The following is a 72,089-nucleotide window of genomic DNA, read 5'->3' as shown; positions in this document are numbered from 1 at the left end:
TTATATATACACCCAACATAGGAGCACTACAATATGTAAGACAAATGCTAACACGTCTGAAAGGGGAAATTAACAATAAAACAATAATAGTGAGAGACTTTAATACCACACTCACACCTATGGATAGATCACCTAAACAGAAAATTAACAAGGAAACACAAACTTCAAATGATACAATAAACCAGTTAGACCTAATTGATATCTATAGGATATTTCACCCAAAAACAATGAATTTAACCTTTTTCTCAAGCACATATGGGAAATTTCTCCAGGATAGATCACATCCTGGGTCATAAATATAGCCTTGGTAAATTCCAAAAAAAAAAAAAAATGAAATCATTCCAAGCATATTTTCTGACCACAATGCAGTAAGATTAAATCTCAATTACAGGAGAAAAACTATTAAACATTCCAACATATGGAGGCTGAACAACATGCTGCTGAGTAACCAACAAATCACAGAAGAAATTAAAAAAAATCAAAATATGCATAGAAACTAATGAAAATGAAAATACAACAACCCAAAACCTGTGAGACACTGTAAAGGCAGTCCTAAGGGGAAGGTTCAGAGCAATAGAGGCATACCTCAAGAAACAAGAAAAAAAGTCAGATAAATAACCTAACTCTACACCTAAAGCAACGAGAAAAGGAAGAAATGAAGAAACCCAGAGTTAGTAGAAGGAAAGAAATCTTAAAAATTAGGGCAGAAATAAAAGCAAAAAAAAAAAAAAAAAAAGGTGACCATAGCAAAAATCAACAAAGCCGAAATCTGGTTCTTTGAAAGCATAAATAAAATTGACAAACCATTAGCCAGACTCATCAAAAAACAGAGGGAGAAAAATGAAGTCAATAAAATTAGAAATGAAAATGGAGAGACCACAGTAGACAACACAGAAATACAAAGGATCATAAGAGACTGCTGCTGTTAACTCGCTTCAGTCGTGTCCGACTCTGTGTGACCCCATAGACGGCAGCCCACCAGGCTCCGCTGTCCCTGGGATTCTCCAGGCAAGAACACTGGAGTGGGTTGCCATTTCCTTCTCCAATGCATGAAAGTGAAAAGTGAAAGTGAAGTCGCTCAGTCATGCCTGACTCTTAGTGACCCCATGGGCTGCAGCCTACCAGTCTCCTTCATCCGTGGGATTTTCCAGGCAAGAGTACTGGAGTGGGTTGCCATTGCTTTCTCCCATAAGAGACTACTGTCAGCAATTATATGCCAATAAAATGGAGAACTTGGAAGAAATGGACAAATTCTTAGAAAAATACAACTTTCCAAAACTGAACCAGGAAGAAATAGAAAACCTTAACAGACCCATCACAAACACAGTAATTGAAACTGTAGTCAGAAATCTTCCAGCAAACCAAAGCCCAGGTCCAGACGTCTTCACAGCTGAATTCTACCAAAAATTTAGAGAAGAGCTAATACCTATCCTACTCAAACTCTTCCAGAAAATTACAGAGGAAGGTAAACTTCCAAACTCTTTCTAGGAGGCCACCATCACCCTAATACCAAAACCTGACAAAGATGCCACAAAAAAAGAAAACTATAGGCCAATATCACTGATGAACATAGATGCAAAAATCCTTAACAAAATTCTAGAAATCAGAATCCAACAACACATTAAAAAGATCATACCCCATGACCAAGTGGGCTTTATCCCAGGGATGCAAGGATTCTTCAAAATCCACAAATTAATCAATGCAATGCTCCACATTAACAAATTGAAAAATAAAAGCCATATGAGTATCTCAATAGATGCAGAGAAGGCCTTTGACAAAATTCAACATCCATTTATGATAAAAGTTCTCCGGAAAGCAGGCATAGAAGGAACGTACCTCAACATAATAAAAGCTATATATGACAAACCCACAGCAAACATTATTTTCAATGGTGAAAAATTGAAAGCATTTCCCCTATAGTCAGGAACAAGACAAGGGTGCCCACTTTCACCACTACTATTCAACATAGATTTGGAAGTTTTGGCCACAGCAATCAGAGAAGAAAAAGAAATAAAAGAAATCCAAATTGGAAAAGAAGAAGTAAGACTCTCACTGTTTGCAGATGACATGATCCTCTACATAGAAAACCCTAAAGACTCCACCAGAAAATTACTAGAGCTAATCAATGAATATAGTAAAGTTGCAGGATATAAAACCAACACACAGAAATCCCTTGCATTCCTATACACTAATAATGAGAAAGTAGAAAGAGAAATTAAGGAAACAATTCCATTCACCATTGCAACGAAAAGAATAAAATACTTAGGGATATATCTACCTAAAGAAACTAAAGACCTATATATAGAAAACTTTAAACATTGATGAAATAAATCAAAGAGGACACTAATAGATGGAGAAATATACCGTGTTCATGGATCAGAAGAATCAATATAGTGAAAATGAGTATACTACCCAAAGCAATTTACAAATTCAATGCAATCCCTATCAACGACCAACGCTATTTTTCACAGAGCTAGAACAAATAATTTCACAATTTGTATGGAAGTACAAAAAACCTCGAATAGCCAAAGCAATCTTGAGAAAGAAGAATGGAACTGGAGGAATCATCCTGCCTGACTTCAAGCTCTACTACAAAGCCACAGTCATCAAGACAGTATGGTACTGGCACAAAGACAGAAATTTAGATTAATGAAATAAAATAGACAGCCCAGAGATAAGTCCACACACCTATGGACACCTTATCTTTGACAAAGGAGGCAAGAATATACAATGGAGTAAAGACAATCTCTTTAACAAGTGGTGCTTGGAAAATTGGCCAACCACTTGTAAAAGAATGGAACTAGAACACTTTCTAACACCACACACAAAAATAAACTCAAATGGATTAAATATCTAAATGTAAGACCAGAAACTATAAAACTTCTAGAGAAGAACATAGGCAAAACACTCCCTGACATAAATCACAGCAGTATCCTCTATGACCCACCTCTAAGAATATTGGATATAAAAGCAAAAATAAACAAATGGGATCTAATTAAAATTAAAAGCTTCTGCACAACAAAGGAAACTATAAGCAAGGTGAAAAGACAGCCTTCGGAATGGGAGAAAATAATAGCAAATGAAGCAACTGACAAAGAGCTAACCTCAAAAATATACAAGCAACTCCTTCAGCTCAATTCCAGAAAACTAAACGACCCAATCAATAAATGGACCAAAGAACAAAACAGACATTTCTCCAAAGAAGATATACAGATGGCTAACAAACACATGAAAAGATGCTTAACATCACTCATTATTAGATAAAAGCAAATCAAAATCACAATGAGGTACCATTTCACGCCAGTCAGAATGGCTGCGATCCAAAAGTCTACAAGCAATAAATGCTGGAGAGGGTGTGGAGAAAAGGGAACCCTCTTAAACTGTTGGTGGGAATGCAAACTAGTACAGCCACTATGGAGAACAATGTGGAGATTCCTTAAAGAAAAACTGGAAATAGAACTGCCTTATGACCCAGCAATCCCACTGCCAGGCATACTCACCAAGGAAACCAGAATTGAAAGAGACACATGTACCCAATGTTCATTGCTGCGCTATTTACAATAGCCAGGATATAGAAGCAACCTAGATGTCCATCAGCAGATGAATGGAAAAGAAAGCTGTGGTACATATACACAGTGGAGTACTACTCAGCCATTAAAAAGAATTCATTTGAATCAGTTCTAATGAGGCGGATGAAACTGGAGCCAATTATACAGAGTGAAGTAAACCAGAAAGAAAAACACCAATACAGTATACTAACACATATATATGGAATTTAGAAAGATGGTAATGATAACCCTGTATGTGAGATAGCAGAAGAGACACAGATGTATAGAACAGTCTTTTGGAGTCTGTGGGAGAGGGAGAGGGTGGGATGATTTTGGAGAATGGCATAGAAACAGTTATAATATCATACATGAAACGAATCACCAGTCCAGGTTTGATGCATGATACTGGATGCTTGGGGCAGGTGCACCGGGATGATGCAGAGGGATGGTACGGGGAGGGAGGTGGGAGGGGGGTTCAGGATGGGGAACACATGTACACCCGTGGTGGATTCGTGTTGATGTATGGCAAAACCAATACAATATTGTAAAGTAATTAACTTCCAATTAAAATAAATAAATTTATACAAAAAAGATAATGAAATAAACTGGATGAATTACCCCTCCTTCAGCTACTTTTATTCCCTTTACTTTCTTAAAACTCATTGGTATAAGCTGTTCAAACATCTGTATTGAAATTATCTCATAATGTTTCATATAGTTATATTTTTAATCTAGATTTAAACATTTCAAGTAGATATAATTTTATACACCAAGTTGCTGTCACAGTATTTGCTAAATAGTAACATCATATTCAAAAGCAGAGACATTACTTTGCCAACTAAGGTCCGTCTAGTCAAGGCTATGGTTTTTCCTGTGGTCATGTATGGATGTGAGAGTTGCACTGTAAAGAAGGCTGAGTGCTGAAGAATTGATGCTTTTAAACTGTGGTGTTGGAGAAGACTCTTGAGAGTTCCTTGGACTGCAGGGAGATACAACCAGTCCATTCTGAAGGAGATCAACCCTGGGATTTCTTTGGAAGGAATGATGCTAAAGTGGAAACTCCAGTACTTTGGCCACCTCATGCGAAGAGTTGACTTATTGGAAAAGACTCTGATGCTGGGAGGGATTGGAGGCAGGAGGAGAAGGGGACGACCGAAGATGAGATGGCTAGATGGCATCACTTACTCGATGGACGTGAGTCTGAGTGAACTCCAGGAGTTGGTGATGTACAGCGAGGCCTGGCGTGCTGTGATTCACGGGGTCACAAAGAGTTGGACACGACTGAGCGACTGAACTGAACTGAACACCTAAAGTAGTTTGGTGAATTATTTCAGTTGAAATAAGGAATACTTATTTTAAATACAATACTTTCCTTATAGCTAAAACAATTTGAGTGATTTTTGGCTTCATTACATAAACATATGGTGGAAGATACTTTCTGTGTATGCCTAAACCCTCTTTTTCACATCAGTCTGTCATTCTTTTATCACATTTTCATGTCAAAAATACTTTGGTGACTAACTTTTTCTCCCCAAATAAATTTACTTCTTCAGCCCTTATTTAACATTTGCTTTAAAGAAAATTTAAGCTAATGTGAGACAATTTCCTTTGAAGTCAACATTCATGAGACTGTGTGATTTTTGTTAGTTTTATTTTAGCTAGCAATAAAAATATTCTAACATACACATAACATAGACAATCCAACTGACTTTTTTGCTCTTTTCTAGAATAAAATACCTTAGTGGATTGGAATCTAATTAAAATATATTGTACAAATATCCATAATGATTTCCTATAAGACTGGTAAAATAGAAAGGACTGAAATGAGCAAAACATGTCCTTCAAAACCTTATTTATTTTGAAGAAGCCAAAGCATTGATGTTAATAGTTATGATTTTAAGCTATATAGTAAACTTCACATACATATGGACTATAAAATGCATAATAATACGAATATCAATAAATAAAAACTAATATGAGTCATTTAAAATATGTAGACTGCAAATGGGTATAAGTGGCATGGATGTAATTAAACTATTATAAAATTTTAATATACTTTTAATAGTTTTTTTTTTTAATATAGAATGAAGTAAAAGCAGTTCAGAAGCCCTGGGCAATAATAGTTACATGCACAATAGTTGTTTGGGAAATATTCATTAAATTAAAGTATAAATACATATTTTCTCTGGATAAGAATGCTGATGATGTAACATATAATCATTGATCCATATCCTAGCCAACATCTTATAAAAGCATGTACAGGATGGAGCTTCTGTTATTTCCTTGTAAAATGATCATAATAATCACTTTTATTTGATTGGATAGCTGAATGAATTTATTAAAACAATGCACATGGTAAGAACTGAATGACTGTTAGTTATTGCCACAACTGTGGCTGTTACAAATACTACCATGATTTTGACTCTGTCCTGCCTCTCTGTCCCTCAGTTTTGTTCACTATAATTGAGGTTTTAATAGCATGCCTATCTTTGTGGAGATTGATTGAATTAATTCATTGAATTCATTACCTTAATTCATTGAATTGAAGTAAAGAAGTTGTAAATACTTAGAGACTCTATGTAGAAGTAACAATTGGAAGTGGACATGGAAGAATGGGCTGGTTCCAAATTGGGAAAGGAGCACATCAAGGCTGTGTATTGTTACCCTGCTTTAACTGATATGCAGAGTACATCATGCTAAATGCTGGTCTGGATAAGGCACAAGCTTGGAATAAAGATTATCAGGAGAAGTATCAATAACCTCAGATATGCAGATAACACCACCCTTATGGCAAAGTGAAGAGGAACTAAAAAGCATCTTGATGAAGTTGAAAGAGGAGAGTGAAAAAGCTGGCTTAAAACTCAACATTCAAAAAATGGGGATCACGGCACCCATCATTTCGTGGCAAATAGACAACCTAGACAGCATATTAAAAAGCAGAGACATTACTTCGCCAACAAAGATCTGTCTAGTCAAAGCTATGTTTTCTCCATTAGTCATGTATGGATGTGAGAGTTGGACATAAAGAAGGCTGAGGACCAGAAGAATTGATGCTTTTGGAACTGTCATGTTGGAGAAGAATCTTGAGAGTCCCTTGGACTGCAAGGATTTCAAACCAGTCAATCCTAAAGGAAATCAACCCTGAGTATTCATTAGAAGTACTGATACTGAAGCTGAAGCTCCAGTACTTTGGTCACCTGATGTGAAGAGCTGACTCAGTAGAAAAGACCCTGATGCTGGGAAAGCTTGACGGCAGGAGGAGAAGGGGATGACAGAGGAAGAGATGGTTGGATGACATCACCGATTCAATGGACATGAGTTTGAGCAAGCTCTGGTAGATGGTGGACAGGGAAGCCTTGCTTGCTTCAATCCATGGGGTCACAATCAGTCAAACACGACTGAGCTACTGAACAACAACAATATTACTTAACTGACTTCATCTAATGTTAATGCTTTACATTGATTTCTGAGTTCCAGTGTCCAACAAAGGGAAGCAGCCCTTATTATAGAAGTAATTGAGTGTAAAGCTGGGGAAGACATTATAATAGATGTCTGGAATATATTCTGGTTCCAGGAAGTAAGCACATAATTAGAAAGGAGGAGACAGACAGGAGGAAAAAGAAGGGGGAGGGAGATAGTGAAATGGAGAGGAGGTAGGAGAGAGGAGAAAATGGAGAGGAGAAGAAAGAGAGAAGGAAAATAAGAAAGAATATTGAAAGAAACCAGGAGTTACCCTGAAGGATTTCCTAGTGACAACAGCTAGAACAATTTGAGCATTGAATCAAGATGTTTTATAACAAAAAAGGCAAGAGGCTATGGTACCTATTGGAGTAGGAGACATGAAGAGCCTCTTTGTGTGAAATGGAAATAGGAAAATGTTAAAATTCATCTAAGGCAAACTTTTTTTTTTTTCTGTAATTTGCTGTTACTCAGGCAGTTCAATCTCTCAGTTGTGTCTGACTCTTTGTGATCCCATGGACTGCAGCACACCAGGCCTCCCTGTTCTTCACCAACTTCTGGAGCTTTCTCAAACTCATGTCCATCAAGTCAGTGATGCCATCCAACCATCTCATCCTTTGTCATCCCCTTCTCCTCCTGCCTTCAATCTTTAACAGCATCAGAATCTTTTCTAGTGAGTCAGCTCTTTGCATCAGGTGGCCAAAGTATTGGAGCTTGAGTTTCAGCTTCATTATCAATCCTTCCAATGAATATTCAGGATTGATTTCCTTTCGGATTGACTGGTTTGATCTCCTTGCAGTCCAGAGGACTCTCAAGAGTCTTCTCCAACACCACAGTTCAAAAACATTAATTCTTTGGCACTTAACTTTCTGTGAAAGTGAAAGTCACTCAGTTGTGTCCTACTCTCCAGGCCAAAATACTGGAGGGGGTAGCCTTTCCCTTCTCCAGGGATCTTCCCAACCCAGGCATCAAACCCAGGTCTCCCGCATTGCAGGTGGATTCTTTACCAGCTGAGCCACAAGGGAAGTCCAAGAATACTCGAATGGGTGGCCTATTCATTCTCCAGGGGATCTTCCCGACCCAGGAATAAAATTGGGGTCTCCTGCATTGCAGGTGGATTCTTTCCAACTGAGCTATGAGGGAAATCTTTCTGTAGCTGGCAATTCAAAATGTCATTTTCTGTGACTGCCTTTGCCTATGTATGCCTTTGAAAGTCTTTGTTTAAATGGAGAGTGGCACTTTCCCAGTATGGGACCACTGGTATAAAATGTAGGGTTCCTATTTCACATTTACTAATCTAACATCCAGTAAAAAAATAATCTGTGAACTCCAAATTTAGTTAATTCACATATTTTTATTAAGTGCCTATTATATGCTAGTTACTCTCAGAAGTCCCTTCCTTTACAGAGCTTGCACTGTGGTAAAAATATTTACATAGCACTTAGACAATATACAAGGTACATTTATGAATACTGCACCTGTATTAACTCATTTAATTCTTACAACAATTTTAAAATAGTTAACATTAATGTTTTAATTTTTCAAACTAGCAAATCAAAATTTAGCAAAGGAAAAGAAGAAGAAGAAAAAAAAAAAACACTAGACCTTGAAGTATATGTGTTGACTTTATAAGTAGTCAAAAATATATTACTTTTATAAAATGGTTAATCAAAAAGTTAATTGTCACAGACTTAAAAACAGCCCTATAAATAGCATTATTTGATTTCAGTAAAAGAAGATAAAAATCAACTCTAGTGATTACTCAATTTCCATGGAAACTAGAAACATATATTTATAGAAAACTTGATACTTTATAAATATCAAATTGTAACATTATCTGCAGATGTGCCAGTTCTGTCAAACTTTGCCAAAAATACATAACTGTTTCAAAACAAATGACTTTATGATGAAAATGGCAAAGTGAAGAATGCAATGTCTCTACCTCTAATTTGTTTTATTTTTATGTAATGGAATGAGCAAAATTTCAATGTTAAATTTAAATTTAAAAAGTGACTGTGTTATATAATAGAATATATCATACTTTGTTATTAGACTCCAAATATTAAGGTTTGATAGTATCCTTGATATTTTAAAGATAAATTTACCATAGTGCCTTTCATCATTTTGAAACTTTTAAAGAAGAATCACAAAAGTATTCTAACTGAAAGATATAGTTTTTACTAAACATTAGTTTTCAAATCATATTTTAATTACTTTTGTGATGTGAAACATAGAAAGATCTTATGTATCAAATGTTGAATATTTTAGTCCTGCCCTAATGAAACCTAGGAAGGGAGTTGTTTTGTTTTTTTTTTTTTTTCTCATACTTCCTTGCTATTTCCTCATTTGTCAGGTACATGCTTTATGTTACTTAGTGTTATAAAGAAAAAATGATACAACATTCTTCAAGAAACAGTTTAACAGCTCAGCAGAGATAATTGTGATGCTTTTAAAAACCAGTTATTTGCATTAAAATATTTGGGTGGGGGAGTGCAATGCTAATCGTATTTGCGTCTTAAAATACCACTTATATCACATTGTTTATAAATGCCTTTCATATTCAACTTGCCCAGGAAATAATTAATTAGTATTTATTAATGTCTAATGAAGTTATCCAGCACTCACTTTTCTCTATTTTGTATAATTAACATCACATTAAAATATAACAAACTTTTTAATGTAATTACTAAAGCATATATGTCATTAGTTGCATTGTTTTTAATGAGATAATGGACATAAATAAACTTTTTCTGTTTTTATACTTTAATTTTTGAATTATGTGCTCCAGATAATCTACCTCAAGTGATTTAGCTATTATGCAACTATTCTTATTTAATATAGAAGTATTTTGCCAGGTACAATGCAACCTTATCATTGAATTATTTTTTAAACTACCCATGTCCTTTTTATTTGTGTATGCATGTTTATATCAGTTCCAACCTTTGTTGTACCAATTTGGCAGCATAAGTCCAGGTTATCAGCCTTTCTGAACTGATGAAAGTGGTCTCCTTAGCAACCGAAGCACTGTAGAATCTCTCAGAACACCTGTTCTTCCCACTCATAATTCCTGCAGCTGAGATGTATGCACTTAAAAATTGCCTTTTCACTTTGATTTTTTGCTTCCTGTGTTCGGGTTGGCTGGGGCAGTGAGAGTTTGCTGAGCTTGGCTGCTGGCATAGATCAAAAGACTCAAGTGTCTACATGGTTTAGACTCATTATCATGGTTAGCAATTAGTATTTCTTCTCCACCCTGAAAGTACTCCTCCTGTGTTTCCTTAGCAGCCAGTCCTCAGCAGCCAGTCATAGTGGTAAGATCTAGAAATCCAGCTAGGGCAGTAGACATTCTGTAAGTGCAGATGACAAAATGTGGCTCTGTTGTCACCCTCAGGCTTTTTATTCAGCCAACATTCATAATTCATTGAGCCCAGTAATATAAAAGGGCAATGTGCCTGACTGCTTACGAAAATTACTGTCATATTTTAGCTTATAAATTTTTAAAATTATTCATTTTCTTGATTGTGTAAGGTCATTCTTCTCTTTTTCTTGAAAATTTACTCGAACTTGTTCAGATGCACTGTCTGTATTAAGCCTCATAGAAGAGATTTAAAGAAAGAAAAAAAAAAAAAAAAGATCGCTCATTTTCTCTTTGTTAGAACAAGTTCCTAAGAACCCTAAACTTAAGTAGTATTTTCATGTTTCATTTTAACAAGTTCTTGAACAGTTTCATTTAACTTGAGTTCTCATTTTTAAGGAACTTGTTAGGAGATTAAGTAAAATAAAGAATGAATAAAAATCATCTCTATTAACATGCAACTTTTCCTATATAGTGAAACGTCTCATAAAAAAAAAAAAAAAGCTTACACAGGGAGGGGATTAAAATGAATTTCCCACAAAATGATTAATTATCCTATCAAATCTCAACGTTTTCTTCATACACTAACATATGCTCCTAAATAATTTATTTTTCAACCTTTTTTGGTCACAATCTGATTTTGTAATTAAGTTGGTAAGTCACTTCCTCAAACAAACCTTTACTAATTAATTATTACAGGCAAATTATTTTACATGTTCACCCAATATGAAATATCATTCTAATTAGAGGGAATAACTATTTTTATATTAACAAGGAAAAAATGTGTAAAAAGGATTTATACTTTTATTTCTTAAAATATGCTTATTTAAGATGCTTTGAGAAACAGGTCATGTTCTTTCTAGTAGGCATTTCACTATTTGTCTATTGAAATACAGATACTACAATCCTATGCTCTGAGAGATCCACCTATGTAAATTAAAGACGAAATATTCTGGGTTTTTTTTCCCCCTCAAACACTAACATTCAACATATATCTTCATTTTGGACATTATACCTATCCCAACATGTGCTAAAAATTCTAAGAATATAAATATTTAAACATTCCATGATGTTGTTTAGAAGCTCTTCTGATTCACTATATCATTTCTTTTGCATCTGGAAATAGACATAGCAAATTTGAGGAAGAAGTAACTTGAAAAAAAGTTAAGTTTTAGTTCTATCTTCTTTTCAACAGTTACCCATGATAAAGTACCCCTGTGGCCCTTGCTTTTTTTTCTAATATCACAGCTCTTTTCTTCCTCTTCCTCTTTTCCTTTTCCTGCCTTTCCATGTTCTTTCCAGATGACTTTGCTCTCCTAAAGCAAAGAGCAAGATACTTTCTCTGTTCATAGCTCTAACCTTAGTGACTAACACACTGTCAAACTTATAAAACTTGTCTCATTTTTACTTTCTGAAAGATCAAATAAATCCCCAATTTTAACTATTACCTTTTACATCCAGCTACATTCACCCAATTTTCATCTTACCTTTTAGTATCTGCAATCTAAAAGCGTACGTACAGGAAGCCAGACATATTAAAGTGAGCATCCTAACACAATTGTATGTCATAGGGGGATTCTGGCTGCTGGAAAAAATAAATCCCCATATTTTCATGGTATAACACAATAGGCATTTATCTCATTCTGATGTTATGGTGCAGTGTGCCATTACAGGTTTGCAGGTAGCATTCCTGCAGGATGCCTGTGTGGTGATTCACAGACTGAGCCTCCTTCTGTTTTGTGGTTTCAGAGGCCTCCAAAGATCTCAGCATTCTATTAACTGATGGAATTGAGAGAATTAGAAACATTTTTAAGTACGTTTGTTTTTAGAACAGTTTTAGATTTACAGAAAAAATGAGAATATAGCACAGAGAGTTCTCATATACTTTGCACACAGTTTCTGAATTAACATTTCATATTGGTATTGTATTTGTCACAATTAACGGACTGATTCTGATACATTATTAGTGAACATTCATGCTTCCTTCAGATTATTTAATACCTTCTTTCTGTTTCATAATCTTACACAGGATACCACATTACATTTATTTGCATGTTTTCTTTAGGTAATTATTAGGCTTTCTTTAGGATGCAAACATATCTCAGAATTTCAGTTTTTGGTGCCCTTGACTGGTCAGGTATTTTTATAGAATACTACTCGATTGTAATTTCTATGACATTTTTCTTCTGATTACACTGGAATTCTATGAATTGTTTTAGGTGGAAGACCACAGAGGTAAAAGTTTACTTCATCATGATGTCAAGAGTATTTACTAGTCACACAATTTATCACAGTTTATATTAATCACCTACCTGAGCTTCTGTTTGTCAGATTTCTCTAAAGTTACTTCTCTTCTTTTCCATTTTGTAGTCTTTGGAAGGAGATAACATGGTGCAGCTCACAGCTATAGAAAGGGAGTTTATATTCTCTCTCCTCGAGGGGAGGAGATCTACATAAATTCTTTAGAATTCTTCTGAATGAGAGATTTATCTGTTCACACATATTTACTTATGCAATTGTTTATATCAATATGAACTAATAGAAATTTATATTAGCCTTTGGGCTGTCTAATTCAGTTCTTCTTTATTAATGTTGCTACTCAAATTTTCCAGCTTTGGCCATTAGGTGCTCTTTTAGTTGGGTCCTGCTGCACCCCATGGATGTATATTCATTAATTCATTTTGGTATTTGTTTTGGATTTCTGTGTTTGTTAGCAGTTTGTTGCTATCTGTTGTTGCTCACAAGTATTACAAGCAATGCTTGTGCCAAATTCTCAGGCTTACCATGAGTATTTCCTGCCTCAGCCATTTCTTAGAAGATCCATGTTCCTTTTATTGGAGAATAGTTTTAGAAACCAAGATCTTGGTGTTAAATGTGCTTATTGCTACTGGAATTTTCTTTCTTTTAAACACTCTAAGTTGGCAAAGCAAGGAAATGTGTGTGTACATTAGCTTATGTATATACATGCCTTTCACAACACTTCTACAGTTCAGTTCAGTTCAGTTCAGTCACTCAGTCGTGTCCGACTCTTTGCTACCCCATGAATCGCAGCATGCCAGACCTCCCTGTCCATCACCAACTCCTGGAGTTCACCCAGACTCGCGTCCATTGAGTCACTGATGCCATCCAGCCATCTCATCCTCTGTTGTCCCCTTCTCCTCCTGCCCCCAATCCCTCCCAGCATCAGAGTCTTTTCCAATGAGTCAACTCTTTTCATGAGGTGGCCAAAGTCCTGAAGTTTCAGCTTTAGCATCATTCCTTCCAAAGAAATCCCAGGGCTGATCTCCTTCAGAATGAACTGGTTGGATCTCTTTGCAGTCCAAGGGACTCTCAAGAGTCTTCTCCAACACCACAGTTTAAAAGCATCAATTCTTCAGCGCTCAGCCTTCTTCACAGTCCAACTCTCACATCCATACATGACCACAGGAAAAACCATAGCCTTGACTAGACGGACCTTAGTCGGCAAAGTAATGTCTCTGCTTTTGAATATGCTATCTAAGCTGCTCATAACTTTTCTTCCAAGGAGTAAGCGTCCTTTAATTTCATGGCTGCAATCACCATTTGCAATGATTTTGGAGCCCCCCAAAATAAAGTCTGACATTGTTTCCACTGTTTCCCCATCTATTTCCCATGAAGTGATGGGACCGGATGCCATGATCTTCGTTTTCTGAATGTTGAGCTTTAAGCCAACTTTTTCACTCTCCTCTTTCACTTTCATCAAGTGACTTTTTAGTTCCTCTTCACTTTCTGCCATAAGGGTGGTGTCATCTGCATATCTGAGGTTATTGATATTTCTCCCGGCAATCTTGATTCCAGCTTGTGTTTCTTCCAGCCCAGAGTTTCTCATGATGTACTCTGCATATAAGTTAAATGAGCAGGGTGACAATATACAGCCTTGACGTACTCCTTTTCCTATTTGGAAGCAGTCTGTTGTTCCATGTCCAGTTCTAACTGTTGCTTCCTGACCTGAATACGGATTTCTCAAGAGGCAAGTCTTAAGTAAGCTAAGAACATATACAAACTAATGTCTCAGTTTTATTCTATGACAATAGGAATCTTTCAGTCCTCCTCCTCTTATTTATGAACTGCTGTGCCAGCAGTGATAGATCTTGGCTGTCATCTATTTAACTGTTCAATTTCACTAGACAAGTAGAGTGGTACTATTCCTATACATTTGTGATAAATAACTTTATCAACAAAATGCAGCGCTTATAAAACTGTGTTTTTGACTTCAGTCTCGTTAAGTCGAAGTGTAATTCATACACAATGCTATGTTCATTTCTGGTGCACATATGGTATTTTCATCTGTATATGCATTATAAGCCTGCCAGGTCAATCTGTCCATGGGATTTTCCAGGCAAGAATACTGGAGTGGGTTGCCATTTCCTCCACCAAGGTATCATCCTGACTCAGGGATCAAACTCACATCTTTTGAATCTCCTTCATTGGTAGGCAGATTCTTTAACACTACACCACCTGGGAAGCCACCAAACATTATGAAATGATTTAGTTCAGTTCAATCACTCAGATGTGTCCGACTCTTTGGAAGCCCATGGACTGCAGCACTCCAGGCCTCCCTGTCCATCACCAACTCCTGGAGTTTACCCAAACTCACGTCCATTGAGTTGGTATTGCCACCCAACCGTCTCATCTTCTGTTGTACCCTTCTCCTCCTGCCTTCAATCTTTCCCAGCATCAGGATGTTTTCAAATGAGTCAGCTCTTCCAATCTGGTGACCAAAGTTTTGGAGTTTATTCCATCAGGACTGTTTCAACATCAGTCCTTCCAATGAACACCCAGGACTGATCTCTTTTAGGAAGGACTGGTTGGTTCTCCTTGCAGTTCAGTGGACTCTCAGGAGTCTTCTCCAACACCACAGTTCAAAAGCATTAATTCTTCAGTGCTCAGCTTTCTTTGTAGTCTAACTCTCACATCCATACATGACTACTGGGAAAAACCTATCCTTGACTAGATGGACATTTGTTGGCAAAGTAATGTCTCTGCTTTTCAATATGGTACCTAGGTTGGTCATAACTTTCCTTTCAAGCAGTCAGTGTCTTTTAATTTCATGGCTGCAATCACCATTTTGCATTTATATTTGTATATGGTATAGGAAAGTGGTACAGATTCATTCTTTTGCATGTAGCTGTCTAGTTTTCCCAGTACCAATTATTGAAGAGATGGTCTTTTTTTGTTGTTGTATATTCCTGCCTTCTTTGTTGTAGATTAATTCACCATAACTGTGTGAGTTTATTTCTGGGCACTCTGTTCTGTTCCATTGATCCATGTTTCTGATTTTATGTCAGTATCACACTGTCTTGATTACTATATGTTTATTTTTTAATTTTAATCAGGGAGACTGATACCTCCAGTTTTTTCCTCTTTCTCAAATTTATTGTATCTATTTGGATTCTTTTGTGGTTTCATAATAATTTTAGAATTCTTTGTTACCAGTCTGTGAAAAATGCTATTGGTATCTTGATAGAGCTTGCCTTGCAAGAGTAAATTGACTTAGTTGATATGGGCATTTTGACAGTATTAATTATTTCAATCCATGAGCATGGCTTATCTTTCCATTTATTTGTGCTGTTTTGTGTCATCAGTGTCTTATAGTTTTTAGCATATCATGTCTTTTACCTTGTTAGTTAAATTCTCCTAGATATTTGATTCTTTTTTTGTGCAATTATAGACAGTAGTTTTATTTCTCATTCTGGTAGTTTGTTATTAGTGCATAGAAATGCAACAGATTTCTGTGTATTAATATTGTTTTATCCTACAACACTACAGAATTCATTTAATTGTTTTTTGGTGGAGTTTTTAGTGTTTCCTACACATAATATCAAACCATGTGCAAAGAATGAGTTTTTATTTCTTTCTAAAGTTCCTTAGGTCAGGTGATCAGCACCTTCCTCTCTCATCCCCACTCTCTTCAGATTGTTTTATATATTTGGAATACACTTAGAATATTCATTGTCAGAGTCTGCTTTCTATTTTGAGATCACCCAGCATAGTAAATTATTTTTTTAATTTGCATTCATTAAGATTTATTCTTTGTGCTGTAAATTTCTCGGGGTTTTGACAAATATGTAGTATAATTTGTCTGCAATTACATTATCACAGAAAATAGTTTCAATATCCTAAAGTCCCCTTTGATTCACGTATGCACCTCCTCTTCTCTTCTCCGAAGCCCCTGATAACAAGTGATCTTTTTACTGTCTTTATACTTTTGTCTTTTCTAGATGTCATATAACTGGAAAATACAGATTGTAGTCTTTTTAGACTGTGACTGTTTTCATTCTCTTAACACTGGTTTACATATCTCAGTGCTCATATGTGTTGTATACTTTTTTCCATTAGAGTACTTAATGTATTTATTTTTATGCTTTACAAAGTTGTGTTGGTTTTTGTCATACGTATACATATGTCCCCTCCTGCAAACTCCCCACCCCACTCACCCCTCTAGATTGCCACAAAACAATCTACAGCAACACAGGTTGAGCTCCCTGTGTTATACAGAAACCTCCATCTAGCCATTTTACTTCAGTTCAGTTGCTCAGTTGTGTCCAACTCTTTGCAACCCCATGGACTGCAGCACTCTAGGCTTCCTTGTCCATCACCAAATCCCAGAGCATGCTCCAACTCATGTCCATCGAATCAGTGATTCCATCCAACCATCTCATACTCTGTTGTCCCCTTCTCCTCCCACCTTCAATCATTCCCAGTATCAGGGTCTTTTCCAATGTGTCAGTTCTTTGCATCAGGTGACCAAAGTATTGGAGTTTAAGCTTCAGCATCAGTCCTTCAAATGAATATTCAGGACTGATTTCCTTTAGGATGGACTGGTTGGATCTCCTTTCAGTCCAAAGAACTCTCAAGAGTCTTCCTTAACACCATGGTTCAAAAACTTTATGGTCCAACTCTTACATCCATACGTGACTATGGAAAAACCAAACCTTTGACTAGATGGACCTTTGTTGGCAAAGTAATGTCTCAGTTTTTTAATATGCTATCTAGGTTGTCATAGCTTTTCTTCCAAGGGCCAAGTGTCTTTTAATTTTGTGGCTGCAGTCACCGTCTGCAGTGATTTTTCAGGCCAAGCAAATAAATTCTCTCACTGTTTCCATTGTTTCCCCATCTATTTGCCATGCAGTTCTGGAACCAGATGCCATGATCTTAGTTTTTTGAATGTTGAGTTTTGAGCCAGCATTTTCACTTTCCTCTTTTAATTTCATTGAGAGGATCTTTAGTTCCTCTTTGTTTTCAGCCATAAGGATAGTGCCATCTGTGTATCTGACATTACTGATATTTCTCCCGGCAATCTTGATTCCAGCTTGTGCTTCATCCAGCCTGGCATTTCACATGATGTAGTCTGCATAAAAGTTAAAAAGCAGAGTGACAATACACAGCCTTGATGTACTCCTTTCCCAATTCAGAACTGGTTTGTTGTTTCATGTTGAGTTCTAACTGTTGCTTCTCGAACTGAATACAGATTTCTCATGAAGCAGTTATGGTGTTCCCGTCTCTTTAAGACTTTTCCATGGTTTGTTGTCATCCACATAGTCAAAGGCTTTGGCATGGTCAATAGAGCAGAAGTAGATGTTTTTCTGGAACTCTTTTGCTTTTTCTGTGATACAACGGATGTTGGATATTTGATCTTTGGTTCCTTTGCCTTTTCCAGATCTAGCTTGAACATCTGGAAGTTCTGGATTAAAGGATTGTTAAAGCTTGGCTTGGAGAATTTTGAGCATTACTTTGCAAGTGTGTGAGATGAGTGAAATTGTGTGGTAGTTTGAACATTCTTTGGCATTGATTTTCTTTGGAATTGGAATGAAAGCTGACCTTTTCCAGTCCTGTGGCCACTGCTGAGTTTTCCTAATTTGCTGGCATATTAGGTGCAGCACTTTCACAGCATCATCTTTCAGGATTTGGAATAGCTCAACTGGAATCCCATCACCTCCAATAGCTTTATTCGTAGTGATGCTTTCTAAGGCCCACTTGACTTGGGACTCCAGGATGTCTTGCTCTAGGTGAGTGATCATACCGTCTTGGTTATCTGGGTCATGAAGATCTTTTTTGTATAGTTCTCTGTGTATTCTTGCCAATTCTTCTTAACATATTCTGCTTCTGTTAGGTCCATACCATTTCTGTTCTTTACTGTGCCCATCTTTGCATGAAATATTCCCTCGTTATCTCTAATTTTCTCGAATCGATCTCTAGTCTTTCACATTCTATTGTTTTCCTCTATTTATTTTCACTGATCACTTAGGAAGGCTTTCTTATCTCTCTCTGCTATTCTTTGGAACTCTGCATTCAAATGGGTATATCTTTCCTTTTCTGCTTTGCCTTTAGCTTCTCTTCTTTTCTTAGCTATTTGTAAGGCCTCCTCAGACAACTATTTTGCATTTTGCATTTGTTTTTCTTGGTGATGGTCTTGTGGTAATGTAAAATAGCTACCATATTATTCTCAGTTCCTCCCATCCTCTCCTTCCCCCTTGTGTCTACAAGTCTGTTCTCTATGTCTGTCTTTATTCCTGCCCTGCAAATAGGTTCATCTTTACCATTTTTTTCCTAGATTCCATATATATGTCTTAATGTACAATATGTTTTTCTCTTTCTGAGGTACTTCCCTCTGTATAACAGGCTCTAGGTTCGTCCAGTTCACTAGAACTGATTCAAATTTTTTTCTTTTTTATGGATTATAGTCCATTGTATACATGTACCACAGATTCTTTACCCATTCATCTGTCAGTGGACATCTAGGTTGCTCCTGTCTCCTGTCTATTGTAAATAGTGCTGCAGTGAACATTGGGGGTACATGTTTCATTTTGAATTATGGCTTTCTCAGAGTATATGCCTAGTAGTGGGATTGCTGGGTCATATGATAGTTTTATTCCCAATTTTTAAAGGAATCTCCATAATATTCTCCATGGTGGCTGTATCAATTTACATTTCCACCAACAGTGCAAGAGGGTTCTCATTTCTCCACATCTTCTCCAGCATTTATTGTTTGTAGATTTTTTTGATTAATGCCATTCTTACCAGTGTGAGGTGATACCTCACTGTAGTTTTGATTTGCATTTCTCTAATAACGAGTGATGTTCAGCATTTTCTAATATGTTTATTGGCTGTCTGTAGGTCTTCTTTGGAGAAGTGTTTGTTTAGGTTTTCTGCTCAATTTATGATTGGGTTATTTGTTTTGTTTGATATTGAGCTGTATATGCTGCTTGTATATTTTGGAAATTAATCCTTTGTCAGTTGTTTTATTTGCAGTTATTTTATCCCATGCCAAGGGTTTTCTCTTAATCTTTTTATGTAGTTTCCTTTGCTGTGCAAAAGTTTTCAACTTTAATTAGTTCCCATTTGTGTATTGTTGTTTGTATTTCCATAATTCTAGGAAGTGTGTCATAGAGGATCTCTCCGTGATTTATGTCAAAGAATGTTCTGCCTGCATTTTGTCTCTAAGAGTGTTATAGTTTCTGGCTTTACATTTAGGTCTTTAATCCATTTTGAGTTTATTTTTTGTATGGTATTAGGGAGTATTCTAATTTTATTCTTTTATATGTAGCTGTCCAGTTTTCCCAGAGCCACTTATTGAAGAGACTCTTTTCTCCATTGTATATTCTTACTCTTTTGTCAAAGATAAGGTGCCCATAGGTGCATGAGTTTATCTCTGGGCTTTCTATTAATATCTTGCTCCATTAGTCTGTGGGGCTCCCTTAGTGGCTCACACATAAAGAATCTACCTTCAATGGAGGAAATCGAATTTGATCCCTGGGTCGGAAAGACACCCTGGAGAAGGAAATGACAAGCCACTCCAATATTCTTGCCTGGAGAATTCCATGCACAGAGGAGTCTGGTGGGTTACAGTTCATGGTGTCGCAAAGAATCAAACATGACTGAGCTATTAATACCCTTCAAATTAGTCTATATTTCTGTTTAGAGTCCTTAATGTATTAGTTATAATTATCTTAAGTTTTCTCCCCAGTAATTGCAAAATATATGTCACATATGTCATATGTTTCTTTATACTTTTTTCCCTTGTCTTATAAAATGGTTGTAAATTTTTGTTGAAAGTCAAACATAATGTGTTTGGTAATAACAATTCAGGTAAAAGACTTTTGCTGTAAAGTTTTAAGTTTCTCTGGGTAAGTATTTCATCTTGCTGTATCTATAGACACCTGAGGCTTCAAAATCCCTCTGACCTACTCTGTGCTTTCCTAAGGATTCCTTCTTAAAGAAGATCAGTGTCTTTCTGGTCTTTCAGCTGCAGTTATAGTTTTTAAACTGGAGCCCTATTGATTTGGTAATAAAGTGTGGGAGACAGGAAGCATTCTGTAATCTTATGATTAAATTATTTATTTGTTGTTTTGGTCACACCATGTGGCTTGTGGGATCTTAGTTCCCTGACAAGGAAGTGAACTTGGGCCATGGCAGTGAAAGCAGTAAGTCCTAACCAGCAGACTGCCAGAAAATTCCCTAAACTGTAGGATTTTAATGGGCCTGTGCTGTGACATTCAAACTTATCTTACCCTGCCCTCCCATACATGCTGTAGGTGGGACAGTAAGGTTAGAGAGAGTGGGTTAGTGTAAATTCTCTTTTACTAACTTATATGAGGCTATGAAAAAGTATTTCTTTTCCTTGCCAAGTAAAACTTTTTCATGGAGAATGATGTGGGTAATTTCAGAATAGGTACCTTTTTCAGTCACTCTGCCAGAAACATGAGGCATTTTTCTCAGGAGTTCACCTTGAAAGCATGATGGAATTCCTGGAGGTAAACCTGTGAATATGTGGGGATTCTTAAGACTGTGGACTGTAGAGTTTCTTACTCATACCCAAACAGACTACACTCCACCTCTAGCAGTTCATTCAGTTCCTGTACAAGTATTCTTGATAGTTTGTGGCTTCAGCATCTTCTGCTCCTAGGAAGTATATGCTGGTTGTGATTATTTGATTCATCTGTCTTCCCAGTCTTGGGAGTTGCAGCATGCCCTTGAAAGTTTCAGAAGGACAAGTTTCAAACTCTATACATTTCAGAGCTGAAACTGAAAATCCAGCGTATTGTTTTTATCATTTCTGTCTAGAAGAGGCACATCACTTATGTCTATATGCAAGTGACAAGGACTGTTGACATGGCCCCAGCTAACTGCAAGCAGTCTGGGGAATGTGGTTCTTGACTGGAAAAGTGCTCTAGTCATTATTTGTGAGGAAAAGTACAAGCCTTAGTGGACAGTCTCTCATCCATGAAGCCTTTGAAGGAAATGTCAAAAATCAACATTTGTAAAGTACTTCCTGAGCTTCAACCACTATACTAGATATTTTTTATATGTGATCTTATTTGCAATAAACTGTTTAATTGATATTTTACCTTAAAATTGATAAAACTCCAAAGACTATATACTATGGAAAGTGGTTGATCTAAGTTAGAGATATGTTTGGAATTTTAGTCTAATTATGATAACATTTATAAAATTATTTGAAATTTAATAATTTATACTGGAAAATCTAATAAATATTTTTAGTTTTCTTCATTAATGAAGTTGATTTTCATATATTTGCAATTGTCTCTAAATAAATATACAATATCCTCACTCCTCCTTTTCCTAAGGAAGACTGCAATGTTTAGACCATAGCTGATTTTATAAAGGCTTTGGGCCTTAAGCCACTCTCCTCACCCATCCAGAGTTCCTTTTCCTTTACATTCATCTCTGCTATGGTGAATAATATATTTTAGCTGTAGTGCCTCTTTGTTTTTCATAAAAAGGAAATATATTCATACAGTAACTGACTTTCTTACTGAATTCAATTTTAATATTTTCTTAGTTGAATCTCCTGGGTATAACAAGTAGCCAAACATACCACCTGAAAATAATAACTGTAACATTTTCAATATTTATACACATTTTATCTCCTAGCACTTGGCAGGACATTATAAAGCAATACCAATATTAATAAATATGCTTGTCTTTTTACACATCAATCTTTGCTGGGACCACTGCAATGACCTCATAACTAGGTCCCTGACTCCATTGTTATTCTGTACAATCAACTTCTCGTGTAGATGGTAGTGGCTTATTTAAAGTCTGTGTCATGCATTAGCTGGTCAGATCAATAATAGCTGGAACTATGAAAGTTAATCCAACAGTAATAACTGCCACCATAATGATTTCCATAGCATATAATATAGAGTATAGCTGCATAATTTTTGTTAAAATATCCCTTTTGTTTGTTTTCAGATTTTCTCAGCCCTTGATACATCTTGCATTGCTAAAGGAATTGAGAAAATAGGAAAAGCAAATTTCTATTAACAGCTCTATTCTGTGGAGGGAAAAATTGCAAGAGTCTAGAAATATGAAATTGGGTTTCCCAACACATGGAAATCTAGCTAAGAGAGAGTTATAGGAATAGCTATCCCAATTTTATTCTTCTCTTTCTTGTCATCTGCCAACAGTTCTACTGGGAAAACTCACCTGGAAGTCAGAGGGTAACGGAGCTCTTAGATGAAGTTCAGACAGGTTAGTTTTACTTAATAGGAAATAGTAGGAAATAGTTAAATAACATTAAGCAGAGTTTAATGTTATTTAGCCTTGTTTCTGTGTCTGGACACAGAGTCCCAATTGATGATAATAACTTTTTTTTTTTTCATTTTTCTTTTAATTCTGCTGGCACCTTAGCAGAGGAGAGTACCTGAAGGGGTAACTTAATGCTTCATTTCTGCAAGATTGGAAGCCCTAGTGTCCTGCATTTGTTGGATAGTGTACTTTAAACCAGGACTGTTAAACCAGTGACTCTTAATAGGTGTCTCCTTAAATAATCTGGTTTTCAGATTTGGTCCCCTTTCTGTTATTATTAACATTAATATATAAAAGCAACAAGATCTTACTTTAAAATCAGCATCTATCAGTGTGGTAACCAACTTTTTCTATGTTAGTTGAGACTGGAAAACAGCATTAACTTCCAATTTAACATAAAAGCAAAGCAATATGTATGGGTTAATCAATGTAATCTTCCTTTTCTAACTAAGACCTCACACCATCTGAACAAAATTGTGGGGACAGAAGCAAGCATTTAGTCAGTGAGTGATTTGAAGTTGTAATGAGAATAAGACCATTCTCAAATTCACTCTGTGTTTCATTCTTATGGTGGAATATGGCAATATATATTGGTTTTTGGTTTGAGGCATATGATGAAAACTCTCCAGGTGTCCTCCATCTGAGACTATAATAAGAACTTCAGTAGAACATTCTGCTCTTCTGTCAAGCCAGCTGATTTGTGGTGAAGGTACACTAGAAAAACCTTTAAGCTTGAATTCACTGTCCCATGGCTTTCTCCATTAAAGAAGACCTTTTGTCGGCATTCTATGATTCCAAAAATGATGATGACAGAAACAATGCAGATAATTAAGGCCAATCCGCATCCAAATAATACGTCTGTATTTTGAAGGATAGATAGCTGCTCTGTCTATAATGGAGAGGATCCAACAAATACATCTGCTATCTGGACCCTCTAGAAATATTGTGACATGAATGATTAAGTGTTAGCCAATGTTTTAGGGAAACTGGACACTCAGCAGGATCTTTGTTAACCCATGAATACTTCCATTTCTTTCATGACAGCAGGTTTATTTGTAGATCCTTGATCAAGGCTGAGGTGATGAGGTAAAAAGGCTAGATGGCATCTACAAAACTTGGAAACAGGTTTATTTTTTTATTCTTTTAATTTTTATTTTTACTTTATTTTACTTTACAATACTGCATTGGTTTTGCCATACATTGACATGAATCCACCACGGGTGTACATGCGTTCCCAACATGCACCCCCTCCCCTCCCTCCCCATAACATCTCTCTGGTCATCCCCGTGCACCAGCCCCAAGCATGCTGTATCCTGCATCGAACATAGACAGGTGATTCATTTCTTACATGATAGTATACATGTTTCAATGCCATTCTCTCCGATCATCCCACCCTCTCCCTCTCCCTCAGAGTCCAAAAGTCCGCTATACTCATCTGTGTCTCTTTTGCTGTCTCGCATACAGGGTCATCATTGCCATCTTTCTAAATTCCATATATATGTGTTAGTATGCTGTATTGGTGTTTTTCTTTCTGGCTTACTTCACTCTGTATAATCAGCTCCAGTTGCATCCATCTCATTAGAACTGATTCAGATGTATTCTTTTTAATGGCTGAGTAATACTCCATTGTGTATATGTACCACAGCTTTCTTATCCATTCATCTGCTGATGGACATCTAGGTTGTTTCCATGCCCTGGCTATTATAAACAGTGCTGTGATGAACATTGGGGTACATGTGTCTCTTTCAATTCTGGTTTCCTCGGTGCGTATGCCCAGCAGTGAGATTGCTGGGTGTTTTATTTTTAATCTACTTTAGAAATTAGTAAATCTTGTACAGGATCAGATAGTAAATATTTCAGATGTGCTCCATGTGGTCTCTATTATAACCACTCATTTCTGTAACTCTAAGCACAAAAAACAGCCACATAGAGTACATAAATGAACAAAGGTGGCTGTGTCCAGTAAAATTTAATTTATCCAAATAGATGGCATGGCAGATTCAGTCCACAGGCCAGAGTTTACCTTGATCTATTTGGTTATTGAATACTTCATGAATTTGTAAGCCAGTTAACTGATAATGGGAAAACACCAAGAGGCCAGTTTCAGCATATATATCATAAGTCTGGTCCAGAGGTGGACTGGAGCTGTCTTTGCACAGGCTCCCATGAGCCAATTATATACACTTTTTGCTATCTCGAAATGTTGACCAAGACGGGAGTATTATACCATGGAAATCAGAAAATCCAGTAGTCAGGACTTCTGATCACTACCAGCTGGGACTCTGGTTGTTGAACATGACAGCCCAGCAATGGTATCAGCCATAGCTCATGCAGTTCAATTGTCTTGAAGTCTGGTTTACCGTTTGCCAGTTGTATTTTATAATGTGCAGCTTCTCTACCTGTCTAGTCATGATTGGATAGGTCAGATTATATCCAATGTATGATGTTCTGTTGTATATCTGCCTCTCCAGGTTTAGAAATTATCTGATTATTTATGTCAAACAAGATCTCATTAGGCCGCCCATCCATTTCTTTTATGCAGACCCCATTGTCAAACAGCCATGATCAGATCCCTGCTAGTCAAAAGACTATAAAAACTGTTTTGGTTCTATCACCTGTTATGATAATTAAGTTCCCATGCCTTTGCTTGATAATCATAAAAACTGGCTTATATTCCAATTCCAATATTTCCAGTGTAATCTTAGAAGTGTAAAATTTTTGTGGCTTCATCCACATTTATCTCTGCCTATATAGCTTGGTGACCACTTCTTCAAAGAATTCTCTAATGCAGGGTAAAGAGGGTAACCACCAAGCCTTAGAGGTTTTGTTGTTGTGTTAGTCACTTAGTCATGTCCGACTCTGACTCCGTGGATTGTAGCCTACTGGGCTCCCTCTGTTGATGGAATTCTGCAGGCAAGAATAAGGGAGTGGAATAGCCATTTCATTCTGTAGGGGATCTTCCTGACCCAGGGATCGAACCAGGTTTCCTACATTGCAGGCAGATTCTTTATTGTCTGAGCCACTAGGGAAGCATAGAGGTTTTTTTAGGAAGTAACTAAGCAGAACCAACATTGTTGACTCATCTCAACATTTTCCACTATCTAAACCTTATAACTTATTTCTCTATATAAAAGGCCAAGTCATCTCAGCTTTCAGCCTCCCTTACTTCAGCCATGAATCTAGACATGAAATTGGCCAATTCAAAAATTGTAAATTGCCCTCCTAGGGAAATGATTCAATACACCCTCTGGAGGTGTTTTTCTGTGTTATTCTTTTCTCAGTTTCTCTTAGTCAGGGTTGTGGTTGGAAAAAGCATTTTTAATGGATAACTGAGAATTGCTTAAGAAAAGTACTATTTCAGATGTGTGGGGAGGACTCTGAAAATGGCAAGAAATGGCATAGTTCTCAGGGACATCAGTAGAAAAGATCTCTACTACTGTCGACCTGATGAGAAAGAGGGAGAGGCATTTTCTTTTAGGATGATTTCCCCATCAAGCTGTGTCATATTTAGTAGAGGACAACAGTAAACATTAGCGAAGAGAGGATGACAGGGAGGGGACGAGAGAAATAAATATCCCAGCTTAACTAAACCCATTAATAGCCATGGTTCTAGGGAGACCACTGAGGCTGTCAATTAAAGTTAGAACTGTAAGCCACAGAGTTGATTCAAGAATAGACAAGAGTGAATTTGTAGAAGTCTAGATTCCAGGTCACAAGAAGATATCTATCACAGGTATCACATAATAGATATAAAAGTTATTCTAAGAAAACTATAAATTAAAAAGAAGAGTTAGGGAAAGAAATAGTCTCAGAAAAGCAAAGAAAAATTTTCAAAGGTGAATGATTTGGACAGTAACAACACTAGCAATAGCCACAATGATAATAACAGTTTCCACTTATTAAATATTTAATGTTTTCCAGGCACTAGGGAAATTGCATTATTTCTTAAAATGTTTGTATGTGGCATTAAATATTTTTTTTTAATTGTGAGGAATATATATCTCAGAGAGCTGTGTAACATTCCTAAGGTCACACAGAAAGTAAGTTAAAAGCTATTGTGTTTTCAAGTTAGACTTTTAAATATTTGATTCTTCACAGTTGAGTCAAGTGCTATGTGTAGTTAAGGAAGAAAAGATGTATAGTGTTGGATTTGACAAACTTGCTCTTTAGTGATCATGGATTCCTGATGTTAAGCTTATGGACACCATAAGAAGTAAGAGCAGCACCGATAGATCACACATCCTCAGGAATTTGTTTTTGAACAAAGAGAAATAGGTATATATATATATTATATATATATATATATATATATAAATACACATATATACATATATAAATACACAATGGTATTTTAAACAAGACACAAATACATATTTGAAAAGAAATAAGCTGAAATATTTTGCAAAGAAAAACTTGAAAATATTTTTGAGTGGGTGATAGATGGACAGTGCAATCTCAAATTTTGTAGACAGGATTAATTTTGGTGTACTTTCTGGAATTCTCTCATTAAGACAGAATGAGCATTATAATGGACTTATTTATTATTTTGATTTCATTAGACATCTATTTTTACATAAAATTTTTGTAAGCATGTCAAGTTCCTATACACAGAGATACACTATATTAGAGATAAGGATATTAAGAAATTATGCTTTTGTCTATTCCTTTTGTTTTTAATCTTAGACATCTAGAAAATATTTTTATTATAATGATAGCTATATTTTGACATTGACTTTTTCTGCCTATGCTATTAACTTGTAAATTGTATTCAATTTTTACCTATGTGAAGCAAAAAAAAAAAAAAAAAACAAATTCAAATTTGGTGGTCTTGAATGTCTTTCCAAAGAGTCTGTTTAGGGTTCAAAAAGTAGAAGAAAGTAAAATAGCTTCCATGACTTTGAAACAGTAAGTAAATCTCAACTTCTTTTTCTTGCTTATGAATGAATATATTGGTTTCCTCGTTTAATCTCATTGATGAGTTCACTTCAGCCTCCTGTGAGCATACTCACTCCTGTGAGTATAAGTGCAGTCAACTAAAAATGGTAGCTCTGAAACCATATGCTGTTCTCATGTACATTGAACCTTGACAGTGATTCTTTATTTTCTACATCAAACTATCTATAATAATGAAGAAAATAATAATCACTCACTGTCAGCGAATGCTTTTTATAACTCAGGTACTGTTATAAATAGCATGCAAATTATTTCATCCTCACATTACCTCTCTGCGAAAAGTTCAAGTAAGATTACATCCATTTTTATAGAAACAGTACAAGATGGTTAAATAACATGCCCCAAATAGTCAGCTCAAAAGTGTTGGAGCTGCCTGGCTGTCAGTGTTCAGAGCGTGCATGATAACCATTATCTAGATATGCCACTCTAGTTGACAAAACTAAGATCCTTAACATAATCCCCATGTTTTAGTCCCTGTGTTAATCCATATGTTTGCACTGAATGGATTGAAGAAAATAGATATATAAGTCTTTCCTTTGTCTCGTTTTGGAAGAACTTAGTTGTGATGTCTGTGGCATTGCTAAACTGAGTTGCAGTGAATTTCATGATCCTTGACAAGGAGTTCAACATACTTTATGATAAAATTTGAATTAAAAAGACATTGAAAATAATTTAGTTGATATTTTAACTTCAGGAAAATGAGATAATTGTTTTTATTCTTAACTGCCCTCTCCTGCCCTCCTAACTTGCCCTTGTTATATTCACAAATGCACATCTGAAGGAGAAAAACATACTTACAGAAAATTAAGGGCAGAATATCTAAAGCTAAATATAACTGCCTTTTAATTTACTAAAATCAACTGAATTTTACCTGGCATTTTGACCTAGTTGTCACGCATTGTTCCTATTATAAGAAAAACATGAATTTCTGAAGATTAGTTGCCCACATGTACAGATGCCAAAAGGTGATCTTGATTTAATAAAAACATATTGCTATTTATTCAAGATTAAAACACTAAACAGAAGAAAATAATACATTATTAAATATTTATCGGCTTCCCTGGTAACTCAGTGGTAAAGCAAAACAAAAGAAAACAAAACTGGCTTCCAATACAGGAGATGCAATTTTGACCCGTGGGCTGGGAAGATCCCCTGGAGAAGGAGATGGCAATCCACTTTAGTATTCTTGCCTGAGAAATCCTGTGGACAGAGGAGCCTGGCATCGTGCAATTTTAAAAAATGTATTTTAATCTAAGTCAATATGGTTTATGGTTTCACAGTTTTTTCATAATTACAATTTTTCAGTTTTTCTATAATTCAGAATGTTGGGTTGGTTCACTCTTCCTCATTTCTTGTTTCAACATAGCAAAGATTTGAGATGATGGATCATTTGCAGATCAAACAGGTGGGATTTTATTAAGCAGGCAACAAGGAGCATTATTTGGACAAACTAGTTATAACTTTGTTATAGCTCAACAGCAGAAAGCAGGCAGCTGGCAGTGCACTCCTGAGAGACAAGGGCAGACCAATCGGGAGAAGCCTCATCTCTCTTGACTTCCCTTTTCATACTTTATGTCTCCTCTGCCTGGAAGCTGATTCCTTAAGCCCTATGCAAATAGAGGATTCTACCAGCTCTTGCACAGTAGGCTACACCCAGGATTGGTTACTTTTATTTTTACCCTCCACATGATTCTGCCATCTTGGACTCTTTTTCTGTTCTAACTACCTGACAAATAGAAGGTAACGAAAACAGTTTTTTAATTCAGTGTTAATTTATTGTTTTGAGATGAGCAGCAATACATTTGCAATGTGTAGCAGTTTCCCCAAAATGAATAAGAAAATGAGATTTCACACATTATTTTAAGTGGTTGAAAATAAGTAACATTTTCTTTTTGGGAAAAAAAAAAAATCAAGTATTATTAAAAAAAAAAAAAAAAAAAAAAGAATCAAAAGAGAAACCAGTTGCCCTGTAGATGTGATTCAAAATGCCCTGGAAATTAGAAAATCATTGTTTGTAATTGATCACATCAACATCTGTCTTCTTTAGTGCAAATTTTTTTTTTTTTTCTATTGTCAAATAGTTTTCACTCCTCTAGAAGTTAGTTGGTTTGGTAAAAAGTTACTAAAGCAAAATCTGTTAGAATCCAGAATGTTATATATTAATTACATGCAGATTTTCCAATTTTTCTCTAAGCCTGAGCAAAATTTTTTTCATATTTAAAAATAAAGATAATTAAGGACGTCTATAATGACTTCTAGTGTCTCTTGAATATTCATAGTTGGGTCATTATCTTTCCAAGGGCAGTAGAAACTGATTGATTCCTGAACTGCCTAGTGGGCATATTACTTTAGGCATCAACAACTAGGAAAGAACTCTAAATTGGGTTTATGCCTAATAGTGAAAACAGTACATGAAGCAATCTCTTCTTAATGTAACCTTTGCTATGAATTTTCCTATTTTAGTTGTCTTTGAGATACTAAAATTCTCATTGAGATCAACATCATTATCACTCTTTCAAATGCTTCCCTTTTTACACTGTGAGATGCAGTAAAGGGTTAAATATACAGAAATTACTTATGCATGAAAATGTGAAGATGAACTTTTTGAACAGTTCTTCATCAGACTATAGAGACTAATATACTGTATAGCCATACTTTACAGGAGGATGATATTTTGGGTTGCAATGGTGTGTTGAGGAAATCAGTTACTTTCTAAAAATATATTTTTTACATAATGGTCTATTTAGTATTATAGATTTAAATGAAACGTTTTTTAAAGAACACGTTCCACACTATTTGAAATCATCTCATAAGATTTAAAGATAAAGCCAAGAAAATCTACAAGGCATTATTAGTACTGTACTTTGGTTTAACGATTCTGAAAAAAATATTTGAAGCTAATATAAAAGTTTTAATTTACCTGTGAATTTGATCATTAGTTATAAACCAAGTATGTTTATGGCTATTTCCATTTGACTCTCTTTCCTTCACCACCCTAGACATGTGAAATATTTTGAATACATATTGCCAAATTTATATGTATTCATTCCATAAGTGTGTAAATATGTCTCCACATAGGTAAAAGTTATTCACTTTCTGGACAGTTGGATCCAACAAATGACACAAATATTAAAAAATGACCATTTAAACCAATGTATACCATTACTTTGTGACATTAAAAGTCATATATTGTATTAGGATTTCCAAAAATTGATTTGAATTTTATGTTAGTTTTGCTTTGCATAAAGCAGTACTATTCAATATTAGTAATATTTAGTAATACTAGATATTTAGTAATACTAGACTTACAATGAAATAACAAATATTTTATTAATATTTTAATAAATCCTAATTATACATAAGATTAATGAAACAAAGGCAGAGCAGAATATGACACTTGGATAAGTTGTGAAATAAAACATTTCAAAAAATTGTGCAGGATCTCCCTATTGTTTTGATATGATAAAAAATCTATTTATTTAAGATTTATGATTCATAGTAGGCTTTAATTGCCATTAATAGTAGCTGCCATTTGTTTAATGCTTATTTTTTCCAAGATGCTAAAATAAAGGTTAGATATCCATATTTCACAAGCTTTACAAAAATTCTTCATGGCATGAATTATATATTCTTTTTTATGTGAGCACTTAAGTAATTTGCCCAAGGTCACAGAGCTACTTGGTTGATTAGCCAATACTCTGAGTTTAAATTTTAAGGTATTTCCATTATACTCTACTCTCATTGTATTGAACTTTGAAATATACATAGAAACTTTACGCCTTTATGCAATATTTATCAGAATAAAAATTGTGCTCTATATTTTAATTTATGATGTTAGCCAAAACTGAAAAATGAAATATATGGAAGCAAGAATAATGTCTGCTTCACCTTTACATTTCCTCTAATTTTTTGAAAAGCAGCATAGAAATACTCAGAAGATACCATGTGAGGGCCAGATTGTTCCAGTTCAAATTCTAACATCTGACTCAAATTTACTTACTGGAAGTTTCAGTAATCATCTCAGTTTCTTTATTTATTAAATGAAGACAATAGAAGTAATCTCATTATATTGTTATGTGAATGCAATATTAATAATAAATACATCCAAGGCATTCAGTGTTTTTTTTTTTCCTTTCATTTCAGTTCAGTTCAGTTCAGTCGCTCAGTTGTGTCTGACTCTTTGCGACCCCATGAATCGCAGCACGCCACTGACTGAAACGAACAGAGGCCTCCCTGTCCATCACCATCTCCCAGAGTTCACCCAAATCATGTCCATCGAGTTGGTGATGCCATCCAGCCATCTCATCCTCTGTCGTTCCCTTCTCCTCCTGGCCCCAATCCCTCCCAGCAACAGAGTCTTTTCCAATGAGTCAACTCTTCGCATGAGGTGGCCAAAGTATTGGAGTTTGCTGTGGAAAATTCTGAAAGAGATGGGAATGCCAGACCACCTGATATGCCTCTTGAGAAACCTGTGTGGAGGTCAGGAAGCAACAGTTAGTACTGGACATGGAACAACAGACTCATTCCAAATAGGCAGGAGTACGTCAAGACTGTATATTGTCACCCTGCTTATTTAACTTATATGCAGAGTACATCATGAGAAACACTGGGCTGGAAGAAGCACAAGCTGTAACTAAGACTGCCAGGAGAAATATCAATAACCTCAGATATGCAGATGACACCACTCTTATGGCAGAAAGGGAGGTAGAACTAAAGAGCCTCTTGATGAAAGCGACAGAGGAAAGTAAAGAAGTTGTCTTAAAGCTCAACTTTCAGAAAAGTAAGATCATGGCATCTAGTCCCATCACTTCATGGCAAATAGACAGGGAAACAGTGGAAACAGTATCAGACTTTATTCTTTTGGGGGCCCCAAAATCACTAAAGATGGTGATTGCAGACATGAAATTAAAAAAACACTTACTCCATGGAAGGAAACAACCTAGACAGCATATTAAAAAGCAGAGACATTACTTTGCCAACTAAGGTCCATCTAGTCAAGGCTATGGTTTTTCCAGTAGTCATGTATTTATGTGAGAGTTGGAATATAAAGAAAGCTGAACACTGAAGAATTGATGCTTTTGAACTGTGGTGTTGGAGAAGACTCTTGAGAGTCTTCTCAAGAGTCCCTTGGACTGCAAGGAGATCCAACCAGTCCATTCTAAAGGAGATCAGTCCTGGGTATTCATTGGAAGGACTGATGCTGAAGCTGAAACTCCAATACTTTGGCCACCTGAAGGGAAGAGCTGACTTATTTGAAAAGACCCTGATGATGGGAAAGATTGAGGGCAGGTGGAGAAGTGCATGACAGAGGATGAGATGATTTGATGGCATCACCGACTCAATGGACATGAGTTTGAGTAAACTGCTGGAGTTGGTGATGGACAGGGAGGCCTGGCGTGCCGTGGTTCATGTGGTCACAAAGAGTCAGACACGACTGAGTGACTGAACTGGAACTGATGTTAAAAATGAATTGGTCTAGTGTAAACTGATGTCAAGAGAACATTGCAGGAAACTGAAACAGGGGCTCTGTATCAACCTAGAGGGGTGGGATGGGGAGGGAGATGGGAGGGAGGTTCAAAAAGGAAGGGATATATGTTTACCTGTGGCTGATTCATGTTAAGGTTTGACAGAAAAAAAAAATCTGTAAAGCAATTATCCTTCAATTAAAATATAAATAACATTTTAAAAAGAGAGAACATTGATTTTTAAAGGCATGTGCTTATACAATTTTCTTTCAAGTGTGTCTGAACAGATGGAAACATTGATTGGTTATCATTCTCCCTGCTGGAGACTAGGGCTATTAAATATAGCATGAACATCTAAGCAGCACCGGTTCTCTTTCTGGGTGCTAGATTTTGAAAGCCAGAAACATGAGGCTATAACCATCCAAGCTCCACTGTGATGATCATACTTTTTAAAACAATATGAATTTACCCAGCCCCATACCCTGTATCCTCAGATATGCAGATGGTACCACCCTTATGGCAGAAAGTGAAGAGTAACTAAAAAGCCTCTTGATGAAAGTGAAAGAGGAGAGTGAAAAAGTTGGCTTAAAGCTCAACGTTCTGCCAAATAGATGGGCAAACAGTGGAAACAGTGTCAGATTTTATTTTTTTGGGTTCCAAAATCACTGCAGATGGTGACTGCCGCCATGAAATTAAAAGACGCTTACTCCTTGGAAGGAAAGTTATGACCAACCTAGATGGCATATTCAAAAGCAGAGACATTACTTTGCCAAAAAAGGTCCATCTAGTCAAGGCTATGGTTTTTCCAGTGGTCATGTATGGATGTGAGAGTTGGACTGTGAAGAAAGCTGAGTGCCGAAGAATTGATGCTTTTAAACTGTGGTGTTGGAGAAGACTCTTGAGAGTCCCTTGGACTGCAAGGAGATCCAACCAGTCAATTCTAAAGGAGATCAGTCCTGGGTATTCTTTGGAAGGAATGATGCTAAAGCTGAAACTCCAGTACTTTGGCCACCTCATGCAAAGAGTTGACTCATTGGAAAAGACTCTGATGCTGGGAGGGATTGAGGGCAGGAGGAGAAGGGGACGACAGAGGAAGAGATGGCTGGATGGCATCACTGACTCAATGGACGTGAGTTTGAGTGAACTCTGGGAGTTGGTGATGTACAGGGAGGCCTGGCATGATGAATTCATGGGGTCGAAAAGAGTCAGATACGACTGAGTGACTGAACTGAACTGATACCCTGTATCTCATGTTCTCTGACCAAGCCAAAAGTTTTCCTCATCAAACACCTCTTTCCAACTCTCATTTCCATAACAGATTATACTTTCTGTAATATTAGCCAAACATCCCATCTTTTTTCTTTGTACATCTGAGATTTTAAAACATTAGAAGCTATACAGTCTTAGTTCTTATCTCAAACTCTGGTCATTTCAGCAGTCACAAGGCTAATACATCTAGCACATTAATTTGTGTTGCTTACTGACATTTGCTTTGACCCCATTTCTTTTGACATTTGTGATGACTCAAAACATCTATCTTCCAAGATAGTAAATTTGACTCTCTATACTATTTCACAAAAATTTCACAGTCGTTCAGCCCTCTCCCATTTAGTGCACTTCATCCATCTTTAATTTCCTGGAAGTAGTCTGTTTACCATTCTAATTTCCACTAACAATTATGTTTTCCTCAATGGAGTTATTTCTCAGCTAAATTTCAGTCAGTCTCTTTCTTTTAAGGCATCACCATTTTTCCACATTTCTGGAAAATTTCCAAGGATAAGCACTTTCCCTTGACTATGTCCAGGATCCTGAGAATTCTTAGAGAATATCTTTCAAACATGATATCCCACAGAGAATGAGATGGTTGGATGGCGTTACCAACTCAATGGACATGAGTTTGAGAAAGATCCAGGAATTGGTGATGGACAGGAAAGCCTGACGTGCTGCAATCCATGGGGTCACAAAGAGTCCAACACGACTGAGTGACTGAACTGAACTGAACTGACTTAATCCCCAAAAAAACCCTAAAGACCATTATTGTAACAGGAAAGCTTTACCTTTCTCTGTTTACTTATTTATCCCGTGCTCTACAGAGTTTATTGTACATCTTCTGTCAAGCCTCCCTTGCCCCATATTTCCCTTCAGCAGCCAACTCTCCATTTTGCCTTGAGACTAAAATAGATGTTACATGAAAGAAACACAAATACACACATCTGTTGTTACTGCCAACCCACTGACTTATCAGCTAACCTGTTCATATTCAAGTTTTTTTAATTCACTTCTACTATTTTCAAAGTAAAATATCAATAGGTGGCTCTTCTCAGTCTAACCTAAATAACTTAAATGGATCATTTTCCTAGTTGCCTCTGTATTGCTCTCTTTATGTGCAGCCTCTAAGGAGTCTCTAAGGAGTCCTAAGGAGACTCCTAAGGAATCTCTAAGGAGAGACTCTCTAAGGAGTCCTTCTAATAGTATTTTAAACAGGCACAATTGAGATCTCTTTTGTAAAACCCACTAATGGAAAAACAATGTAGTTGTCCTTTGATCCTGAGTTTGTCTCTGTCCACAGCCTATTCTCTCATTGTCTTCTCCACTAAAACTTTATGAAAAATGCATGCATGGCTACTGATTACTTTCACTTGCTTTCTCACTTGCTTATTCTTAATTTCATGCTTCATAAACATGGGCATCTTGACCACATGCCTTGATGACACTGGAAAATTATTTTCAAGGCCACTAAAAGTCTTTGAATATTTAGAGAATGCTCATTGTCAGTCTTTACCTTAATTCACCTCTAAGAAGTACTCAACACCATGTCTTTTAACATAACATCATGTTCTTTGACTTTTCTGTAAACCTCTTATCACTTCCAAGCAACATCAACATATATTCAATGAGCTGGTGAAGAAAAGACTGCAGAGAAAGTTGCCTACATATTCTGTGTTCTGTTTGTTTTTTTAAATCCTTTTTTGACAATATTTGTTGATGCTTAGTTGCTAAAAATGCTTCAGTCTCTAAGCGCTTTTGCAGAAGTATGCTCTGACATAGAATACACGTTATCTTCACTAACATACTCCTTGTTCGTCTGTATAATAACAATAATATTCTTCAACCTGTTAGCGTGCATGAATTGTTCCTCCCTTCTACCCCCAGACAAACCTTTATTTTTTATTTGTGTACATGTACAACACGAGATTATTGCTCGTCTCATCATTAATCTACTTCCTACACAAGACTTTAAGGTATATATGGCAAATGATTCATTCACTCCTTTATTTTTGAATTCAACAAATGTTTATTGTGCCTAAGATAAGTTTTTGTATTTGTATTAATGCAGAGCAGTGAATAAATCATACTTAGTATCTAACCTCATAATGTATTAGATGAGACATAGTCTAAGACAAATAAATGTATAAATAATTGTCTAATTTCAATTACTTTAAGTGCTCTAAAAGAAAAATACAAGACTTTATTTTAGATTAAGGGTTATATGCCTACAAATCAGTTTTCATTATTATAGGATATTATTCCAGAAAATTGTCCAAATGATTTTCATAGCTCAATGATTTAGCAAAAAATAACTGAATATATTTCTAACCATCATTGCATTTAAATATCTGCACTTCATCTCCCATGTGTTTATTATCATAGACTATGAAATGGGTTATTTTCTTATTTACGAAAGGCAAAATGGGAAAACAAAAGAATATTAATATTGCATATTCCAAAGATTAAAGAACTGCTAAGTGATGAAGACTAGGTATGTCCTGTAGGGATTACTAAAAGGAATATAGAATAAATAGATTTAAAAAAAAAACACTTTTGGCAGATAAAATAGCAGTCTGAAGAAACTTATAGCCAGATCACTGTTACTGGGTAGGAAGAAACCAGGATACTTTAGGAGAGAGAGAGCATCCAAGTTTTCATTTTGATTATCACCCCAAATTCTTACTCATTACTGTCATCACCCATTTTTCTCAGTGATCTGAAAAAGAAAGAAAATAGGCAAGTAAAACAAAAGCAGATTAGGTCACCAGAAAGAAATGTAATATGTCTTCAGTCAAATTTTTGAGTATTTGTATTCTCTCCAGTCCTAAGATTTAACATTGTGTATATGGCATGAATGGTTAAATACTATGCCTCTCAGGAGAGTGTGCAATGTTATTCTTACTGTGTCAGCTGGCCTGAAGGAATTCATATGAAATTAATATTCATGCTCCTTTTATGTTGACATATATTCTGAAGGACTGAGAGGAGCCTGGGGTCAAAAACTAGGTAGTGAGTTTTATGAACTTTTCATGCAGTGTCTATTAGCATAAAGTTTTACATTTAGCTAGCTAACATATCTGGCACCTTCTACCTCTAATCAGGAAGTTTACTTAATATCTCCTATATAAAGTGTCCATTAAAAACAAAAACAAAAAAAAAACTTTTCTACCTGATATGAATTTGTTGGGTTATCTGCCTAGGACCAGATTTCTGAACTGTAGTGAAATGTATTTTCTCTCATACCATATATTTTATAGAAAATGAATTCTAAACTTTTCCAGATTGTCCCAGAATTTGTAGTCCCTTTGGCTAGCACTGGTATTCTTTTATTGCTTTAAATTATAAATGTCAGATATATAAGTATGTAGTTGGAAGTTTTAGTGAAATGTTAAGAAGCTCTTTCAGATCCTTGCAGTGTGCTTGGTTAGCACATTTCATTCATTTTGAGTGTTTTTTTTTTTTTTAACTTTATTTTACTTTACAACACTGTATTGGTTTTCCCATACATTGACATGAATCTGCCACGGGTGTACATGAGTTCCCAATCCTGAACCCCCCTCCCCCCTCCCACCCCATATCATCTTTCTGGATCATCCCCGTGCACCCAAGCATCCTGTATCCTGTATCGAACATAGGCTGGCGATTCGTTTCTTACATGATAGTATACATGTTTCAATGCCATTCTCCCACATCATCCCACCCTCTCCCTCTCCCTCAGAGTCCAAAAGTCCATTCTATACATCTGTGTCTCTTTTGCTGTCTCACATGCAGGGTTGTCATTACCATATTTCTAAATTCCATATATACGTGTTAGTATACTGTATTTTTTTTTTTTTCCTGGTTTACTTCACTCTGTATAATCGGCTCCAGTTTCATCCATCTCGTTAGAACTAATTACATTTTGAGTGTTTTTAAATGAATATATCATAGAAAGATTTACAGGGCCAACATAAATAGGAAAGATCTTTGAAAGATTAAAATGTCAAAGGATTAACAAAATGAGTATCTGAACATGTTCCCCCTTTCTGCACAAAACTCAACAATAGAAATGACCAATTTGAAATGAGTCTCTCTTTCTGACATCAAGGTAAACAGTGCATAAGAGCATAGAACTCTGGTAAAAAATTGTATCTGCTCTTACAATGAGAGTTTTCAATAATCCTAGGGATTTTTGAAGATATCAATCCATGGACTTTTATTTATTTTTTAGCAATGCTCTTATATAACAACCTCAGAATAAACACACACACCCAAAGACAACAGAATGAAAACAAAATAAGTACACTGTAAGGCCAGACATTTTTGATCAGTTTATTAAAAGTTAAATTCTATCAAAATCATGATTTCTCTCTTTAAAAAAGCTCCTGTCACTTGCTCTAGCTAGGTAGATTTATACTAACCTTAGGACCAAAGATTATCAAAGGAGAGATACTTCTATTTCCATCCTTATACTCCAAAATTTGTCCCCGTATTATGAGAAAGTACTTAATTTTACTAAAGCCCATTTGCCTAGAAAGTCTTAAAATAATAACCTCTCATTCCAGGTTTAAAAGGTGCCACTTTGAAAAGAAACAACTTTGACAGATTTGCGTGATTTTTGTACCTCATATAATTCTGTTTACATAAGCATTCTATCACTCTCTATAGCTTTCTTGATTCATTTAGATAACAGAAGCCTTATGATAAATATGTGGAAAGACTTGATTTCACCAGCAGGGAAAATGTTGGGTCTTTAGGGCTTACATTGTTTAAGCTTAATGAAAAGTCTTCATTTCCCTTAAAAAAGATTCAGAATGAGCCTAGGGTTATTCCTAAGCAGGGAAATAAACACAACAGAAGATAACAAAATCTAAAACTGAGAGGAAATAAGTTGAAAAGATAAGGCTGTGATATAAACTAGAGATGAGCAGAAAATTGAAACACATGGAATATGATTATATTGAACAGGCTAAAATTTAGCTTTATCCTATGTTACTGCAAAACAACAACAAAAACAAACATGCTTAACTACACAATTGTAATAACATTAGATAAATACAGAGACAATGAAAAAATACAAACATTCATAAACAATATACTGACTGATAAAACTAAAATTATCTTTGACAGAATTCTTATGAAATATGCAGTAATTACTTTCATTGTTAATGATACGGCATCAAATGTATTCAGGAAAATAAAAAAGATACCTGGGAGGCAAGTAAGGCATCTGTATAGAGGTGCGACATACAATTTAGTCACTTTGTATAAGTATTACTCTTTTTGTTTGACTTAGATTGACAGCATAATAAGGATATTTGTAAGTGGGGTAAAATTGTACATCATTCAATCAGTCCTTTCTGAGTAGCATTTTCCCCCCACCACTGAGGTTTCAGCAAAACCCACATTTTCTGTTTTTAATTAGTTCTAGATAATCTTATTCCTTTGCTCGTTATGCAAATTTTTGCAAATTTTTGCATATTGTATACATATATATGTGTGTGTATGTGTGTCCTTGAGTTTACTTAGAATTTGGTTTATCAGTGTTTGCTTTAGGAAATGATGCAGTTTGCTTTCAGACTTGGTGAACCTATACCATATTACTATTTGAAGACAATTAAAAATCCTTGAATGAATTATAAAACTGAAATTGGTGAAGGTAATATTGATATCATTCTATGGAAGTTCAGTTGTTTAACAGATGTATGTGCCTGTAAGGGAGTTAATTTTTCCTCTGCTCAAAAACCTCCCAGAATAAATTGCCTTTGATCTGCTTGAGCAAGCAAGCATTCAGCCATAGATGTCACAAGAATTTTACTTCATCTTGCAAAGCCTCAGTGGTTTTATACTTAATAAAAGAAAAAAAAAAAGTTCAAGTTAATTTTCAGTCCAGACGTTCCCCATTCAAAGCAAGTTTTCAGTAATATATTACAGAATGTCTTACTTTAAACAATATTACTTATATATTCTATAAGATACACTATTTATATGCTCTATGCCCATCTAATCAGTTGAAATAACTAGCTATATGTACTGATAGTTTTAAACAGACTATAGTGAGGCAAACTCTACCAAAATTAATAATAATTTTAGTTTAAAATATTTTATCTTTTTATGATTATCTGTACATGAATATATCTGTAAATTTTTAAAAAACCTTTTATTTTAGTATAATTTGGATTTGTAGAAAATATACCTTTCACCCATTTTCCACTGTTTTTGGCATCTAATATCATTGTGCACAACAACAAAGGAAGCGACTTTGGCATTTTACATTGACAGAAGTCCAGACTCCATTTGGATTTCTCTATTTTCTTCTCAATTGTCCCTTTTCTGTTCTAAGATTCCATTCAGAATACACATTACATTTAATTATTATGTTTCCTTGGACTAATATGGTATGAAACAGTCCTCAGCCATTACTTGTTTTCCACGACTTTGACCATTTTGAGGAGTAATGGGAATACTGTAGAATGTGACTCTAATTAGGCTGGTACAATTATATTTTATTTAATCCCTGTCCAAGGTAGTAAAACCATAGCATATGTGAATCTGGCAAACAATTTAGAGCCATAATTCTAGCGAGAGCAAATCATTTAGGACTATGCTAAACAAAAGTAGGTTTATTGAAGAAAATGAAGGGTACATTCTTACATGCTCACCTAACACCTTTTAAAACAGTCTAAAAGAGTCTGTTATGATTAATATTGCCTGTCTTGATGGTTTTAACATGAAAGATCTCCAGAGGCATTATTGCCAGTAGATATAACCCAATATTCACATTTTCTCATCAGTAATCCTCATATTAAAAAATCAATAACTTATGTAATTTTAATAATATTGAAAAACAGGTAAATATGTTGCTCCTTGGTAATTTATCCAAAATGTGGTCTAAAAGCTTTGTGACATTGAATTTGGCAACAACTTCTTGACTGTGACATCAAAAACAGGCAACAAAAGAAGCAATAGAGAAATTAGATTACATCATTAAAAACTTCTGTGCAAAGAGAAAGGCAACCTATTAGAGAAAATATTCACTAATCATACATCTGATGATGGGTTAATGTCAGTTCAGTTCAGTTGCTCAGTTGTGTCTGACTCTTTGCAACCCCATGAACTGCAGCATGCCAGGCCTCCCTGTCCATCGCCAACTCCCGGAGTTCACTCAAACTCATGTCCATCGAGTCGGTGATGCCATCCAACCATCTCATCCTCTGTCAATAGTATGCAAAAAACTCCTACAGCTCAATTAAAAAAAAATCTCAAAAAATAGGTAAAGGACTCAAAACAGACATTTTCCAAAGAAGGTATATGAATGGCCAATAAGCAAATGAAAAAGATATCCAATGTCACTAAACTTGGGAAATTAAAAATCAAAACCATGTGGAGATACTTCGTATCCACTAGGATGGCAATTATCAAAGAAAAATAACAAAATAAAGCAAGAAACTAGAAGATGTTGACAAGCATATGGAGAAACTGGAAACTGTTCACCGTTGGTGGGAGTATAAAGTGGTGCAGCCACTGTGAAAAACTGGGATGATCGTTCCTCAGAAAAAATCAAACATATAATCACAATCTTATCCATCAGTTCCACCTTAGAGTATATATTCAAAAGAATTGGAAGCAGGGACTTGAACAGATATGTGTACACTCAAATTCATAGCAGCATTATTCAAAACAGTCAAAAGGTGTAGGCATCACAAATGTTCATCTACATGAATAAATAAAATGTGATATATACATACAATGAACATCATTCAGTTTTTAAAAGAAATTCAAATTTGATACATGCTACAACATGTATGAACCTCGATGGTACAGTGCTAAGTGAAATAAGCCAGACCTGCTCTTATGCTGTGCTTTGCTCAGTCACTTCAGTCATGTCTGACTCTGTGACCTATGGACTGTCCCACCAGGCTCCTCTGTTCATGGGATTCTCCAGGCAAAAATACTGGAATGGGTTGCCATGCCCTCCTCCAGGGGATCTTCCCAACCCAGGAATCGAACCCGTTTCTCTGGTGTCTGCTGTATTGCAGGCAGATTCTTTACCCACTGAGCCACCTGGGAAGCCCAAGCCAGAAATGAAAGTTCAAGTAGTGTGTGATTCCATGTATTTGAGGTACCTAGAATAGAAAAACTCATAGAGAGAGAACGTAGAATCGGCTGGTGGAGGTTGGGGGGTAGGCACTGGGGAATTAATGCTGACAGAGTTTCAGCTTTGCAAGGTGAATAGAGTTCTGGAAATAGATGATGGTAATGGCTGTACAACAATGTAAGAAACTTAATGCCACCGAACTGTGCACTTAAAAAATGATCAAAATGATTCATTGTACCTTATGTATATTTTACCACAGCAGAATAAACAAATAAATAAGGTTCATAAAGGAAGAACTTTGTTTGACCATGCCCAATATTCATCAAAAATATTTGCAAGAGACCATCAGATTTTCATTTAAGTGAAGGGATGGCAAATATTTGCACTATGGGATTTCTTGGGAAAATGAAAGCTTTTAATAGAATATTCTTAAAAACCGACTATTAACAAGGCCTCCTTGTAAACCTACTAATGGTATTAAGGAGTGGGGAATTCTTATCTTTAAAATGGTTTTAGCAAGATATACAATATATGTGAAGTTGGAATTACAGGAGACATAGCTAGTCATGAGGGCTCATCATGCAAACTGTTAGAAACCTGAGATGCTTCATAACTGAAATGACTCCCTATTGATCCCACATGTTTTGATAGAAAGAAACATGTCACTTATATCAGCTATATCTACAACCCAATTCATATTACTGTAGAAGGAAAAGGCACTTTATAGGCTTTTCTCTGCTGGGCATAGACTTTTCAAAAATATTTCTATAATTGTTTCATTTTCAAGTAGTATTGGGTTGTAGAGTCTGCAAGAAATCCTTTGATCTCTTGAATCTACTGGAGTTTGGTCCTGGGTAAAATCTATTATTCACATTGAGTTTTTTTTGACAACCCAAAACCTTGTGTTATCATAGATGAATTATCCAATGAAAGAATGAATACAAATTTAGCAGAGTAAAGATTTAAACTTTTTAAAGAATGGTATAAATTGGTACTTCTAAATAGTGGTGGTGCTTGTGGTAACTGGTGAAGAACCCACCTACCAGTGCAAGAGACCGAAGAGATGCAGGTTTGATCCCTGGGTTGGGAAGATCCCCTGGAGGAGGGCATGGCAGTCCACTCTAGTATTCTTGCCTGGAGAATCCCATGGACAGAGGAGCCAGGTGGGCTACAGTTCATGGGGTTGCAAAGAGTTGGACACAACCGAAGTGATTTAACATAGCACCTACTAATGAAGGTAAGATTGCATCATTCAGTGTTTCCTTTTAATATCTCATGAGAATTATTCAATTCTGGTTTTAATATCTACCATGAGGAGGAGAGGTTGTTAGATCTCAGCCGAAAAGAGAAATGGGGATTAAAATAATCAGGGCAGTTGAACTTGGTATGTGGATTTGGGAAAAAAGACATATACTAGCTATTAGTTGAACACTCGGAGAAGGCAATGGCATCCCTCTCCAGTACTCTTGCCTGGAAAATCCCATGGACAGAGGAGCCTGGTGGGCTGCAGTCTCGCTAAGAGTCGAACACGACTTAGCAACTTCACTTTCACTTTTTACTTTCATGCATTGGAGAAGGAAATGACAACCCACTCCAGTGTTTTTGCTTGGAGAATCTCAGGGACGGGGGAGCCTGGTGGGCTGCCATCTATGGGGTCACACAGAGTCGGACACGACTGAAGCAGACGCAGCAGCAGCAGCAGCAGCAGCAGCAGTTGAACACTCACAGCATAATTTTCCAGGTTCAGTTATCAAATAATGTCAAATAATTTTAATCTAGAATCAGTCTTCTCTGCCAAATAACAGCTTTTACCTCAAGACTTTATTGGAGGCCTGCTTTAAAATGTATGAATGCAAACGATATCTATGTTTTAAACTGCATGAGGCTTTAGATATTTCATTAATCATCAATTAATTTAAAATATTTAAAATGTACCCAGGAATTCTTGATAAACTGTATGTTAGAAAAGTAAATCCTATTTTGTAATTTTTTTTACCATAAAAATTGTTATATGAAATTCACAGTAATAACATCTGCTAAGGAAATTCAGAATGGAAGATGGAATTTTAAATAGCCTCCTGTGAGTAATAGGAAATCTATAGGTTTTGAAAACCTCTTTATTGACCTGCCCGGTGTACTAGGAAGTGAAAAAGCCTCTATATCAATATTACAAATAAGGCAAGCAATAGAACTTTATTCTGAAATTATTTGGAAACATGAAATGGTTATTGATAATCTAAACATGGGTAGATATCAAAAAGTAAGCTTATAAAATAAAATATTATCATGATTTAATTCTTAAATGGAATAAATTATTTGTATTTAATACACATGTTTATTAAAATATAATAAAGGGGAAACTTTCTTTTTGTCTTTGCACTGTCTCTACAATTTTTTCAAGAAGGAATGGTAACTTCATTGCAGCTTAATGAAAAATTTGAATATTTCCAAGAATTTTTGGTTACAGTTAGGTAATACTGTCTTTTAATAATAAAATATAATACTGTCATATGATATAGTGTACTGTCATATAATAATAGGACACATTGTGAGATCCCTATCTTATAATAATAATCTCACTGAGGTTCAAGCACACAGCATCAGTTTACTAATTTCATGTGTCCAATCTCATAAGACATCAATTTGCATTTTAAAAGTGACTACTAGGATTTCTCAAATAAGACATAGCTCAAATGAATTAATCTGCTTTTAGAGAATGGAGTGTGGTAGATATCCCTCTAGCTCTATATATTCCCTTTCTCACTAGAAAAATTTCACTAAAAACCAAAGCAAATGAGAAAGGTGATAATACCCTGAAATGCATACAGTGTAAGCAACCATCAAAAGGAAGTTTATTCTCTAGTGTAACCCTACAATGACTTTATGCTGGATCAACTTAACAAACCTGAAATTAGATTTTCAAAATTATTCTTCCCTGTATAGTTCTATGTTGGAGTTGACTGCAAAAGAAATTTTCTTGACATGTGTATGACAGAGGTGGAATAGCATAAAGTATCATGCTGTGAAGGTTGGAGTAAGACCAGACATGGTGGCAGCTTGCATGCACTGTCCCCAGTCTGTAACCTCATCTTGTTGGCTTGGGCCAGCATCTCAAAATGCAGCTCTTTTAGTATCCAGTAGATGTTTACCTTCAATAGTTAAGTCCTGGACTAGGTACAGTTGTAGTTCTTTAGAGAAGGGCTCCTGTTTATCCTATCGTTTGCCTGCATCAGAGAAATTAAAAAGCATGAGAGAGAAAGAGATGAAGATGAAATGTTTCCTTGCTGGGTGCAATTTGTTCTGATAGCCTTTACCTCTTGATAAAGAACCTCTTGATGAAGGTTAAAAAAGAGAGTGAAAAAGCTGTCTTAAAATTCAAAAAACAAACATCATGGCATCTGGTCCCATCACTTCATGGCAAATAGATGGAGAAAAAGTGGAAATAGTGACAGATTTTATTTTCCTGGGCCCCAAAATTGCTGTGGACTTTGACTGCAGCTGAGGATTCAGTTCAGTTCAGTTGAGTTCAGTCGCTCAGTCGTGTCTGACTCTTTGCGATCCCATGAATCGCAGCTCGCCAGGCCTCGCTGTCCATCACCAACTCCTGGAGTTTACCCAAACTCATATCCAGCCATCTCATCCTCTGTTGTCTCCTTCTCCTCCTGCCCCCAATCCCTCCCATCATCAGGGTCTTTTCCATTGAGTCAACTCTGCGCATGAGGTGGCCAAAGTATTTGGAGTTTCAGCTTCAGCATGAGTCCTTGCAATGAGCACTCAGGACTGATCTCCCTTAGGATGGACTGGTTGGATCTCCATGCAGTCCAAGGGACTCTCAAGAGTCTTCTCCAACACCACAGTTCAAAAGCATCAATTCTTCAGCGCTCAGTTTTCTTCACAGTTCAACTCTCACATCCATATATGACCACTGGAAAAACCATAGCCTTGACTAGATGGAACTTTGTTGACAAAGTAATGTCTTTGCTTTGGAATATGCTATCTAGGTCGGTCACAACTTTCCTTCCAAGGAGTAAGCATCTTTTAATTTCATGGCTGCAATCACCATCTGCAGTGATTGTGGAGCCCTCCAAAATAAACTCTGACACTGTTTTTACTGTTTCCCCATCTATTTGGCATGAAGTGATGGGACCAGGTGCCATGATCTTAGTTTTCTGAATGTTGAGCTTTAAGCCAACTTTTTCACTCTCCTCTTTCACTTTCATCGAGAGACTTTTTAGTTCCTCTTCATTTTCTGCCATAAGAATGGTGTCATCTGCATGTCTGAGGTTATTGATATTCCTCCCAGCAACCTTGATTCCAGCTTGTGCTTCTTCCAGCCCAGAATTTCTCATGATGTACTCTGCATATAACTTAAATAAGCAGGGTGACAATATACAGCCTTGACATACTCCTTTTCCTATTTGGAACCAGTCTGTTCCATGTCCAGTTCTAACTGTTGCTTCCTGACCTGTATATAAGTTTCTCAAGAGGCAGGTGAGGTGTTCTGGTATTCCCATCTCTTTCAGAATTTTCCACAGTTTACTGTGATAAACGCAGTCAAAGGCTTTGCTGAGGATTAAAGGATTGTTACTCCTTTGAAGGAAAGCTATGGCCCATCTAGACAGTGTATTAAAAAGCAGAGACATCACCTTACCTGAAAAGATCCACATAGTTGAAGTTGTATTTCCAGTAGTCATTTACAGATGTAAGAATTGAAGAATTGATGCTTTCAAACTATGGTGCTAGAAAAGACTCTTGAGAGTCTCTTGGATTAGAGGGAGATCAAACCAGTTCATCCTAAAAGAAATCAACACTGAATATTCATTGGAAGGATTGATTCTGAAGCTGAAGCTCCAATACTTTAGCCACCTGATGTGAAGAGCTGACTTATTGTAAAAGGCCCTGATTCTGGGAAAGATTGAGGGCAGGAGGATAAGAGGGTAATAGAGGATGAGGTGGTTGGATGGCATCATTGACACAATCGACATGAGTTTGAACAAACTCTGGGAGATAGTGAATGACAGGGAGGCCAGTCATGCTATGGTCCAGGGGGTTGCAAAAAGCTGGACTCGACTTAGCAACTGAACAACAATAACAATCCTTCTTCTCCATGGGTGATACAATCTCAAAAACAACTGTATTACATAAACTTCTTAACCACCTCTCACAAATGTGCATAGTCTGGTCCCTATAGTAAGCTCCTTATGTTTCACTATCATAGACAACTTTAGATGAGCTCTTGGTAAGATGCCAGCCAGCTATGGTTCAGTTTTTCCAGTAGTCATGTATGGATGTGAGAATTGGACTATAAAGAAAGCTGAGCACTGAAGAACTGATGCTTTTGAACTGTGGTGTTGAAGAAGACTCTTGAGAATCCCTTGGACAGCAAGGAGATCCAACCAGTCTATCCTAAAGGAAAACAATTTTACTATAATTTCGCTAAGTTTACTATATTCTATGTAATAGAAGATGGCCCAAATATTTTAGATGTAACAACTCCTTTCATTCACCCTGTTATTGCCATGAAGTGAAAGCTGATATTCTAATTTAAACGGAAAGTAAATCATGGTTTCTATCTACTTCGCAGCCAATCTGGCTATAGGCTACATTTTAATATACATTGCTATGCCACTTTCTATCAATTTCAGTAAAGAATAGGGGAAATATACTCAGAACCTTCTACTGTATTTTGATTTATATTTACAAAAACCACAGAAGGTTTTTCTTGTCTTACATTGTTAGGGAGCTAACGGAAGAACCATGGGGGGAATGTGTCTCCCTCACTGGCATCCAGTTTGACCTTGGTGTTTCCATGGACTGTTGTCTTCATGAGGTTACAAAAGGGCTCAGTTAAGTTCTGTACTGAATTTAGTAAAAGGACCTTGTAACTATAGTGGATAAAAACTGTTTCCTCAACTCTTAGAATCCTTGGCTTGGTCTGAAAAATAATCTGGAAAAGCCAGATTAAAAGGAGAACATACATATTTTACTAAAATTTTACATATGTATCAAAAGAGAATAGAGACTTGAAAAAATGACCAGATGTGGAAGCTTTTATACTGCTTAGACAAAGAAACAATAAAGTTGTGAAGAATTGACAAGACAAAGAATTTTGGACTAGGGGTAGTAAATGGTGAAAAAGTGACTAGAAAGATAAGTGTTAGTTTAACAAGGGATTTTTTTTTTTTTTCCTAAGATTCCCTTGGTACTATGCATGGACTGATAAGAGTCTGTCCCCAGAAAAAGAATTTATTTGCTGTCTTTCTGCATTTACTGTTTCTTTTTTCTAAAAACTTTTAAAGTATAATTAATTTATAGTATTCAGGTATATAGCATGATAATTCAGTATTTTTGAAGATGATCCTCCATTATCGCATATTAGATGTGCTTAGTCCCTCAGTCATATCTGACTCTTTGCGACCCCATGGACTATAGCTCACCAGACTCCTCTGTCCATGGGATTCTCCAGGCAAGAGTACTGGAGTGGATTGCCATGCCCTCCTCCAGGGGATCTTCCCCATCCAGATATTAAACCCAGGTCTCCCATAGTGCAGGTGGATTCTTTACTGTTTGAGCCACCAGGGAAGCCCCAGGTGGGCTTCTTATTAGAAGATAATGGTTAATAATTCCTTTTGCTATACAGTCTATCCTTGTTGCTTATCTATTTTATATATAGCACTCCATGTTTGTTAATCCCATGCCCCTCATTTTCCCCTTCCTTCTTCCCTCTCCATTGGTAAACACAATTTTTTTTTCTATATCTGTGAGATTATTTCTGTCTTGAATATATGTTTGTGTTATTTTTTAGGCTTCACATGTAAATGATATCAAACAGTAGTCCTCCAGCTAAAAACAAATTTTATGTCAAAGGCAAATTTTGAGGTGACATGTTCTGATTTCCTTCATAAGTAAAAAAACAGGGAAATTTTATCCAACCTTGCAGGCTGTTAGAACTGAAAAGTTCTGACATTCAGTCTCTTAAAAAATATACTTTTTAATTTTACATTCATTGGCCAAACTGGGAATAAGAGTGTCAGGTCCCATTCTCACTAGCTTTACCACGAATTCTAGAATGACATAGTTTAAAATGTTTTGTTGTTGTGTAGTCACTAAATCACATTTGACTCTTTTGCAACCCCGGGCTCTAATCCACCAATCTTCTTTGTCCATGGAATTCTCCAGGTAAGAGTACTGGAGTGGGTAGCCGTTCCCTTCTCCAGGGGATCTTCCCAACCCGGGATTCGAACTACTGTATCCTGCATTTGCAGGTGGATTCTTTACCACTGAAACTCCAGTAAAGCTTTAACTTTTAAGGATGTCAAAATTCCTGCCAGCTTGTGATTCTCTGTATATAGAAAACTTCTGGATACAACAGATGTTGCACCTCAGGCTGACTATTTTACCATCAGCTTGGCCCCCACTTGCTTGAGTCAGAAATGCTATGAATAAATAAAATTGGCTCTCATCATCTTACTCTTACTTATGAGCTAGTACTGCATATTCCCCTGCCAGATTCTCTAAGAAATTCTTGTGTTTTTTTTTTTTTTTTTCTCTGAAATGAGAGATGAAGAAATTTTAATCATTTCTCAGTCTAGGCAGCATTGAGCAGATAGGCTCATTGAACTCTTCATTAGAAATGCTTCAGTTGCTCAGTCATAGCCGACTCTTTGCAACCCCATGGACTGTAGCATGCCAGGCTTTCCTGTCCTTCACCATCTCCTGGCGCCTGCCCAAACTCCTGTCCATTGAGTCAATGATGCCACTGGCTTCCTACTTTTCCAAACTTACTTTTTAGTCCCATTGTCTTCACTCACTTGTGAGTCTAGCATACTTTCTCCTTTCTCTTCCAGGGAGAGACCAACTTATTTTTGCTGTAGGGTCTTTACACCAGCCATAACCTCATCGGGGAATTTTCTTCATCCACATGGTTTCATAGGTAATTTTTTCTTATTATATTCATCTCTGATAAATATCACCACCCAAGAGAAGTCTTCTTTGACCATGTAGTTACCATATCCCATGTTTTTAGTTTTAGTGTAACTAATGACTACATGAAAAGCCCCTGTTTGTTTTCCTTCTATTAAGTATGTCTTTTCAGCTTGACTGTAAGCTTGAAGGGAGGTAAAGTGGTGTGTGTCTTGCTCAACTTTCTTTCTCTGAACTCTAAAGTGTGCCTTGTACATAAGAGGCATCCAGTAAAACATGTGAGTTGAATGAACTGCTCTTTCAGTTTCAGTTCAGTTTAGTTGCTCAGTCATGTCCAGCTCTTTGTGACCCCATGGACTGCAGCACACCAGGCCTCCTTGTCCATCACGAATTCCCAGAGTCCACCCGAAGTCATATCCATTGAGTCAGTGATGCCATCCAACCATCTCATCCTCTGTCTTCGCCTGCCCTCAATCTTTCCCAGCATCAGGGTCTTTTCACATGAGTCAGCTCTTCCCATCAGGTGGCCAAAGCATTGGATTTTCAGCATCATCAGTCCTACCAATGAACACCCAGGACTGATCTCCTTTAGGATGGACTGGTTGGATCTCCTTGCAGACCAAGGGACTCTCAAGAGTCTTTTCCAAAACCACGGTGCAAAAGCATCAATTCTTCTGTGCTCAGCTTTCTTTATAGTCCAACTCTCGCATCCATACATGACTACTGGAAAAACCATAGCCTCGACTAGATGAACCTTTGTTGACAAAGTAATGTCTCTGCTTTTTAATATTAAAGGTACTTAAGTAAATTCAGCGAGGCCACAGGACTGTGGGGAAGTGTGTGTTCTGAATGAATAGAATTAAAATTCTTTGTTTTTTTCTATTAAAATTATTTCATAATTAAAAGACTGATGGAAGAAGTGATATTTTTAGTAAAAGTTTATTTTTTATGCCAAACCATGAATACCAAAAATGTTTATAATATATACAGTAAGATTTTTTAACACTATCATCTTCCCTGAGTAATTGCCTTTTGAATTAGTAGGCACACACAATTAAAAATAATTTACAGTAATACTAGGAAGAATTGGCTTAGTTCATAGAGGGTTTCACTTTTTGAGTTCAAATTTATGTTTATGTCAGTGGAAATGTCAAAGTATATTATGATCAAATAATCTCTTCCATCTAGTGAAATAAATATGTCAATATTTAAGTTTGGCAGGTAAATAATTAAGAAAAAATGTTTTAGGAACTATAGAACTCTTCTTCGCCCACCCACCCCGCTCAACAGGGGAAATTTATGTTTTAAAATGTTTTGTAGAAAATCTATTCATTTCCATTTTTCATCTTATTTCAGTGTTCTTTATGAGGTCACATCTGTAAAAATCAAATTATTCATCTGAAAAGACTTTGCTAATATAGGTGATGATATATGGGAGTTTTGATTTCTTCTCCATTTTTGGTTGTCTGCTTTCTGTTTTGGAAACATATGTTGAAATTATTTAAAAAATCTTTTTGTATCATTTCAAATATGCAGAAATATAAAAATATTTAACTTTTACATATTTTAATAACTTTTTAAAAATATTTAACTTTTTATATAAATTAAGGTAATTATTAGTTTTTATTTTGATGAGACATGAAAAAATGAAGAAGTTATGGAAGCACTCCTTAAATTAAGTGAAACATCATGCAGGAAAATAATTCATGCTTAATCTACCACAAGTTATAATTTAAAAAGCAGATAACAAATAGCTATTTAAGCTTAAGTTAAAGTGAGAAAACAGAATTTTAACGGCTTATCTTATTACATATCTCTTTAATTCCAGTACACAATTTTTTAAGAGTTCATCATACAATAATTTAAATATCGTGGTAATTGGACATTTACCATTAATCAAGTGAAATACACATCCCACTTTTCATTTCAAACTGTTACTGGAGATAGGTGAGGGAGGGTTGAAAAGGACCCTACCTCATAGGCCTTGGGTCTTGGTAAGGATACAAAGAAGAATCTGGGGTCTTACCTGTGGCAAAAACAAATTTATTAAGGAAAGGACAGGAATGAGCAGAATGAACAGAAAGAACACCTCAAGGGAGAGGTGAGTCAAACCAAGAGAGGCACTGGCCCCAGAATGATGAGTTAAGGGGATTTTCAAGACAAGGCTTCTATATATTCATGCATGTAGTTCAACATGGGTTGAGAGTTTTGATTGACAGTTACTAGTTACATAACAACAGGCTCTATTGTGCCTGTCTGTCCCATAATTCAGTCTGTCATGAATGTGTATATCAGATGTGTGTAAGTATAGAATATTTATGAACCCAGCTGCCTAAAGTCACTAGAGGACTTAACTGTACATCAAGAGTACATGTGCCTGAGTTGGAGAAGCCACTGTGGTTAATTTGTATCCACTGTATGCCTAGAGCCCACAGACCAGAGTTGGAAAAGTCTCTGTGGTTATTTTGTAGCATATCTATGAGCTCTCCAGGGTGGGAATGGGGTGAGTCTCAGGTAGAATTTAGAGATCTAGAAATCAGCTTGCATCCTTTTTGCATGGGCCACCCCTCCTTGCTCATGCCTAACTTCCTACCTAATAAAACTACCATTTTAAAATGTGTACCCCAACCCCCAACTGATTTATTTGTTTCTTTGAAAGTTACTAGAAGTGTGAAAAATAAAGGAAGTTCCAATATAATGAAATCCAAAGTATTTTAAATTGGATTAGAAAAAAAAATATATTGTGATATATATATAGAAACACAGTTGACACACAAGTGAAATCAGATTTCACATTATTTTGTTTTCAATAACAGCACTGCCACTCACAATTTTCAGCACAGAGTTATTCTCTGCCAAAGTGTTTATTTGCTTTTATTGACAGGCTAAATGTGATCATGTTCACTTCACCCCAAAATCAGCTTGTGTTAAGAGAGACCACTGAAATATTTTCCCGGTCAGAGGTGGAATTTTTAGAACATTAGTTATCAGAGATATTAGAAGAGTAAGCCTCTAGCTTCAGGTTTTGAAAATATAACTAATTTTGAACAGCAAGCTCCTTGCGACTTGGGTTATGGTTTTGTCAGATATGTCAATGTATATGTCATTGAAATATAGAAATAATATTTGCATTCATTTAAGATAGTAATTTTGCATTTGCAAATAGCCTGTTCATAATTGAAAGTGCCTGGACACAACAATATGAAGACATTTATAAAACTTAATCACTAAGAACAGTGGTTCTTTTTATTTATTTGTGTGTGCATATAGGAAAATGGTGAATTGTTTTATTTACAATTTACAGTATATCCATTGGTATAAGAATCTATTTTCTGTTGAAATTTATTGCATTCATTATGTTATTATCCCTGTAGTAGAATCACATTGTTTTATTCAGATTAGCTCACATGGTATTGTACAACCACTTAGGATAATCTGTTTGATTTTTGGAGTTAGGGTGAAAAAAAAGAATAGGACAAATTTGATACAGATGGCCCAAGATAAATGTACCAGTCTGACAAATTGTGCACAGTTCACATGGGCTAACAAACACTTTGGCCAATTTTCTAGTCCACATCCAGTTTGCAGTTGGCATGCTGCAGTTGGCATAGAGATGAGATACAAAGCTCTTATAGACTGCTTCCTTCTCTGATGGCTTTGCATGTAAGCAGAATAAGCTGCTGTGCTTGTGGTGTGATATGTGGAGTTTTACTGTATCATTTCTAATGAGAACACAATTGTAGCTGTGGTTCATTGTCATGACAACAACATGATGCTTGTATCTGAGAATCAATACTAATTCTTGAGCCTATTTCTCTGCTGCTGAAGTTTTACAGGATTATAGAGAAAGAGCATGTAGTGCTGGGTGATGTAATAGAGTGCTATTTCCAATGCAACTATTAAAAATGCTTTTTTGATATTCTCTCTTTTTTTTTACACAACTAGCATCTGATGCAATAAATATGCTTCGAGCTACTAGTTGACAAGGTGTGATAATAACCAAATATTAGCAGTAGAAATCTATCAGTGCCATGAGAAGCATTAGGTTACTGACTATAGCATGACATGTACAATACTATGGATATTCTGTTTAAAATCTAGTTCCAAGACTCATTTTCTCTAGCAGTCCTTGGCTATTAGTTTGCCTTTTTGGTGTGCCTCTGAAAAAGACACACTGGTCAACAAATATTGCTTATGTCTTATGACAAAATTAAGAAGCATTTTCCATTATGTGACAGGTTCTTTCAATACTGTGAAATTACAGAGTGTGGATTCTTTGTTTTATCTCTACCTATTAATTTGATTTTAAATAACATCAAAATTATACAGTGTTACTTAGGCTTTTTTTTTTTTTTTCTTTTTCTGGACACTGTCTGGATTGGAAATTTATGGCAATATAAGTATCAGTTCACTTCAGTTCAGGTCAGTCGCTCAATCGTGTCCAACTCTTTGCGACCCCATGAATTGCAGCATGCCAGGCCTCCCTGTCCATCACCAACTCCCGGAGTTCACTCAAACTCACGTTCATCGAGTTGGTGATACCATTCAGCCATCTCATCCTCTGTCGTTCCCTTCTCCTTCTACCCCCAATCCCTCCCAGAATCAGGGTCTTTTCCAATGAGTCAACTCTTCACATGAGGTAGCCAAAGTATTGGAGTTTCAGCTTTAGTATCAGTCCTTCCAAAGAACACTCAGGACTGATCTCCTTTAGAATGGACTGGTTAGATCTTCTTGCAGTCCAAGGGACTCTCATGAGTCTTCTCCAACACCGCAGTTCAAAAGCATCAATTCTTTGGCACTCAGGTTTCTTCACATTCCAACTCTCACATCCATACATGACTACTGGAAAAACCATAGCCTTGACTAGATGGACCTTTTTTGGCAGAGTAATGTCTCTGCTTTTGAATATGCTATCAAGGTTGGTTGTAACTTTCCTTCAAAGGAGTAAGCGTCTTTTAATTATTATTAATATAATTTTGCACACTTAAATTTTTACTGAGACTGTAGTTGAAATGTGTCAGTTGAAAACTAAGGATATTAAAAATAACACCACAAGTGATATGCTAGGAGAGTGCTCACCAGGCAATTGGTGTTGTTTTTACTCATTTTACTCACTTCCCTGGTGGCTTAGATGATAAAGCGTCTGCCTACAATGTGGGAGACCTGGGTTCAATTCTGGGTCAGGAAGATCTCCTGGAGAAGGAAATGCAACCCACTCCAGTATTCTTGCCTGGAAAATCCCTTGGACGGAGGAGCCTGGTAGGCTATAGTCCATGGGGTTGCAAAGAGTCAGACACAATTGAGCAACTATTTTTAGTCACTTAGAAATATTGAAATTGCTAGAAACATAACTGCCATGTATACCTAATCAAGTCTTTCAACCTTATGTGTTGATGTCAGAATGTAATGATAAGGAACATTAATTTTTTTATCTCCAATTTTTTAAGTACAATTGTGAAATAAATTTTGTTTCCTGCTAAATTCAAAAGATATTTGTGTAAGTTTTGTTTTTTTCTGGAAAGTAGATACGGAGAGAGAGAATTGGAGGCACAAGTATATTGAGGAATAACACCAGAAAAGGAATAAGTGATATACAGGAGTGTATGAGGAAGCCCTCATACCACGAAGCATACTTGACAGTCTCTGCCAGCCCCAAGGAGATTCTGGAGCAAAGTTCAATCTTAGATTTAATGGCTAACTAAGCCCTAAAACAAAGGACTTGTATGGTCCTTGTCCCTTGTCTGGGGGCCACTTAAGAAAGACAGGGCTATAGTTACCATTGCTTTACTTAGTGATTGGCCAGGGTCTGTCCCAAGAAGGCACACCACTTAGCCAAACTCCTTAGAGCTATATAAGAGAGCATCTTCTTGAAAGGGGTCCTGTGTACATATGAGTTTTATTTTTTGTTCCTTTCTTCCTTCCTTCCTCCTTCTCTCTGTCTCAGTCATATCTAATTATAAGTCCTAATTATACTTCCTTATTTCTCTGTTTCACTTTCATTTGGTTTCATTTGAAGGAAAAAAGAAGACTTGCTACTAACTCTACTATATCTTTTCAATCAAAGCCTACACTGGTTAATCATCTAAAGAGAAACTCTCCAAATGACCAAGAAAGCTAAACTACCTCACAAAGATTGTGCATTGACCAGTGAATAATGTATCATTAAGTTATAATTCTCTTGTTCTGTTTCTTTGCAACATCCATTTTTAATAATGTATAAATAATTTAGAGAAATCCATGAATATAGAAGCTAAATATTTGAAAAGAATTATCTGAACACATACTATTCTATCACAAATCTCACTAGTTCTAGCCATTCAAAGTTGGGAATACAGCTCTAAAATTGAAAATAATTCATGTCTTTATTACACTGCTTTGATCAAAATCTGAGCCTCATTTTTTTCAATTCAACTGAAAGTATTCTTAGAAAATAAATCAGAGAAAAGTGGTACTTGAGTTGAGACACTGATTGTAGTGGTCTCAGAAGTGAGTAATATCATCATGATATTTTTAATGCCTTCTCGCAGTGAAAATAACAAAAAAGACTTACATCATGTATATTTTGTCCAACAAAATGCTGAAACTCACCAACAATTAAAAAAAAAAAAAACTTTCATATTATTTATTTGAGATAGATAATTGGAAATAGATAGCTAGAAATGTTAAAACAAATATTTACTTCATTTAGACAAATTGTTTATGGAATTTGTATTCGTTTCTGTCAGAAAATATTTTCTAATACTTATAACTCAAAGTTTCTTGATTTATGTGTTCAAGTAGAACAGTATTTCCTCAAATAATATGTGATTTCTAGGGTGACTGAAATTTGTAGTTTTTCATGCTAAATCTCTAGTATTTTGAGTAGCACCTATTGCATATTATCTATTTAATGAATACTCACTATGTTAATACTTTTATGAAGTCCACTTTATATTTTGACACATTGCTATTTTGCTTAGAATGATTAACTCAGTGTTAATGTTTTATGATTGGCCAACAACTCTGAATAACTACAGATAATACTAGACCATGTGAAGCGTTGTAATAGAGCATTTCCAAATCTCAGTGTCTTAACCTAATAAAGGTTTATGTGTTACTCATGTTATATTCCAGTACAGGTTAATTAACTCCTCTACAAATGGTAACACAAGGGCTCCATGTTACTTATTGTATTGTCACCTTCATCCCAAGTTGCCTCGTACCTGAAGAGCAGGGACAATATATCCATGTGATATTTAGCGATTATATACCCATTCTGCTCGCATTCCTTTACCAGAAAATTTCATTGATATTGCTCTTCTACCTTCCAACAAGAGGAATGGGAAATATAATTGAGCTGTGTGCTCAAGAAAAAGGAATTGGATCTTGCTGAGGATTAATAATCACTGGACAGAAATATATTGTTCTTTGTTTTTAGAGAATTGTAATCTTTAAGTTGTTGATATTATATTTTTAAACTATAATTTCAATATAAAATATAATAAAGCTGTGTTTTCAATCCCAAACCAGCTTAATTCTAAGAGAATCATACACCACCCTGCCGGATAGAGGATAACATACAAAAATCAACCAATTTTGTATTTACCGTAAACCAATTAGAAAATGTAGTTTCATTTTAAAAGCTCAGTAGAGTATAGCAACAAATATAAGGGACATAGACATGAATTTAATAAATGTTATGAGTCACATGTAAAAATTATAAAATGTATTGAGGAAATTAAAAATTATTTGAAAAAGAAAGCATTTACATATATCATAAGATGCCATAAACATATCTAATGAAATCTATAGATCTGACAAATTTAATAAATACATTTAAGCTTACTCTTGAAACTTACAAGGTGATTGAAACATTTAGAAAGAATATTAATGGAACCATGATTAGCAAGAAAACACTGGGACACAATGGGAAGGGCACTTGATCTACCAGATATTGCACTTTGCTATAAAGCTAATTAATCAAAGTAGAGATAGAACATGTCAATTAATCAGAATCTAGAATCTATGGATTCACATGTTTACAGGAAGTTCATATACAACTATAATAAAAGAACAAATAAATCTGGAAAGGAAAACTTTGTAAAAGCAAGTTATCTGTGTGAGTGTAGATTCTCCAGCACTCCTCAACAAAAGAGCAATTTAACTGAATAAGTTTTAGGTATGTCTGAAACATGGCTTTTCATCACCTAATGAGGATTATCACTACTTTATACGACATAATTTTGTATATTTAACTTCAGATTATCCATTTAGTATTAGTGCTCTTTATTCACATTATCATAGCAAGTCTTGCGCCAGAAACTTGTCATGTCTTTTGCAATGTGCCCGCAGTTTACACACTATGCTTCAACATTCCTTGAGGAATATTTTTCTCCCTTAAAGGAGACATCAGAGAGAATAGTTCAGAGGTCTGTACTGTGATATTTGACTTACATATACTTCTTGGTGTTTCTGAAATTTCTTTCTTAAACAGTGAACTGAAATAACAGTGTTTTGTCATAAAGGGTAATTACATATAAAAAATAATGTAAAATAAATGAAAACTGTAAACAAATATTTTTAAATATCTATATGCTAACAGCAAGAAAATGACATTGTTTTGTATAAAAGTGAATTCTAATGTATATGTCTACTTAGCCATTAATTCTCTATAGTTAGATCAATTAAGAATAAAAATAAGTTTTATTTTCACTTATTCCTACTTTGAGATACTATCTTTATGTAGATTTCAGCTTCAAACCTCCATTATCTTCCTTCTGTCTAAAGAACCTACCTAAATTACCCCTCTGTTCTTGCATGTTGTCTACTTTTCCCATTAAAGTTATTAGCATATTGGTCATAAGTTTTTGTGTCTTTGTTAGTTTTGTTTTGGCTCTCCATGTGGAAAGACTAGAGATCTCTTCAAGAAAACTAGAGATACCAAGGGAACATTTCATGCAAAGATGGGCTCAATAAAGGATAGAAGTGGTGTGGACCTAACAGAAGCAGAAGATATTAAGAAGAGGTGGCAAGAATACACAGAAGAACTATACAAAAAAGATCTCCATGACCCAGATAATCATGATGGTGTGCTCATTCACCTAGAGCCAGACATCCTGGAATGTGAAGTCAAGTGGGCCTTAGGAAGCATCACTACGAACAAAGCTAGTGGAGGTGATGGAATTCCAGGTGAGCTATTTCAAATCCTGAAAGATGATGCTGTGGAAGTGCTGCACTCAATATGTCAGCAAATTTGGAAAACTTAGCAGTGGCCACAAGACTGGAAAAGGTCAGTTTTCATTTCAATCTCTAAGAAAGGCAATGCCAAAGAATGCTCAAACAACTGCACAATTGCACTCATCTCACATGCTAAGTAAAGTCATGCTCAAAATTCTCCAAACCAGGCTTCAACAATATGTGAACCATGAACGTCCAGATGTTCAAGCTGGTTTAGAAAAGGCAGAGGAACCACAGATCAAATTGCCAACATCCAATGGATCATTAAAAAGGCAAGAGAGTTCAGAAAAAACATCTATTTCTGCTTTACTGACTATCCCAAAGCCTTTGACTGTGTGAATCACAATAAACTGTGGAAAATTCTGAAAGAGATGGGAATACCAGAACACCTGACCTGCCTCTTGAGAAATCTGGATGCAGGTCAGGAAGCAGCATTAGAACTGGACAAGGAAAAACAGACTATTTCCAAATAGCAAAAGGAGTATGTCAAGGCTGTATATTGTCACCCTGCTTATTTAACTTATATGCAGAGTACATCATGAGAAACGCTGGGCTGGAAGAAGTACAAGCTGGAATCAAGATTGCCGGGAGAAATATCAATAACCTCAGATATGCAAATGATACCACTCTTATGGCAGAAAGTGAAGAAGAACTTAAGAGCCTGTTGATGAAAGTGAAAGAGGAGGGTGAAAAAGTTGGCTTAAAACTCAAATTCAGAAAACTAAGATCATGGCATCCAATCCCATCAAATCATGGCAAATAGACTGGGAAACAGTGGAAACAGTGGCTATTTTTTTGGGCACCAAAATCACTGCAGATGGTGACTGCAGCCAAGAAATTAAAAGACGCTTACTCCTTGAAAGGAAAGTTATGACCAACCTAGACAGTATATTAAAAAGCAGAGACATTACTTGGCCAACAAAGCTCCTTCTAGTCAAGGCTATGGTTTTTCCAGTAGTCATGTATGGATGTGAGAGTTGAACTATAAAGAAAACTGAGCTCCAAAGAATTGATGCTTTGAACTGAGGTGTTGGAAAAGACTTTTGAGAGTCCCTTGGACTGCAAGGAGATCAAACCAGTCCATCTGAAAGGAGATCAGTCTTGAGTGTTCATTGGAAAGACTGATGCTGAAGCTGAAACTCCAGTACTTTGGCCACCTGATGGGAAGAGCTGACTTATTTGAAAAGACCCTGATTCTGGGAAAGATTGAAGGCAGGAGGAGAAGGGTATAACATAGGATGAGATGGTTGGATGGCATCACCAACTCAATGGACATGAGTTTGGGTGAACTCTGGGAGTTAGTGATGGACAGGGAGTCCTGGAGTGCTGTGGTTCTTGGGGTTATGAAGAGTCAGACATGACTGAGTGACTGAACTCAACTGAACTGTGCTAATTCCACCATTCTAGACACATCTGACTCTGGTTCTGATGCTTGCTCAGTTTCTTCAAACTGTTTTCTTTACCATTCATTTTGCCTTGTAATTTTTAGTTGAAAGGAGGTAAGCCATACTCTCTTAATTAAAAGAGGTTAGGACCTTTGAATTTTAGAAGGACAGAATTTATACCATAGCACTTTTTATTTTTTTTTATTTTTATTATTATTATTTTTTATCCCAACATACTTTCTCATTCAGTTCAGTTTAGTCACTCAGTTGTGTCCAGCAAAGTAATGTCTCTGCTTTTCAATACGCTATCTAGGTTGGTTATAACTTTTCTTCCAAGGAGTAAGTGTCTTTTAATCTCATGGCTGCAATCAGCATCTGCAGTGATTTTGGTGCCCAAAACAATAAAGTCTGGCACTGTTGCTACTGTTTTCCCATCTAGTTCCCATGAAGTGATGGGACCAGATGCCGTGATCTTTGTTTTCTGAATGTGAGCTTTAAGCCAACTTTTTCACTCTCCTCTTTCACTTTCATCAAGAGGGTTTTTAGTTCCTCTTCAGTTTCTGCCAAAAGGGTGGTGTCACCTGCATATCTGAGGTTTTTGATATTTCTCCCGGCAATCTTGATTCCTGCTTGTGCTTCTTCCAGCCCAGCGTTTCTCATGATGTACTCTCCATATAAGTTAAATAAGCAGGGTGACAATATACAGCCTTGACATACTCCTTTTCCTATTTGGAATCAGTCTGTCGTTCCATGTCCTGTTCCATCTCTTTCAGAATTTTCCACAGTTTATTGTGATCCACACAGCCAAAGGCTTTGGCATAATCAATAAAGCAGGAATAGATGTTTTTTCTGGAACTCTCTTGCTTTTTCCATGATCCGGAAGATGTTGGCAATTTGATCTCTGGTTCCTCTGCCTTTTCTAAAACCAGCTTGAACATCTGGAAGTTCACAGTTCACGTATGGCTGAAGCCTAGCTTGGAGATTTTTGAGCATTACTTTACTAGCATGTGAGATGAGTGCAATTGTGTGGTAGTTTGAGCATTCCTTGGAATTGCCTTTCTTTGGAATTGAAATGAAATCTGACCTTTTCCAGTCCTGTGGCCAGTGCTGAGTTTTCCAAATTTGCTGGCATATTGAGTGCAGCACTTTCACAGCATCATCTTTCAGGATTTGAAATAGCTCACCTGGAATTCCATCACCTCCACTAGCTTTGCTACCCCACGCCCGAGGCCAGGGGTGGCGGCCGAAAGGAGGTACCCCATGCCTGAGGCGAGGGGCAGCCAGGAGGAGCAACCCCATGTCCAAGGAGCGGTGGCTACATGGGCACAGGATGGCCTAGAGGAGCTATTCCACGTTCAAGGTCAGGAGGGGCGGTGGTGAGGAGATACTCCTCATCCAAGGTAAGGAGCAGTGGCTGCACTTTGCTGGAGCAGCCGTGAAGAGATACCCCATGTCCAAGTTAAGAGAAACCCAAGTAAGATGGTAGGTGTTGCAAGAGGGCATCAGAAGGCAGACTCACTGAAACCATAATCACAGAAAACTAGTCAATCTAATCACACTAGGACCAAAGCCTTGTGTAACTCAATGAAACTAAGCCATGCCCGTGGGGCCACCCAAGACCGGTGGGTCATGGTGGAGAGGTCTGACAGAATGTGGTCCACTGGAGAAGGGAATGGGCAAACCACTTCAGAATTCTTGCCTTGAGAACCCCCGCAAACAGTATGAAAAAGCAAAATGGTAGGATACTTTCTCATTAGTCCATAAATAACTTTAGTGGGTATTATACTGCCTCCAGGATCTTACTGTATTATGGCATAAGAACCTTCACAATATTTTCTCTACCAATATCAATTTTTCTCTTACATTTTCAATTTTATTTTTCCTTTAATTTTTCTGGAGTTTTATGTGTTGACACTAATCTTTTGATATCTCTACATTTGTTAGCTTCATTTTATTTCAAATTACTAACTTCACCAAAATGCGATAAAGTTGTGCTGTGCTTCATCGCACAGTCATGTCCAACTCTTTGCAGTTCCATAGGCTATAGCCCACCAGGTCCCTCTGTCCATGCAATTCTCCAAGCAAGAATACTAGAGCTGATTGTCATTTCCTACTCCAGGGGATCTTTCCAACTTAGGGATCAAATCCAGGTCTGTTGCATCTCCTCCACTGGCAGGCAGATTCTTTACCATAGCACCATTTGAGAAGCCCTGGTATGTGTTAACTCTGACCCTTTGATAGAGCCACATTTGTTAATTTCATAATTTCAAATTCCTGATTTTTTATATCAAATTTTTCATTATTTCAGTTTGTTTAAGTGGAGTGAGGTTAGATTGTTTAAACAATAGTGTAAAGTTAATTCTAGTCAGGCATTGTAATATTTAGGCAAGTAAGGGAACCTCAAATTGCTAGGAATAGAGTGTCTATTACTGTCAGTGCCTCTTAAACGATGCTCCATTGTCCATCATACCAAGCTTTCTGTTCATTAAAATATAACAATGATGATTCTTTAAAAAAGAAAAACAAAACTATTGTATATATTTCATAAATTACTTATTTTTCACTTTTTATTAAATCTTAGCAGTTATTCCTTAGCAGTCAAGTCAAAAAGTATTTATTACTTTTTTTTCTTCCTATCACAATTATTTGATGTCAAGTTGGATTTCCAACATTTGGAATATGCATATTTTAGAAATGTAACTGATTCTTCACACCACTGTAAGTTTGATTAACATATTCACAAAGCTTGAATTAGACTGTTTGCCAGGAATCAAAATCAAAATATATTTTGATATTTCAGACACTTTGAGAGGTACTTGCATCTTCAAACTTAGTTAAAGTATTTAGCCTATGGTTACTTACCATATTTTAATAAACTACTGGGTATTATTTTGCAAATAGATCACAGAGTTAGCATTTTTCGCTTATGATATATGTGAATTTGACACTCAAGTTTCCTTTGTTTCAAAGACACTCCAGAGAACACCTTGAAAATATAGGCAATTTAAAATGAAGCTCTTCCCATAAAAAGAGAAGCTCTGAATGGACAAATCTCAATGTCATTTCAGAGTTACCAGCAATGAAAGGGGATATACTGAAGGCCTTTCCCTGTCTTTCAGTAGTGAAGAGAGCTGTAGGTTGGTTTACACCCTGACTGCTTCATTTACAATTCAATTAGGATGAATGTCACTGGAGGCAAATACTGTGAACAGCATTTCTAGATTCTTTTATAAAGATGCCTACCAGATAATGCAGGTTCAGTTTCAGGAGTTAAGTTCCTACGGAATTATAGGTAGGCTAGGGATAATTATAATCCCTTCGAATCATTTAAATGTGTGCATGAAGTACTGCAAGCCAGCTTATTCGTCACTCTTGAAACACTGACAAAATGCTTAAGGGTCTACTTCTTTACTAAGGTGAAACCAAAAAAGTCACTATTCTTTAAGGTTTGGGGTAATATTGTGCCTTGGTAGGTCAATTTTTAACTGCTAGTGCTTATTATCTGTAGACAAAATCATGCATTAGTTACTGTGCTTATGCAGCATGGTGTTTTGTATGTAAACATGAAGTTACATCAGGGAGAGAAAACACACTGCTAAGATGTTAAAGTTATTAGATAGCATACTCTTAATATTACTTTCATAAATATCATTATTCTGAAGATTGTATCTCTCCCTGAAAATTCTATTCATACTTAAGGTTACCAATACTGAGATAGTCACACTTGCGAAATAACAGCTATTGTTTGAAATTTATATATCCAATTTATTACTTAGTGAGATAATATATCTACTACTAATACATCCATATTGTACTAATGTTAGTTTATTGTATAATGCACTTTCTTGCAGTAGCATATACTGGTATAACATATAGTAGATAATGTAAAATCATTTGGTGGCACAGTTTTGATAGATCAGAATTTCTCTGAACTTCCATTGGCTTTTAGTCTGACATTACAAATTATAATCAGTGGAACTTCACTGATTTTCCTGAAAGAAATTGTGAATGTTCTGAAAGTTAGACTTTTAACAGATACTTCAAAATATGTTTGTATGTTAAATGTATACTAGAAATAGTTGAAAAATTAAACTATCAAATTAGTTTATTTATATAAAAACTTCAATTTTTCAAATTGGAAATGAAGTTGGAGTGATTCCAGCAACTCCAGAGCTTTCTAATATCATTCCTCACCAAAGCTCAGATCACCTTTAAATGAAATGCTTATAAAAAACACTAAAGTGCTCTTAGTCATTTTCAAGCAGTATGTACAACATTGCCCAGAATTTGAACTCTTCCAGATTTTATTTCCAATAAATTTAAACTGCTTTGTATAATGAAGTGTAATTTAAAATTATTGAAGTGCTCCCAGTGTAAAGTACCCATAAAAATGTAAAGCCTTTCAGTGATTTTAATCACTATGCACGCTTTAGAATCATTTCAACACATAAAATGCTCTGATTTTTAGTTTCCGTTGCTTTAATTTGAAAGTATGAAAAATGCCAAACCAAAATAGCATTTATAATCAATGAAAATTGTAAGTAACCTGAATTTCACAATTGACATAAAGAGTTGAATATGGGAAATACAACTGTTATTGATAGGGGGAAAATTAGCAACCTTTATAACAATTATCTATAATACTAATTTAAATACCCTTGTCAGACAAGATTGAATTAACTATTATAGTATGTTGCTATAATGCACCAATAGTTTACTTTTCCTATTTTATACATTCCATGTCCATGTGAAAAATTGATGGTGACTGCTTATAGATACCCAAAAGTGTTGCTGTTAAGATTTGAAAGCAATCTGAATTGGTTTAAGATTGTAAAAAAATGTTATTCAATTACATTTAAAAATCTTCAAAGAATGACCCACGAGGACCATAAAGCTATTTAAAAATGTTGGATACCAGAAAACTCCTATTTTGATCCTAACACAGGTAATATTTTATTGTTTTAGCTAAAAACTTAGAATATTGCATATATGAAGAAGTAGAATTGATATGATTGATAGTACAAACAATTAAGAGTGATATAATTCTGATGTTAAAGGAGCCAAATAAATAACATGCCTCTGTATGCCCAAGTTCTAAACTAAATGAGAAACTGGATCAGAAAAATGTAGAGGTGAAATTAAATGTGCACCTTATTAGTGATTTTCTGTAGGCAAGGGGGTTTTATAATACTAGGTCTGAGAATTAAATAGAGTTATAAATGTATTTAAGGGGAAGTTAAAATCAGTTATTCCTCAGGAACTGGTGCTTTCCCAATAGGCCTGAGGGAAAAGCAGAATATATGGCCTTTCAGGCCTTTCTAGCTTTAATAAAAGGAGGAAAAAGGTTTGTATTTTTTTGTGAAGAATTCTTTTCCAACTAATCAATGAGTTAAAATGAACTGACACATTTTCTGGACAGAATAAAGTTAAGAGTGGATAGATGATGAAATGTTATACTACTAAGGAAACATCAGTAATGGGATATGAGCATTCAGCCTTACTATGAGAGAATACATCAATGTAGAGCAACCTATAAATATGAATTTATCTCCACAAAAATAATAGGTCAATGTAAATTATTGTAAATAAATGTAAACAATGTAAATAAATGCCAGGAAGTCCAATGTAATATTTAAAGGTGAAATAAAGTTATATATAAAATATCTCCATTATCATTAATTATAGAAAAAGGCAAATTATATAAAATAAAATATAAAAATTTGGAAAGTCTGATAAAAATAATTTAGGTGGCACAATTTTATCTTGGGAAAAGAAAATAAATCAAATTATTGACTAAAATATCAGAAAATTTAAAACTATAGTAAATCCACTAAATATTATTATCTATACAAAATTCAGTCTTTTCTTATACCAGCAACGTGTTTAGAGAATACATGGTAAAAGTCATCTGTTTATCAATTGTGACAAATGTAAAAAAATTTTTTTCTTTTAAAAGGTGTCTATTAGATAAGACTAAAGTGTTATCAGTCAAGTCTGACTCTTTACAACCCCATGGACTGTAGCGAGGCAGGCTCCTCTTTCCATGGGATATCCTGGCAAGAATACTGGAGTGGGTTGCCATTTCCTACTCCAGGGAATCTTTCTGACCTAGGGATCGAACCCGAGTCTCTTGCATCTCCTGCACTGTTAGCCGGATTCTTTACCAATGCGGATACCATTAGATAAACATGTACCTGAATCAAACCTAATTAGCTTTGTTTTTATGTATATATTTATGTAAATATAGAATATGTCAAAACTGTATCTAAATAAAATCTGTATCTGTCTTTTTCATATGAAATTTAAGTAAACTGAACCTGTCAATTTAAAAAAAGCTAACTTTTTATTGTGTGAAATTCTAATTACATGAAGTATCAGGAAGGGGACATAATAACTTTATTTGAAATTTTCATTAATCTTATTAATGAAGACAAAGTTTCTCCCTGAAATTCTGGTTGCTCTTTAGCAGTGAAAGCCCTCTGTATTTCATGCATCATTCTAATTTCAACTATAAATTCTACAATTTAAAAAATAATGAACTAAAAACAAAACTATCAAAGAATGTTGGAATGTAAGCAAATTTGTCTTATTTTAAAGGTTGGTCAGAATTTGGAGAAGTAGCTGTCATGATCATGATTTTTTACTATTTTTCTTTCCTGTCCTGTTTCTCCCCCACTCATGGAGTAGTGAAGTATAGATAGCTATCACTCAGCATAGAAACTCTGCTGACCAAAAATACTAGCAAAGACACTTGATGAACCATAGTAGAACATGAGATTCCAGATGGAGCTGGGAAGAAGATTCTCTGATTTTGTCTATGAACTGGCACAAATCTTAACACAATCCCTGAAACATATATTTTCATGATCCAGCTAAACAAACAAAAAACACTTAAAGAAAGTTAATTTAAATTTGAACTACTATCTGCAAAACCAAGAAAAAACTTGTAGTAATTGGTTGAACCTAGCTAGACTGATTGCTGAAACAAATACATCAACATTCTCTAGATGGCTATAAAGAATATGTGTGTATACAATATGACATTAAATAGAATATATCACAGATATGACTTGACATTAAAATAATTGGAAAAATATGACTGATTCTCAAGGGAAAATATAATTATGAGCTGTTAACACTGTGAAGACCCAGAGAATGGAATCATCGAAGACTTTAATGAGGGTATTTAACTATGCTTCATGATGTAAAGGAAAACATACTTGAGTTGAATGAAACAAAAATAATAATATAACTGAGATAAATAAATGGTACAAAAGAACTGGATAAAAGTTTCATAAGTAGAAAATATAGTATCTGAAATTAAAATTTCTACTAATTAACATAATAACCATAGGGAGATGACAGTGGAAAGAAACCCTGAACCTGAAGAAAGATCAATAGAAATTATCCACAAAAAAAATTGAGAATAAAGTGAAATTTTCCAGAAGAAAAATAAGTGTCTCAGAAACCTGTGGGACAGTATTAGAAAGTTTAACATATGTGTAATCTGAGTACTAGATGGGAAGACCAGGACATATTTTAAAAAATAATGTATAAAAATATCCAAATGCAGTGAATGGCATACGTTTATAACTTTAAACATCTCAGAAAATTTCAAGTGGGTAAGTACCAAGGCAACCATGTTAATATTCATAAAATCAAAATGCTGAAAGACAAATAAAAATCTTTAAAACAAGTAGATAAAAATTAATGTTGATTTATGGCAAAACCAATACATGATTGTAAAGTAAAATAAAAATAAAAAAAGAAAATGACATATAAAGACATTTTGAATGGTGGCTCAGAAGCCGTAAGACTAGAAGATAGTGACGTATCATCTTCAAAATTTGGATGGAGAAGGAAAAAGAAAAAGAGAACAAACTCACTTTGAGAGATAGTATATGTCAAACGAGTTAGCATATGCAACTTAGAGTGGATATACTAAGTTCAGGAAAACGAGACTTCAGTAAAAAATATTACCAGAGATAAAAAGTATTATTTCATAGTGATAAAAGGGAAAATTCATCAGAAAAGCAAAAGTGATCAATTATGACCAACCTAGATAGCATATTGTAAAGCAGAGACATTACTTTGCCAACTAAGGTCCGTCTAGTCAAGGCTATGGTTTTTCCAGTGGTCATGTATGGATGTGAGAGTTGGACTATGAAGAAAGCTGAGTGCTGAAGAACTGATGCTTTTGAACTGTGGTGTTGGAAAAGACTTTTGAGAGTCCCTTGGACTGCAAGGAGATCCAACCAGTTCATTCTAAAGGAGATCAGCCCTGGGTGTTCTTTGGAAGGAATATTACTAAAGCTGAAACACCAGTACTTTGGCCACCCCATGCGAAGAGTCGACTTATTGGAAAAGACTCTGATGCTGGGAGGGATTGGGGGCAGGAGGAAAAGGGGACGACAGAGGATGAGATATCTGGATAGCATCACTGACTCGATGGATGTGAGTTTGAGTGAACTCTGCAAGATGGTGATGGACAGGGATGCCCGGTGTGCTGCGATTCATGGGGTCGCAAAGAGTCGGACACGACTGAGCAACTAAACTGAACTGACTGATGTACCAAATAATGAATACTAATAACTGATGCTGAAGCTGAAGCTCCAATACTTCAGCCACCTGATGCGAAGAATTGAATCATTGGAGAAGACCCTGATTTGGGGAAAGATTGAGAGCAGGAAGAGAAGGGGATGACAGAGGATGAGATGGTAGGATGGCATCACCGACTTGACGGACATGTGTTTAAGCAAGCTCTGGGAGTTGGCGATGGACAGGGAAGCCTGGCGTGCTACAGTCCATGGGGTCACAAAGAGTCAGACATGACTGAGTGACTGAACTGAATAACAAAGTCATAATAAAAGCAATAAATAAATAAAAGACATATATCTGAAGAATCCCTTGTTTTAATTTACATTTTTAGAATAACACCTCTGAAGACTACAGAATACACATTCTTTTCAAGTGCATATGTATCTTTACCAAGATAGACCAGTCACTGAACCAAAAATCTAATATTGATGAATTTAAAGGGATTTAAAGTATATGCTCTAACCACAAAGAAATATAATTAAAAGTCAGTAATTTAAGAAAGCCCCAAATATCTGGAAATTAAGGAAGTTATTTATAAATTATCTCTCAGTTAAAGAGGGAATTTCTAAATGCAAACTCCATGAAATTAGAGTTTGGTTTACACATTGCTTTGTCTCCAGCAAGGACAAAAATGTCCAGCATATAGTAAGCACTCAACAGTTATTTCCACAAGAAATGCCAAAGAGGAGAGGGACAGAAAATAATTAAGTAATGAGTCACCTTTTTTTGAGAAATAAATGCAGAATGGGTTGTCATAAAGGATGTAACAAAGTGTGGCATGCGCTAGGATCTCAATAGTCGTTGGTCTCTCCTCAGGGACAGTCTTAATGGTTAAGAATATATTTGTGAAATTTATGTCCGATGCAGGATACAGGATGCTTGGGGCTGGTGCACGGGGATGACCCAGAGAGATGTTATGGGGAGGGAGGTGGGAGGGGGGTTCATGTTTGGGAATGCATGTACACCCGTGGTGGATTCTTGTCAATGTATGGCAAAACCAATATAGTACTGTAACGTAAAATAAAGTAAAAATATATATATATATATATATATATATATTTGTGAGTGAATAGCCTGGTGTCCAGCTGTTAAGACTTGGTTCTTTCACTGTTGAGAGTACCAGTTTCAATCCCTGGTCTGGTTAGGAAACTAAAATCCTATAAACCCCACAGCATAGGCAAATATATATATCAGTTCAGCTCAGTTGCTGAGTCATGTCCAACTCTTTGCAACCCTATGAATCACAGCACTCCAGGCCTCCCTGTCCATCACCAACTCAACTCCCAGAGTTTACTCAAACTCATGTCCATTGAGTCGGTGATGCCATCCAGCCATCTCATCCTCTGTCGTCCCCTTCTCCTGCAGCTCTCAATCCCTCCCAGCATCAGGGTCTTTTCCAACGAATCAACTCTTCGCATGAGGTGGCCAAAGTATTGGAGTTTCAGCCTCAGCATCAGTCCTTCCAATGAACACCCAGGACTGGTCTCCTTTAGGATGGACTGGTTGGATCTTCTTGTAGTCCAAGGGACTCTCAAGCGTCTTCTCCAACACTACAGTTCAAAAGCATCAATTCTCAACTCTCACGTCTATACATGACCACTGGAAAAACCATAGCCTTGACTAGATGGACCTTTGCTGACAAAGTAATATCTCTGCTTTTTAATATACTATCTAGGTTGGTCATAACTTTCCTTCCAAGGAGTAAATGTCTTTTAATTTCATGGCAGCAATCACCATCTTCAGTGATTTTGGAGCCCAAAAATATACCCCTATGAAAGGCAGTACTTAGTCTTGAAATTAAGCTCTGTTACTGACTGTACAAATCAGTATTTTCTAAAATTTCTGAATCATTAACTTCATAATATGAGAACTTAATGAATATAAAGCATAAGATTTTATTTTTGAGGTGCTTAATCTAAATGATATGTGTTAAAAATGCTCAGTACAGTGACTGGACAAAAGCAAAGAAATCAAAAAATAATGTGAGTGTAAGAAAGCATTTTTATGCCAAAAATTTAGGTTTTTGATTCCTAACATCAAAATTTGTGAGAATGTGTAAATTTTATAATCTTACTTTGGTATCTCCTATATATTTAATTTCCTTAAAAGAAAAGTTTAAAAAAGTAATTATTTCCTTCCTAAGGAGGAATTTAGAAATGATCCTTAGAGAAAGAATAATATATTATTCATATTATGATTTGTTGCATTAATAAAGGTTCTAGAAAAAAGTAATCTAATTTATAAAATAAATGCAATCTAAGGATATAATAACTT

Source organism: Capricornis sumatraensis, chromosome 18 (genome assembly GCF_032405125.1).
Source record: "Capricornis sumatraensis isolate serow.1 chromosome 18, serow.2, whole genome shotgun sequence".
In the NCBI taxonomy this organism is placed as follows: Eukaryota; Metazoa; Chordata; class Mammalia; order Artiodactyla; family Bovidae; genus Capricornis; species Capricornis sumatraensis.
The sequence above is the reverse complement of the archived record's forward strand: the minus strand, read 5'-3'. Positions refer to the sequence as shown.